Raw genomic sequence first — 59,145 nt, 5'->3', positions numbered from 1 at the left:
GAGAGAGAAACGAAGAGATAGAAAGAAAGACAGAAATAGAGAGAAGAAAGGGAAGAAAGAGACAAATTATAAAGACAGAGAAAGAAATACACAGAGAGAGAAATAGATAGAAAGAAACAGGCACAAAAAAGAGATAGAAACAACAGAGGGCAAGATAGAAAGAAAGAGAGAGAAAAACAGAGAGAAAAAGATAAAGATAAAGAAAGAAAACAATAAAAAGAAACAAGGAAGGCGGCCCAGCTACGCTGTTCCTTCAGGCTCGGCGCCACTAGTGCGAAGCTACCTTAATTTTTTTAATAAGTAATCCTGTTTGCCAAAGAGTTGGTCAAATGTCCACCAACAGGCTGCGTTTCTAACAGCAAGAACTGTTGAACTTGAGAGCTTTGGGCAACAAAAGCGAATAGTGTGGCCATTCTTCTCTGTTTTCCTAAAACTTGTTTTTCATACTGACCTCCACGCGAATGCTATTACGGCAGACAGTCTTGTCTTCTTTTTTTTCTTAATTTTTTTTTTTTTTTTGCGGGAACGCATCATTTCAGTGGCTACTAAAGATGGGGCTATTCTTTTTCTTGAGATTTCTTTTCTAGAAGAAAGCTCACGGCATGTTTACACAATGAAAGCTTACCTCATCATGTCGCCGTTCCGCAAACAAGTGTTCCATGAGAAAGAACTTGAGCTACGCTTCTACAAGGCGCGTCGTTGTTTTCACATGCTTTTGTTGCGCAACACGTTGCTGTTACAAGTGTTTTGTCAACGCTTTCATCTACACACGGGCCTGCGTGTACGTACGTGTATGTGCGGGTTGGGGCAGAGACATGTATGGGGGATTTTGTTGCTCTTACCAAGCAAGATGGATGGAGTTGGGGTGAGAGTAGGGGGGGCATTCAATTTTTGGTGGAGGGCTCGGCCTTCCCTGCTGATACATCAATACTCATTTTGTGCAGTCGTCGCGAATGCTGTATTCTTTACTTATGGCTGGCAAAGCTTTCGCATCACTTCTTCAGCTTTCCTGTTGTGCAGTCGTCGATCCCTATCACCGGTTTCCTTGCAGCTTCTTCAGTGCAACGAGACTCCGACGACCACTTGTATGATTGGCGTCCTAGTTACAACAATCAAATTTAGTAATTTATGTTGAACTGTATACTGTGTCCAATAAAGATGATCTATGCAAACATGTTCACTTGCGTGCATCATCTACTAAAAATGAAATCACGACACTTGGTGATTACAGGCCTACTTGAATGCCGAATATTCCACTGTATAGAGAACAAAACACCCCACAGCCCATGCGCTGTCTTCTTTGTCTATAATATATGGACGCGCTGAATTTTGTCTCCTTTCAACTGCCATCTTCTTTCACTCGCGCGTACTAAAGGGAATAATTCGCCGTGAGGGGTTGTAATTCGAATATACCACGTTCAGCTTTAGTGGCTATACGAAATGATTACTACTGCGCAGTAACGTCTCAATCATTTGGCAAGATTCCTCTATCATTTGGTGCTGCTCTTCACATGCCGTATTGCCATCGGTGTTGAAACAGGGTCGCCCTCTTGCCTTCAGACAAAGTGCGTCGCCACCTTGCGCAAAAACTCATGTCAAGGGACAGGCTCTTATATACATACACACCACACACACACACACACACACACACACACACCACACACACACACACACACACACACACACACACACACGTATATATATATATATATATATATATTATATATATATATATATATATATATATATATATATATATATATATATATATATATATATATATATATGAGAACTAACGGACAATAATGCCAAGGAAAGTATAGGGGTTCCTTGGTATTATTGTCTGTTAGTTCTAATTAATATTTTGTCTAACAAAGAAAAACGAGCCCTTAAATGACATCTTCTTTCCTTCATATATATATATATATATATATATATATATATATATATATATATATATAGATATTATATATATATATATATATATATATATATATATATATGAGAACTAACCGGACAATAATGCCAAGAAAGTATAGGGGTTCCTTGGTATTATTGTCTGTTAGTTCTAATTAATATTTTGGTCTAACAAAGAAAAACGAGCCCTTAAATGACATCTTCTTTCCTTCATATATATATATATATATATATATATATATATATATATATATATATATATATATATATATATATATATATATATATATATATATATATATATATATATATATATAATGTGTGTGTGTGTGTGTGGTTCTGCATGCTAACAGAAAAATGGTGACTTCTAAGTAAAGCCGTCTCAAACAGATTCTTGGGCTTGAAGCCACTTGCTTCACCACGAAAGTTTCATGAGATGGGCGAGGCAACGCTGATGAAAGAGATATACTTTGCCCTAGCCGCATTTTTCCCCTTTTGCCCGTAGTGACGTCAATGGCGCGGGTCAATTATGCGGTTGCTAAGCTGGCATCATCGAGTGGGCTGGCAAAAAAGAAAAGCGGGCCTGCATGCCACTCTCAGTTGTTTACGAGCTCTGGTGGTAGCAGTGAAAATCGCTTGGCCAGTGAAGCCTCCCATCTTGCCAGCTGGAAGGCCTAGGGTCAGCCGCGCGCGTCTCTCGGCGGGGGGTGAACGGCCCTCATACGCTGACGTTCAATTCCCAAGGCCGCGCTGGAGGCCCCTCGGTTGAGTGACCGTGAGTGCCGAGTGTGTTTGCCTTCGATCCGCTCGTGCTGCGAGCCGCGGCCTTCCGCCTATTCCGGTCAGGGCTGCCGCTGCGGCTGTGGATGCGACGCAGGCACCTTTCACTGGGAGCCGCCGCCCGTCATCGGCAGCACGCTCCCCTTCCAGAGTGCGGCTCGAGCGTGCGTTACAACCCGAGCACAGCTTCATCGCGATGCCCAGCACTGAATGGCGCGCAAATTGGAATTGCGCCTTCAGCTAGTACTCTAATGCAAAGCAGCAGTGCCGTGGGCTAACTGCTCCGTTCCCGATTCTCGTAACCACGCACGCGAGACGGGCCATAAAGGAGCGATAAAGAGTCTCTTTGAGCTGCGATGACTTCCGGCTGTTAACGCAGCCAACCCCGAACGCTTGATACGGACGCCGGGCATTTGAGAGCAGCATATAAACGCTTTGGCTGCTTGCTCTCGATTTCTCGTCTTTTTAACTTGCATTCCGGCACATGTTATGTCAAGAATGCGTTCTAACAAAAAAGAAAAAGACAGTCCACGCGATAATCGGAACGCGCTGGCATTTGAACGAAGAAACAGCGCTAGAACAGGACGAAGACGAGAGGACACATACTTCGTCCTGTTCTTCGTCCTGTTCTAGCGCTGTTTCTTCGTTCAAAAATCAGTATGTACCAACCAGCCCAATTCAAGACGCTAATACGCGCTGACATTTTGTGAATCGCAAGGTATAGAGTCCTGAAACGCGATTTGAATAGCTTCATAAGGTGCTTAATCAAGAAACTGCTTGGCGTTTCTTTGAACGATAGTACAACGGATAGTGTGCTGGCACTTCTTTACAAATGTGGAAGTGCAGTGGGGATTCAGAGAAGATTGACAACTCCGGGTTAACCCGAACGAAACGTTAAGTGCCGCGACTACGGCTCAGATCTTGCTTTTCCTTGCTCTTGACGAGCCCAGGTGAAAATATGCGGGGATGTAGTTTCACTTTCATGTTTGTGTGATCTTGCAAGAGCAGCCATCACAATGATCACATTCACGCCCTTGTTGATGCGAGGTTGTATAGCGTGAAGCATACACTAGCCTCCTTTAGAGATACCGTATACTTTCGTCACAAGAAGTCTGGCCAAAATTTCTATAACGAGAATTATTGAGAGGCGAAGCGTTCTTTCTGGTTCGTATCTAAACGAAAGAAAGAGAAGACGCTCGTTGTGCACACTTTTTTTCAGCTTGCGTAAGTTGTTCATGATTTGATTGTTTTTCGGGTGGTGCCCTCTGAGTGCAGCGCCACGTCACTCAACTCTGACCTCATTAAAATCGCGCGCTTTTGCCTTGGCGTCACGATACTTGTCATCGCACCTTGAAGAGGATGGCGTAGTTTCGGATTTTGTTCATTTCTACGTCATTGTGCTAAGACTGCAGTAGGCTTACTAAGCGACTTTGAAACATCAGAGACCCTCTCAGACCAACAGGTCATAGAGGGCTATTGCACATAATAAACAGACGTAGATTCCCATCCAAACTTTATTATACGAGCCGCACTCTTCAACAGTGCACGTGGAATATCAGTGGAACTTTTAATTACTAATAAACAAAGAAAGATATCGCCGTCTCTTTTTTTTTTGCGACGTGTTTCATTAACGCAATTTTATGCCGTAATTTCCAGCTCAAAGGTCATTTAGCACCTATTCTGATCCGAAATATAGTGTACAGAGGCAAGTTGAGGAATGAATCTACTACTGCGATAGTAATTTTTATGGACACACCAGGCGCATTTTTGCCGTAGTCGTTGGCGTCGGTGGTCGCCGTGAGGCTCTGTATAAAGTCCAGAGGCTTTAACATCAACCCGCGCGAAAGGCCCATGAAAGGGGGGGGGGGTGTCCAAGGGAGCGCGAGGGAGCGCTGCGTGGCAGCAGATGGCTCATATTTTAAGTGCGGAGCCCTTTAGGTGACCGGCTTGTCGTCCATCTATATCACGTGGCGTGGTCATGCTCACAGTAAAGCGGCCATAACAAGGCTAGCAATGCTCAAACCCGTGTTAAAATGAACGAACAAGCCTAATATAACATAATTAACAAAAATAACCAAGAAGTAATCGAATGAATTAACTTAAAATAACTAAAACGTTTCGCAAACACGGGGCTGACTGCGGCGGTGCGCAAGAGAGGGCGCCCCCGCCTTGCCGAGCGAGCGAATGCCCCTTCCCCTGCGCCACCTCTGCGTCGGCGCTGTACCGGCGCAGCGCTGCGTCGCTACGTGGCTACATGTAATGGGGGAAACAACCTCACATAACTCGCTGCAGACGAGGCTTATCTGAACTGCCGTAACAAGCAGGAATTCGATAAAGCGTAGCAAAAAGTAGCGCACACCGCGTTTGTGGATCTGCCTAACAAGATTCTACTCGGGCCAGGGAAACCCTACATGCTTACGTCAAACATTGGGGTCATTGACGCTTTGGCATAGGCGTGCGCTCGAGGGGCAGGGGGGTGCCAAGTCTGCCTCATACATTGACTTAAAGGGAGGGGGGGGGGCGCCGCGACAAACCTTCGCCCCCCTGAAGGGGAACCCTGGGCACGCCTATGCGTTTTGGTAAGCAGAGCAGTAGGAACTCCACGAACGGGAACCGCTGGGTGCCCGCGCAACGCACATCCTCAGGTTTCACAGTAGTGGAGCTGCCATACGTTTTTTGTACACGCTGTTTTCACACCGTTGTTTGCGTTTAAGCGATAGACATCACGAAGGTCGCTTAGCTCGCTGCAGCTGCCGCGTTTCCAGCGTTTCGTTGAGTTACGCAAGGTCGGATGCTAAGGAAGTTAGCGATAGTCTTACTTCGTACAACATTTCGATTTGTTGCTATCGTATTCATTGCTTCGCCCTTGCGGCGAAACTAATTTTTTTTCTCATAAATACCCGCACTGCGAAGAATTCACAACGCTCTACCACATGGTTCGGCCATTCGCAAGGAAAGCTTTCGGAGTGGAGTCAGCCTCAATAAATATACTCAGCCTCCGCTGAACCCAAAACTCTAGTAGTACTTTGTCGCCGTGCCAAACGCATATGTTCTCGTGGTATTGAATGCTTCTTGCGACAACCAGCGTCGGCCGTGCAGCATTCGCTGCTCCCTACCGCACGAGGCGTTGCCTTGAGCGTGGCTAATACACACATGCAGGAGCTTCCGCTCACGGACCTTCGCCGCAAATTGAAGCACGTTGGCTTTTTCGTTTCTTTTTCATTAGCCGTGAGCCTTACGACTGTAGGACGTCGCAAGTCAGAGTGTGCTTGAAGAACCTGTTGGATGCCGCAGATCCATGTCCTCCTGTGTCTCTGTCGTCTTTCCATGCGAGGTGAATGCTTACGTTAGCGGGATGAGAAGGCTGTTGCCTGAGTGTGAGATTGGAACACGGAAGCCAAGGCATTCACGTAACTGTTTCGTATACATCAGAGCTTGTTATGAAGAAGGACACGCGGCGTGCCTCGCGATGTTTGTTGTGAACGATGGCGGTTGCTAAAGCCTTACCAAGCGGGACAGGGCGCCTCGTTACGTGTTGACGCCAGCTTGCGTGTCTTTGCATCAGTCAGAGCCGCAGGCTTTCAACCGAGAGCCCATTCAGTAAGACTGGGGCTGAATAAATAAAGTGGAGTGCAAACACCTGAATCTAGCACATCTTTATACGCTATAAATGTTTGTAATACAAGATTTAATCCAATCCTGCCTATATACATATTAGCGAACTTAGTCGATAATGCAAAATAACACGAACGAAAAGCCTGGTGAATTTGATTCTTTGGGCCAAACTCACAGACCCAAACTTGGAAGCTTGTCATTTGTAAGTACTCTTATTTGGGCACTGGCTGGTTGTCTTCGCTTATAATACGTCCAACATCATGATTGGATGGGATTTTTTCAGTCGAAGTTTCAATCGAACAGCTTTTTGTGAATGTGGACCATGTTCTCTATAAAACTCAACCCCCCTCCCCCTCCTCCAATATGTAGATAACGCTGTACATTTACTTGCAATACTGAAATCTAAACAAGACAGATCTTCGTGGAAGTTGGGGGCTTAAAGAGGGGTGAGAAGTCGTCCAGCAAAGAACGTTGCTGCAGCCGACGTTTCAACAAGGAGGACCTGTCTTCCATTTTTGCTGCCCTGACGAAGACAAGTCTCCTTGCCATAGGCGTGAGCACGGTTCGTCATCAGGATGGGGGGGGGGAGCGAAGGTTCATCGCAGCGCCGCCGCCTTCCCTACTAAGTCAATGTATGGGGTAGACTTTGCACCCCCCCCCCCCTCTTAGTTGACTACGGGGCGCCCCCCCTGCCCCCGCCCCCGTGCGCACGCCTATGCTCCTTGCCGAAACGTTGACTCCTGAGACATTCCTTCTCGTCTTTGCAGTACTGATGCTGCTTGTCAGAAGAGAGGCGTGAGCTGCGTGTAGGAATGGTTTGTCTCTCTTGCTCCATATTTAGCAAGCATTGCAGCATGCCTTGAAACCCCATCGTTGCGACAAAAACACCTCTTCCCTGTTTTCGAAAGGCGTCTTTATCTCTATATTCCTACTTTCGAGTGAACATTGAGTCCTGACCTTGACGTGCGACAGGCAGCACTGCAGCTTTTACCGCTTCTGGCGTTGTGACAGCAAAAGGCGAGGACAGGTTAAACAGAAAGTTTTTTTTTTGATGCTCCTACGCTCTGTTGCTGGCCTCACACGTTTGCTCTCGTGTGAGAACATTCTCTACCGCATAGCACTTACCAAGCAAGCAATAGAGCAAACAACGCGACACGCTGGAAGCCGTAAACAAAACACGAATGCGTGCTGCGCATGCCAAAAACTGAGCGCGTCAAAGACTACCTCACTAAGTACCTGAACGCACAACACGAAAACACTTATGTTGCTACAAACTCCATTGTTCAACAACAGCGCGCATTATTCCGCTAGGGGCAAGAAAAGAACTTGGCAGATGTTGCACTAACTTCGTTTCCATGAACTCGACTTGAGTGGATCGAGTCAGACGTGACATCCGGGTGGCCCAGAGAGGCCCAGACACGTATTACATTCATTTTCTCAAGCGGCTCGAGCGAATAATTCGGAAAATAGAGGATTATTTTATTCCGATGTAAATACACAACCATATGAAGCCAGTAAACAACGAAGCCCAGTCCGAGGAAAGCACCGGAATGTTATTTGTAGTTTTATTGGAAACGTAGTAATTTTTTCCCACTTTCATTCTTCTGTGCTGATGTGTTCTGTTCACTTCAACTAAATGTTAAAACTATAAAAAGAACCTGCCCAATGCTTTCCTCGGCTTCATTATATGTTGGCTTCATGTGGCTAGGCTTAACAAAAATCTGGCCGTGGATCGGTTCCCCGTGTTCTCGTTCAGTGCATATCGAGAGTCTCCAGTAAGCTTGGTTCAGGTAGCCTGCCAGGGTCCACTTGTCAGCTGCCAGCTAAACCTGAACGTTAATGCACTGTGACGCCATCGACAAAAAATGAACTTCCGCCTCCGCTGCCATGGCTACGTGTGCACTTAGTTAACATTCCCAGGACTAAATCCAAGCATTGGCATGGCTCTGTGGTAGAACGGGACTAAATCCTGCGCACAAACGTAAATACACTATAGAAAGTGGACGATTGAGCATCCGTTGCGTACAACTCTTAGTGCAGCGCAAGCGGAATGCGGACTAGATAGGTTCGGCACCCACAGGCAGCAAGTTTCATTTTCGTTCGCTTTCCCTTCTCTTTAGCTTGTCATTTATACACTATTAATTAAATCTACAAATAACTTCCCCTTTGCTATCCTTGATTCATTATCTGCTGGCTTCACATATGGTTGCGTTTAACCCCCCACCCCCCCCCCCCAAAAAAAAGGAAAGGAAGGGGGGGAGGGGGCTTATTCTGCTCCTCTTCTTATTTTATTCTATTTTGGTCTTCGATACCAGAAAAATTCATTTGTTTACTTATGACCACCATTAACAGACAACTTGCTGTCTGCTGCGCAGTCTTTGTTGTTGCGTCGTTCCAACTTCCGGAGCCCTCCACTACGGCGTCTCTCATAATCATATGGTGGTTTTGGGACGTTAAACCCCAGATATTATTAAACGTTGCAACGAAATCAGAAAAACGCTGCCGCTGAATAGTGTAACTGCATTTGAACGAGTGAATTGCGTCGGGCGGTGCGAATGAGATTTCGCTGTTTCGTTCTGTCAGCGTCCTTACATAAGGCACGTGTGCCTTGAATATTCGATAAATAATTCTGGGTATTGCACCCGACATGCTGGAAGGTTCCTTTTTCGTGGCAATGAGGCGTATACAGCGTAGAGGCATCGGCATTAACCACTTAATTCATCACGCAACCTCGTTACCGGCTAAACGTGGCGCGCTGGGCACCCGTACATCCACATCGAATACACGCGTAGCCGATCCTCAGCGTCCTCGCCTCTTCCGAACTGAAGGGGAAAAAAATTGTCTAGCCTTGAAGAAATGGTGTTCAATGCTAAAGCACTCCATAAGCAAAATATTTAATCCGTATGGTACGAACGTCAGAATTACGTGTTTTACGCAAGAGGGTAGCAGGTTCGATGCAGCGTAACGAAGAAATGATTTTTTCATTAGGAGACCAAGGAGAACATGAAATCACCATGGCATTATGAGTTAGAAGCTATGCAATAAAAGTTGCGAAAAGACACCTTCATTCTTTTTTTTTAATTCTTTTTCTTCGTTACAGCATCTTGCCTACGCGTGCACGTAAAAATACACTTACCGCCATCGTTTTCGGCTTCTCTGCATTCGAGAGGTCAGTCAGCTGAAGCCAAGGAAGCGCGGGTGTTTTGGGGGACGAGTTGGATAGATGGGAGCTGCCGACTCATGCGTCGCATACATATGCATGCACCGGCGACGGAATCACCCGGCATGAAAGGTTCCTCTTCGCGACAGCGTAATACTTGGCGCTCTATGGCTGTAAGAGCCGCATTTCTCGCCTCCATCCCCGTCTGAGAAATAAGAGGAAAAGGAAGAGAAATGATGCGCTTACGTTACTGAAGGCTCACCGACAGAAGCCCTGAAATAAAAAAAGAAAGGCACGCCGTTCTATCTCTCTCCTTTTCCTCCGCATATGCTGTCCGCTTTACTTGTATCGTCTGCTCTTCCAGGTATGCACCGGCAATGCCTTAGATGCTCCTGCGCCCCTGCATGTCGGCGCTACTTTTTTGGCGGATGGCCAAATTCTAGGAGGAGAAGGAGAAGGAGGAGGAAATAAGGATGAGGAGGTTCAAGTTCTTCGGCCCGTGGCTTTCGTTTGGATAGGCCTTCGGTGTTTGCAGAATCCGCGCGCCTGCATCCGTCGAATCGCCGGCCAAGGACGGGTTACCAGATCGAGTCGTGCTCGGGGCGGCGAGTCGCGGCAGCCGAAGGGAGCCGCCTCTCCGCCGCGGCTACACTAAATAATGAACCGATTGCCCCAACACCACAAGCGCGCAAGATATACTGTAGTGTAGAATTATCGGCGACCTTGTCCCTGTTGCCGCCACTTACTGCGCACCGATCGCTTTGTGTTTGTTTTCGATTTTTTTTTCGGATTTCTTTTATATCTCGCCTCCTTTCTCTCTTGTTCGCCGTGGTGCTGTGCCCGACCGTGACGTCTATCAGTCGTATAACTCGTGTCAGTGGGCGCATGTCAGCGACCGCATCGTGCGGCAGCCGGTCGCATTCACCGCAGGCGTCGGTCGTTCGCGTCCCTGCGAGTCGTACGCGCCACTCTTTTTTATTTCCACGCACGCTTGAAGCGGTTTCCCAACGGCGGCGGAGTACCTTCTGCTCAGGTGAGCGATGACAGCTTTTTGGGACGCGACATTGTCGGCCGGTGAGGGCTTTGTCTTCGAAGCGGGGACGAGGCGACACCTGCGGGCATAACGAAGTGCTGCCAACCGCACTCTAAGAAAAAAAAAAAAGAGTATGTGTTACTCTGTGTTACTCTTTGCGGTGATTCCGTATATGAATCCCTTAAAAGCGACACGCTAACTCTCCATTGGGTCGCACGACTCTCCGACAAGAGTGTGATGATCTCCAAGGAGAGTTCACGTGTAAAAAGAGTCAAACGACTCTTTTTCTTTCTTTCTTTCTTACAGTGCACTGGCGTGGTGTCCTAGCATTTGTTCATATGTTCTTGTCGCATCGGCGATATCGCATGACTCACAGGTGGGCTGTTATGCGCCACCCTGAGCTGCAGACTCGTTAAACATTGGGCGCATTTAAAGAGCAACTCAATGATTTCACCAATTTCGCAAAGCCTCGTTCCCGTGTTGCCAGTGATAAAGGCTCTTTATCACTGGCAACGCGGGAACAAAGTAAAGCAAAATGAAGGAAAACAAAACCAATTAACTGTTCCCGCCATAACGAGAATTCCGTCCTTGTCTTCAACTCGCGCGACAGCCACTCTACTGGTGTCTTATACTATACAATTTCTTTATTTCAAACGTATAATAAAAAATAATCATTAAAGTTTAATCTAATCACAGTACTGCAACATTTCAATAACTTTCCCAGGTGAACATCATTTGCAAGAAAATTTTAAAATATTCACTCGCTGAATGAAATAATTACGGCAATTAACTTGCCAATTGCAACTTTGACGGTGCTTGTTTATAAAGGACATGCTGAAAGCAATCGCCACGAAAAGGCAACTCCGAGTTTCTAGGTTTCGATATGGCACTGAAAACGAAAATGACTGGTGCGATATTACTCGTATTACGCAACCTCCTTGTGACATCAACCAACAATTCGAAACAGATCGTCTGAAAGGGATGCAGCTTTATTTCAAGCCACAGGAACACTTTTAAGCCACATGCGGGTTCGACGGAGAGCAGCGTTAATGAAGCCAATTGAACGAAAAATTTGGCACCAGCTCTTTTTCCGGTCTACGTGGACACCTTGAACAGTAGAGGCTCGTAGTTATACTTTTTTGACGATCTCCTCCAACCTTCCGCAGAAAACATGTACACCTTAAGGTTGGCAACTAAGAAGGAAATTAACGCAGTTAGTTTAATTAGTGAAATGATTACTGTAGCTTTTCTTTCATACGTTGTCTGCCCGGGAAAATGAGTCATATTTGGTGAAGTAATTCAATGACACTTCGAGGGCATTTTAGTGTTCTAAGTAAAGAAGAAAACTTTTAGCAGATCGTGTTCGCAGGATGAGTGTCAACGTTAATTCGATCAGCATTCAAGCAAGGTATCGAGCGGCCCATTGTGTGACCGCCACAGGCGTGCACATACCTAGACTCAGACATCATCGATGATGACCTTAAACATCATCGATGACGAAATTCCCTTTGAAAAGGGGCGGCGAAAAGCGGCCACCTAACCTGCTTGAAGCAATCAGCTTTTATTACACATCGCAGTATAGCATTTTTTGGCTCCTGATCTCCATTCTCACGAACGATCACAGCCAAAGAATGTTTTGTGAACGCGAGCTGTGATCTAGCAATACGTGATAAAGAATACGCCTATGATCTGGCGCGAAATGCACCGCAATTACTTTCTTTATTTATTCTTATGACTGTGAGACTTTTGCAGAGAACTTGATCTTTCTTATGAGAACTAGGTCGCCCTTCGCGGTAGGGTCTCTTCTAATTCTGTATAACGTGTTACTTTTCCTGAGTTGGAGTGCTAAGAGAAACCGCTGCTTCTATAACTCGCACCTCTAAATGTAGCGCTATATAATTACGCCTAAACATACATTCCGCACCGTATACGGATGCGTACTCGTATGGGGCGGCTTTTGTTTACGCGTAGGAAGAATTTCAGCCGTCCACCTCCCCATATAGCCCATGTACGCCCATGTACTCTTTCCCACGCATCCAAGAAACAAGAACCTGTTTATGTGGAAGAGATACGTCTCCTGTGTTCGCGTGGCGCCAGTAGTGGGTCAGCCTCCGCCGGCTTTCCTGCATCCTCCAATCTCGTACGTTTGTTTGTTCTGCTGTCATTGAAACGCGGTGCGCTGGTTGTTTACCGGCCATTCGGGCAGCGAACACATACACTCGCGAGCGTCCGCTTGCCACGGGGGGTTCAGCGAACCCCCCCCCCCTCCACCCCCCTGACGCCGGCAGTTCCTTATTACGAGCGGTCTTCCTGCCAGTGAAGACTGCCGGGTCGTACCCTCATCCGAGATCAGCGCGTCCATTTTCCTTTCTAATGAGCACGAACGCCCCCTGTAGCTATAGCTCGGCTGCTATTTCCAACTGCATTAATTCCTGTGCCGGCCTTTATGCTATAGTGCGGGGAAAATTGATGCGGCACATGCGCGATTCCTATCACTCGCCGCCGTACCGTCCGCGCGAGTGGCCCTTTCATATGCGTTCCGCTCGTGCACCATATATGTATGACTGGGAGCCGGCCTCAGCCCTACCACGTGTTGCTTTCTCTACGATCACTGACCCTAGTACTCGAAACGACCTTAGGCTTGCAAGTTGATAATGCGTTGAAATGCGGTTGATTCAATTCAGTTTTGATTCTTGAAAACAGAGGCAAAAGCCTGTTCGCGTTTTGGGTACTGGCGAGAGTGGATCTTGCCTCCACTTTGTTGCAAAGTCATCCACCCCCTCCCCCGACCCACGGTACCACGATGGATCTTCGCTCTTGGAAAGCGCAAGCATTCCTCGAGTTGTCTGCAATTGCTTTAGCCTACTAATGAATGCACGCGACGCAGTTTTGCTAAGAATTGTTTACGTGCTGAGAGAGCGAAAGAAATAACCGTCGTATACGACGTCCTGCGCAATATATTGTATATATTCAGGTTGCACAACGAGACAAGAAGAGGGAAAGGATGTGTAGAGATAAGTCAGTCTACGTCGTAATGTTTGAATGCGAGCCAGCTGGCGTAACTTCAAGGAATGTTTCCTCATTCTCTATATGCGTGAAGAGACAGGTCGACGGAGCTTCTCGGTCTAAATTCTGCGCCATAATCGTTTTAATAGAAACGACAGCTTGCACGCATTATTGCAGCAAGTTGCAGCATGCCCTCGAGCAAAAACCGCTTGGTAAAAACTTCACGCGTAACTCGTACACAGTTGACAGTACAAGTTTGTCGAATGTTTTCGGCGGAGGTGCGATCGCAATAAAACATTATGCGAATATATCTCATTGGTTCGCAGAGCAGCAGGCTGGCACTAAACGTTGCTCTGGTTGCTTCACTCCAAGGTTAAACACGAGATTCAAAATAAATCACTCCGGCTATTACTATGCGTAAAAAAGAAGGCAAGGAAAAAAAAAAAGGGGGGGGGGTACTGGAAGAAGTTAAGTTGGACTGATCATGCACTTCTCGTTTTAGACGTGCGCGAACGCCTGCAGAAAAAAAGGCTCAACGTTTGCCACATGCGCAAAGAATGATGCAGTACGATTGAGGAAATAGATGTTTATTTTATTGTCATGCACATGCTTCCAAGCTCGAACATTTATCGCCCTGAAAGATGGTTATATATAAATATTCTTCTGAGATTCTCCAAAGAGAGCTCATGGCCGGAGCCACTTTTCCCGTTTGTTTTTATGACCGACTGCAGCGTTACGATTTCGAAAAAAAGAGGATTTTATTAGCTTGATATTAAGCAGAAAGTCATGGCAGAAAGTGTAATTAAGCAGAAAGTGTAGACATGGTGCACATGAATAACGTAATCGTCCACTCACGCTTGTTACGGTAAAACCCGTTTTTCTTTGACTTAACACCGATATTACAAGGAATGAAATCATTTGCGGGTTGACACGTAGATGCTTCTTGTCATCTGACGTTATTCGAGCTTCACAACTGTTTTTCATTCTTCTGCGACGACATGACGGTCCAGGTCACGTTACATCAATATTTCTGAACTCTGGCGTTAAAAATATGGCTCAATTATTTCCCCATTGTTCCGCAAGCGTCTGGTTTTATATAAGGAATGAATATTTTACATAATCGCATTCGAGTTATGGTGAGAAGTGCTGAAGGTGCTGGGGAAACTGAGCGCAAGGAGTTTAAGGAGGACATACAGAAATAGGAGAAGAACACGAGAGAAAATTTAAATGCGATCTTTGTGGCGAAGAATTAAATCCACGATGTTGTGTTCGGCAGCAGTGCGGCGCGCCTCCCATAAACAACCACAACAACAAAAACGTTGCCTTGCATAGATGCCGCACCATGTAAAGTAGATACCAGACTTCGAGGTTCTAAACTTGGGGGCTCTTTTCAAAACACCAACTTATCGACGTCCTATAACCTGCAATCGATTTTCAATCCCAGTTGTTGAGCGCAAGGGGATTGTAAAGAGAGTTGATCGTAAACAAAACCATGATTTGGAGCATAAATGCGATCATGTTAAAGCGCCAGTAGGCGTTTGGATGACCTTCGCAGAGATAGAACTGCTTAGATAAAATAGAGTAGAGAAAGTTTGGAAAGTCAGCGATAGCTGCTGGGAAACAATATAAAAAGTAAGGAAGGGAAAACAGCGCTGAATTTTAGACGAACACAATGGAAGACAGACGGCGACAGGCGCTGACTTACAACTGATGTAGTTGCAAGATGAGTTGTAAGTCAGCGCCTGTCGCCGTCTGTCTTACTTTGTTTTCGTCTAAAATTCAGCGCTGTTTTCCCTTCTTAGCACAACGAACCAACTTGCCCAAGCCTTGACCCTAACAAGAAGTAAGGAGCTGGCGGTTTGAAGAAAAAAGAACAGTGCTGGCAGCACGAAGAGATCGTTAGTAACGCCGAAGAACCATGACAAAACAACGCCAAAGACACCTCGAAATTCATGTCTTGCGCATCATTTCTGTTATGATGCAAGTGTACACCCATAAACGTTAAGAAGATAACACGAAGGTATACGCGTTTTTGAAACGCCCTCTACTTGGTTTGTCCTGGCTTTGGGTAATATGCGTTGCCTGAGATCAACAAGCCGTGAACGCATCAAGAACGAGTACGATAACGACGTGTAAGGACAAAAAAGAACAACAACAGTCACAACAGAAACTACACGAACGTCAGTGAACCCGCAGATGTAAACAGACACAGCACGTATACGACCGGATCGGAGTTAGCCTCATCTGCGCCGAGTCAAGGTTTTTGCGCAAGTGTGCTTGACTTCTTAGCAGCGCGGCGTCGACGAAAGAGCCGGTGCGGCGCAGCTTATCATATGACAGAAAATGTACAGCGTCATGTCAGTTTGTATGCCACGACATGCTTCGACAGCTTTTGTTTTCCGAAGAGCGCCGTCGGCACAACCAGACAGAATGAAGAAAAATATGCGAGGAGGATGCGCAGACGGACACCGAGAACAAAACAATATTCACATGACGCGAGACTTCTTCAGACTGACCACCATCGTTAGCAGCAAGAATTGTACACGTTACGGAATAAGGTAACAGTTTAGCATACAATTGCTTCATTAAAACGCGCAGTTGATTACAGTGATGATCAATTACGGATGAAAGTAACCGAGCTTTTACAGCAATGCTGTTATGCTCGAGGTTTGCCGTGTGTCGTAGATAGAAAATCATGATCACCATGAACCGGCACGCGCTCTCTTCGTCCTCATCTTCATCTTCTGCTTCGCTCCCAGAACACGTGCGCCGATTTGTCTGGCGTGGGATGCAATAACTCTGATGGACGAGAGAACGAGTACAGAGAGAGAGAGAAAAGAAGAGATAGAAAGAAGAAGAAAGAGAAATTCTTGGCGAGACGAGATTCCAACCCGCGTACCCGCGATCCGAAGGCGAGCGCTTTAACCACTCGGCTATCCAGGCACGCTAGCAGAGCATAGCATAGCATTGTATAGTATAGCAAGGCGGTAGGAAAGGGATGTGAAGTTGAAAAGGAGGGAGGGAGGAGGGGAGAATCAGTACAAAGACAGAGGGAGAGAGAAAGAGAAAAATAGAGAGTAAGGAAGGGAAGAAAGGGAGAAAAAGATAGAAAGAAACAGACAAAAAAAAATAGGGGAAAAAAAGAGAGCAAGCATAGCCATGTATATTATAGTGTATCAAGGGGTGGGAAATAGAGAGGTGAGAGGGTAAAAGCCTAGCCTGGCCAGGTCTAGCTGGGTGCCCACCAGCCCTGCTGTGACCTAGCCTTACGCGACTTAGTGCAAGCTGCGCTAATGTTTTACGAAAACGTGATCGACTGCTCTTACGCGGTCGATTACATTGGCCATATACCGGGAAAAATGCGCTCGGCCATATGAAGAGCTGTAAAGACTGGCCACAGATGACCATCAACTAACCCGTCGTGGTAGCTTAGTGGCTGCAATGTGGCGCTGTTGAGCACGAGACTTAGATTTAGGCGCACGCTAAAGAACCCAAGATGGTCACAATTAATGCGGAGTCCCCCCATTCGAGGCAGCTCATAATAATATCGTGGTTTTAATTGGCACGTAAGGTCCCGTAATTGGTAATTTCTTTAAAATGCGGAAGCATTTCTCTGCCGACCCAACGAGAACCCCGTGTGTCCTTCTGTCACGTGTAAGACGAATCTCTCTAAAGAAATTACTGCATAAAACGATGTAAGTTCGAAAGGGACAACGCTGGCGGTAATAGATTTGGAACCTACGACCCCATGCTCCAAAGCAGAGGGTAAGTACCCACTATAGGCGAAACACCCACGCTTGCAGAGGGAGAATATATCTCAAGTATATGAATGTGCTGTATCGGCGGAAACACAGCAATACGCCGACGAACACAAGAGGTAAGAGGAAAAACGCCATGCCAATGCCGCCCGACAACGACGTTCCAGGAAGGCGGCAACGTAGTACAATTGCGGGAAATACAAGCGCGTGATACGAGACGTCATCGGGAACAAAGAGCGCACTACTGGCCTTTTCTTCGTCCAATCCTGATCTCATTTAATCTTTCGGTGCTGCAACCACGCTTCTGCGTTTCGCTTATTTGGCGGTGTTTCTCCCAGTTATAGCCAATGTAGCAGCATAAGACGACGAAACAGCGGGTGAGCAGTAGCGAGCGCCTGCGCATCATTTAGAGAACTCCAACAGGAGATTCTGCATAGAATTCTTTTTCCTGAGCATCAGCATCAATGGTGCCCTGAACTAAGGGCCTGCGAGGAAGATCCCTCACCCTTCTAACAATAAGTTTTTTTCTCTCTCTCTCTCTCTCTGACGATTTTTCTCTTGTTTACTTGCACACATACCACAATGCGAGGAACCGTGGTTATGCGTATTTCTCGAACTGGCATGAAGTTTTCCTGTGATATCACTCAACTACGGGGATTTCGGAGGAAGCCGTAATTACGGGGGGTTTTGGTGGTGTCAAGGAGGTTTGTTTTGTCACACGCCAACTGCGACAAGCCTGCCATAAATGGCGTCAGGTAGTTTAGTCAAAAAGTGATGCGTGCATGTGTCTTTTCAGCCGAGATTATTTCAAAGTGAGGTTTGTGTTTACTCACACCGACCGTTGGACCCGGGTACTCGACACGTTTTAAAGGACCCCTGACAGCGAAATTTTTGTTGGTGACTTTTTGGCTGTAATTTGTAGCTTTGTGTCTGGTAATCTCTAAATTAAATCGTAAATGCTCTAGCGTATCGTACAACTAATTCTAGCGTAGTTAATTGTGACCATTTTAGCATCGCTTCAAAACGCCCGCCTAAAAACCACAAGAAACTGGCGCCCCATGCGGGGGAGCGTCAAAGACCACGTGCACTCAAGCTGTGGTGACGTTGACAGCGCGGTTTTCAAATCGGGGCCCCGAGCGCGGTGGAGATTGAAAGTATGTGGGTGCCTCGGTATGGGTTAAACCTGTGCGCGTGTCCCCTCACGAAAACTACCTCGAGAGCAGCCCGACAACAGAGCCAGAGGGGTGCGGAACAATAGGCCTCGCCGGGTGCCAGTCGTCGTATTGTGCACGTGCGCCCCGCAAACCTTCTGTGACGTCCACAATACTTGCTTTACACTTGGAACGTCACACGGGGCCTCTATCTATGTCATACCAGGATGTCGCAAGGTGCAGCCAACTCAAGTGAGCACTCACGCTTACTTTAAAACCAAATTAAGATATCTTAAAGGCAACGTTCGTCACTAATAATCGGTCAGATGTGCCCCCGTGTACAGGAAAGTCAAACAACACAAAGATCTCGAGGTTTCAATTTTGGTGTCAGGGGTCCTTTAAAGTGCCTAAGAATTATGGATACGTGTGAGGAACTCGTGCGTACGCATGTGCGCCCTGTGCGCTTATGGTATAGAGATGATCACGTGTAATCGACTTTCTTATAAAGAAGAGCATTAAATCCATTACAGCAACTCGGAATCGCTGCAGTGATTCTGAGTTGCGTCATCGATGGTGAGAGCTAATAGCGGTTGAAGCTCGACAGCTTCAACGGCGTGAGTACTACAAGCCCAGAAATAAAAAAAAAATCACAGCATATCCACGGGGTGAATGATGATGAGTGGGGCGAAGCTCCGGAGGGAATCGTCGGTAAACCGTGAAACTCTTCCGTGAAATTCGCCCAGTACATCATATAAAGAGTGTGAAACACCATGTATATATTAAATATCAAACTTTTACTGTACTGTTGGTTTACGTGGTCCCTTCATTATCCCCGCTTTATGATCGGTGAAATGCAGGGAAAGTGTCCGCTCCCGAGCGAAAGAGAAAGCGCGCCAAGAGCGAGCGCCTTGTCTGCCTCCATCCGGCGACTCCAAGCGAAAGAGAAAGCGCGCCAAGAGCGAGCGCCTTTTACGATCGCAGGCACCCAATGACATGCGCCATTTACATTATACAAGCGCCATTTGTCATCTTTAAACAGCAACTCTAAGAAATACATGCAATGCCATCTAGTGAGCAATTCATTAAACTAGAGCTGGCTACATACATACTACCACAGAGGAGGGAACGACCCACACCCTAAGGAGCTTCGCCCTTAGAACCACCCATCACAATACACAAAAATGGCAAAACACAGATCAACTTGGTTATAGCAAACAAATTTCTGCGCTAAAAATAATTTCGGGTTATTCTATATTAAACCCAAGCTTTCCCATTACGAGCTTTAAAAAATTTTAGTTATGCGTTCTTACTACACGGAAATGTCACCTCGAGTGAAGGAGAAGAAGCAAAGTGGGAATAAATTTATTGAAAAAGTAAAACTACGCGCCTAGTGTTTGAGGAACAACAACAACAACGCGTGCAAGGTAGTATTTGTTGCTTTCTATGTTGCCTTTCAGTAATTTCCGCTTATGTCATGGTCTATTTCTTGGAGTCGACATGGGATGGTGTTCTGCGTGCTGATGGAGCTGTATAACTGAGAGAAAATGAGATAGAAAAATTAAAAAGAAACACCGAACGCTGCATGAAAGTGACCTTGTAACTTTGTAACTCCAGCCGCGGAGGTTCTTGTTCGGTATAGAAATTATTTGCTTTGACCGGGTTCGTTCCACCGTGTTTGAAACAAAAGTAAGCAAATCCTAGACGGACGACTTCAAAATTTTCTTTCACTACGAAAAAAAAAATTTACGAAATGGTGATATGCACCAAACTAGCACGTGAAGTAGGGAAGCTGCCAACATGAACGATTGAACAGCACACTCATGGAACACAAGTGATAACAAAGCGCCGTCCAATGTCAGACAGTCACCATAGTCATCAGAACTATGGTAAAGGGAATCTTAGGCGTGCTTAATGTAGAACAGTAAAAAAAAATGGCCGCGTATCTGCGTGCTTCGCTGCAAATGTCGTCGAAAGACGATAGTCGTCTGCCGGCCACTAAATGAGTCCTCCTCCTATATGTTGAATCGCCGCATCTGGCTCATAGCGTCGCATTTGCAGTGCAGCCCAAAAAACACTAGCATTTTCCACGCAGCCTAAGAAACACGAGAGTCTTTAGAATTACGTATCTATGTATTTTCTAGTAAAGGAACACACTACCCAATACTTATGTATCGATGTTGCGCCTCAGATATGCGTAACGTTTGCTTTTTGATCGACAATGTTCACAAGTATGATCGGCGGTACCAGTTCAGATAGCTGGGCGTTCCCCAAGTGGTTAAACTTTGGCCGAGTGGCTGAATCAGGTGACAGACAGACAAACAGAAAGACAGACAGACAGACCAAAATTTCTGCGTTTAAGTTCCCCAAGAAAGACTATCGTCTTTAAAAGACAAATTGCGTTGTTTCAGCATCCCAAAATAAAAATTGGCCGCGTATCTGCGAGCTTCGCTGCAAATGTCGTTGAAAGACGATAGTCTTCTGCCGGCCGTACTACATGAGTTCTCCTCCTCTATGTTGAATCGCAGCATCTGGCTCCTAGCGTCGCATTTGCAGCGCAGCCCAAAAAACATTAGCATTTTCAGCGCAGCGCAAGAAACACTAGGGTCTTTAGAATTACGTATCTATGTATTTTCTAGTAAAGGAACACACCACCTAATACTTATGTATTGATGTTGCGCCTCAGGTATGCGTAACATTTGCTTTTTGATCGACAATGTTCACAAGTATGAACGGCGATACCAGTGCAAGATGGCTGGGCGTTCAGAAAGTTGTTAAACTTTGGCCGGGTGGCTGAATCGGGTGACAGACAGACAAACAGAAAGACAGACCAAAATTTCTGCGTCTAAGTTCCCCAAGAAAGACTATCGTCTTTAAAACTGGGTATTATGAACAACGCCGCTCACAGAATGACACGACATACCGGGCTTCGGACTGATCTCGACCACCTCGAATCTTCAGGCGCATTCCCGAGGTCAGACAAATGACATTTCTCTCTCTCTCTCTTTTTTTTTGCATTTCATTCCTATGGAAAATCACTCACCGCAACTGCAGGAACTGAATCAGGACTTCATGATCACTGAGCCAACATGGTGTATACCGGAAGTCCCAGCTATCTTTAGCTAAGGGTTAAAAAATACAATATTAGAGTCAGGTGAGTGAAATCAGTGGCAAATTGCTGACAGTCACCTTGCGCACTACAGACAATTTTTAGTTTGGTAATTAATTAATTTGTTAATAAGGATTATTTAACTAAATTACTAAATATTAGCTTTAGGCAAGAAATGCGACTTGCAAAGTTCGAGAGCGTCTTCAGAAAGCCCGCGAAATACAAAAAAAAAAAAACCACGTGACTAGCGCATTCGCTCGGCAGCGAACGTGCTGTTCTCAGCCGCGGTTTGAGCCAACAAAATTAGCTGCGGCCGCGACTTGCCAGCTCCGTTGCAGCGGTAGGCCGATAAGTTGGCGGTGGTTTGTTCGCCCGCGTCAGCCAGCTGCCGCGCGTGACGGTGCAAGTTGTAGCGAGCGCGGGCCAAGAAACCACCGTTAACTTATCGGCCTACCGCTGCAGCGGAGCCGGCGTGTCGCGGCCGCAGCTTATTTTGTTGGCTCAAACCACGGCTGAGAGCAGCACGTTCACTGCCGCGCGAATGCGCTAGTCACGTGGTTCTTTTTGTATTTCGCGGGCTTCCTTTGCAGCTTGGAAAAAATAGTATACGTTACACTTCCTTTATCGCAAGTAGTGCAGTGGGGGTTTCTGAAGACGCTCTCGAACTTTGCAAGTCACATTTCTTGCCTAAAGTCAATATTTAGCAATTTAGTTAAATAATCCTAATTAACAAATTAATTACTTACAAAACAACAAATTGTCTGTAGTGCGCAAGGTGTCTGTCAGCAATTTGCAACTGATTTCACTCGCCTGCCTCTAATATTGCATTTTTTAACCCTTGGCTAAAGATAGCTGGGACACCCGGTATATTGTACGGGATTTTTTTTTCTCCGGAGTGAACTTACTCTACGACCGGTTCCAGGGAAGACTCGTCCTGTGTATGCTGCATACTACATGCACAGATCGAAGGGAATCGCCCACAGTGGACTTGAGCAGAGGGGAAAGGCCACGCTGCAACCGTTCCAGGCCGTGTAAGATCGTCCTACAAAATGAGGAATTGCTTTTCAGGAATACAACTGGATACCTGTAGCAACTGCACTGTAGAGGCAGGGGGTATCCCGGACAAAGAAATGCGGTGCCACCACGAGGTGCAGCGTACAGGCTCGCCGCCAATCTTGACACATGGGCTATATCCGTTCGCAAGCTTGTGACCGCCGTTGCGAGACCATTTAAACGCTCCGCCGCCTACATGTACGCGCCGTTTCTCGTGGCCGACCCCATGACGGAGTCGCGTCCTGTGGAGCGTTTTGGCACTCGTCCCCGTACCGTCTGGAGCCCTCGTCGTGGCGGCATTGCGAGGAAACACCCCGACGACGGCGAGGAGAGTCCGTGCAGCAGCAGCGCGCCAACGGCCCCGATTCACGGCCCCGCGCTGCGGCGGCGGGGCAGTCGCGCGGGCAGGGCCGAAGCCTTTGGGCCCCAGTGTGCTCCTTGCGGCTTCAGAAGCCGGCCGAAAGCGAGAGGCAGCCCGGTTGGAGGGCTTCCAGCAGGCCTCTCGCGATCTGGGTCATAAAAGCGTTCCTTTCCTGTTCGGCTGGGCCCGCGAGCACGCACTCACACGTGCGCGCGAGTGGTCCGCACCCCCCCCCCCCTTTCCCCCCATTGCCTTTTGTTTCCTCGTCGCTGTTCTTCGGCCCCGAATGTAGTGGCAGAGCAGGAGGAGAGCCATGTAAACTGCCCACGCAGCAGGTCTGGCCGCGTGCGGCGTCCAGACCTCCGAAGCCGCGCGTTTCCTCCCGATTTCCTGTCGTCGCCATGCCACGATGCGCCACGCCGGTAGCGACATGGCTATTTTCGGTGGCCAGCTGGCCCGCTTTCTCTCGGCATTTTTTCGTTTCCCTCTCTTCGCGAGAACACTCTGTTGAGGACACGAAGCGGAGCTCCAGGGCTCCGGCGGAACACAAAGTGCGTGCGCCTCGCGGGTCACGCACACCGGCACTGTTCGGGCAATCTGTACAGAGCGCCTTCCTTCTCTCGGACACCGATCGTGCGCGACAAAACGCCGATGCTGCACTGCTGAGGAAAATGGCATCCACCGCAGGAGGCTCCCCCTTCCGCACCGCAGCGTGCCGATGATAGAAATAAAGAAAAATTACGCCAACTCGGTGCACGAGGAAAGAGGAAGACTGTGGTGCGCGACGCACCACGCAACAAGCTACTCGAGCGGCGACGCCAGGAACGATCGCGGTCGTCGTTACGCCGGACGCTGATTCGCCTTCGTTCTGGGACAGCCGAGTCTGGGCACGTGTCTAAATGAGAGTCGTCTGCGCAATGGACTCGCTCACTCGGCGGGGACAAAGCTCGTCGCGCCGCAGCGGGAAAGCTCATTATGTCAAAAGCTCTCGGTCGTGTGTAAGCAAATGGATGTATTAAAGCTCGCGAGACCGTGGCAGTCAACACAAGGAAAATGAGGTGGGTAGAGGCAATTAAACGATGTGCAGCGCAGCGTAAAAGCTTTCTGCTACTGTGCCACACCACACTGCGGCTGAATCAGGCACGAGGCGCGGTGTCGGAACGACATACAAGCAGAAAATTCAGGAGATTGCATTGGAAGATCTATTGTACCTCTCGACACCTCGCATTCCTGAACTGCAGCCAGTGGATTGAAAACTACTATTTTTGAAGGATATTATATGTGATCGGCTGTTGTACATAATATTATTTATTTCCTTCATTTGAGCTCTGAGCTATCTGCTTGGTTTTTCACGGAAGTAAGTTTGACCTTCGCATTTTTTAGTGATGATTGACTTTGAATGTGGCATGGTTCGGTCGTAGCCTTAGAGCAGCTGTCAAAGAACTCACCACTACATACAAAGGAAACGCATTGTCTAACGGGCTATTGTAATTATTGGAGTCCGTGCTGGCGATTGGGACCTTTTTGTGTTGTTTTGAGCTCCGCAAGATAAAACAAATAAAAAAAAAAACCAGCTTTGTTATGCAATACTATACAGTCAGTAGTGCCTTACATTACAAGTGCGGACGGACTTACAATATTATTCCAGTTTTTATCACACATAGTTTGTACGTAGTGACTCGCATGTAAATGATGATAGCAGAACAAACAATTACCGTTCTTGCTCTTTTCTTCAGTGTTGCCAATAATAATTCCCAGGTCTTCCTTAAAGGGACACTAAAGAGAAACAACGAGTTGGTTTAGATTGATAAAGTGTTCTCGGAGAACTCTTGTATAGTTTATTTCACCACCATAGGTTTATTATTAGAGGAGAAAACCAAGTTCAAAGTTTCATTTTTAAATTTCGCGCCGAACTTTGTAATTCGTGACGTAAAAGGTTTCAAAGAGCATTTAACGTATTTTGGCGCCACTGGCTCGACGAAATTTCCACAAACTCGTTATGTCAAGTCTCTGGCCCCCTCAGAGGACAATGTACTTCGATTTAACCGATTATGAACTACATAGGCCCAAGCAGGCGCCGTCAAAAATATGTGACGTCACGGCAAATGGTGCGGGAATTCCAAGGTGGCGTCGCCACCTGTATTTTCTTTTTGCGCGTTTTCTCGCTTATTAAGCGTCTTCTTGCAGCAAGTGTGGTGTTTTTGGTATCGTGGAAGACTACTTTACCAATGCGAGAAAAATCGTTTTGCTCTTTAGTGTCCCTTTAAATATATACGGAGTGCATGGCTGAAAAAATATTTATAGAAATGTTTCTGGCGGTCTCCAACGCAACGATCGTTATTGGCAAACTGCGTCGTCAAGCGAAAATACCGATGGAAATAGTGGCGTAACTAGACGCGCACGAAGCGGCCGGAAAGCCACCAAGGCCGCCAAGCATGCTGCAGACTTTCGCTTTGCTATGTAGAAGCACCCATGCGTACTCACAATGAAAGCCATAGAATTCCTTGTATACAAACGGAACAAGACATATGAGAGGCAAACCGCTTTTCTATCTTTTTACTCAGAATTCAAGAGAAATCACTTATTTACGTGATAATTCATTCTTCTCAAGGAACGCAATAAACGCGCGTGTTTCGCTGACTACTCGCATCACCTTGACGTCTGGAAGAAGCCATGGCGTGTGTCGACAGCGTTACTCAGGCAGCAGTTTTGTATGACGGAATTGTATTTTCCGCTTAGAAATGAGAACCTGTGCTGTGAGCATTTGCATTTTTATTCACTTCTTATAGCGACAGATGCAATGTTGCTGACGTCTGGTCCAAAACCGAAGTGTGGTGATGAAGGGAACCGATATCATCCGAAAACTTGATGAAAGAAGCAACAAAAGCAACAAATAAAAAGAAGTGCGCGTCCTAGGATCCGAACCGAGGGTGTAGTAGTCGCGACAGATTGCCATACATCAACGCCCTTGAACCAGGAGCCGTAGGCTGTTTCCTCAATGCAATCGAGCGACAGCAGAAAAAGAAGATGGCTTTCGCCTTCCAGTCGTCTCAGGCAAATGCGTGAGGTAACGTGTGACTTTCTTCTTCCTTTCTTGAGCCTCGTGTTTCTTGGCGCCGTTAGCTGCTATAATGAATCAAATAGTCTAAGAATACGTTGTTACCGCTAGTGTATCTTTTGATACTTTACACGTGCACGAGAATCTCTGTAGTTTTTTTTTTCTTTTTTTGCAAATAACAGAAAACAGACTATTCATATCATGGCGAGGCTGAGAAGAGATAGCAAAAAATTGCGTAGGATCTGGTACTTACTTTCGAAGGTGATGAACCATCACAGTTGTCACTGCACTTCGATCTAGGAACTCGGACGACAACATAGAATCTAATTTTCAGCAGATGTGACCAGTAAACGATTGAAAGCCTGTGCCGGCGTTGGCTCTGTTGAAGCTACAAGGACTCGCCAAGGGATATCCACTTTATGTGCAGTCTGGCATCTTCCCACTCAGAGCAACAATGTAAATTACACGCTCCAAACAATATCTTCTTTACTCTTCGGGCATGCATTCATCCTTATATACCTGGCATTTATTGTTTATCATACATCCATTATTTCGAGCATGTACGTAGTTATAGGTATGAAGCTCTTAACTGCCCACATGTGCTTGCGTATACTGGAAGGACACCGCCGCGCTCAAGGCAAAGTCAGCAACGTTAGCGTCCTCGGCTGTGGCCCCAAGCGCGGCCTTCGTGTCTTCGGCAGTCGAGTAGCCATTCTTAACCCCGAGTCTGCACTGACACATGTGTGCATACAGCTTATACTAGTATGGTTTAACTTACGCGAACGTCTGCATCCGTACTTTTTCGCAGTGTTGGCGGGGGTTACCTGTACGCGTGGCCATGCGTTCGCTTTCACTTAGGATGTGCGTCGAAACGGGAACTAAATGCTTTCCTTGTAAGAAGACCTTGGCTACCATCGAACAAATGAACAAAATACCTGTTTTTGTCCGCAATGGAGTAAATCAAGCCGTTGCGGAAAGTAATCAGAAATCGGTCAACCGGAAAATGGTCGAAAGCGGCCAGACAAAGCTCATCGGTAAAGCCGCAACGACAGCAACTACATGAAAGTCAATGCCATTATTGAGGCAGGCTGCTAAAAAAGAGAGAGAGAGAGAGCGGGGCCGGGAAGAGGTGACGTTCAGAATAAAGCTAGCAGAGGTCGACCCAGCTCTGGTCTACAACATGGGAAAGGGGAAGGGAAGAAGAGGGCGTGAAATGAATGGCGATACTCCGATAAGACTGTACCTGACTCACCGCCTTCAGAAACGAAACAAATAAAACCGCTGCAGATGACGCAGCGTAGTCATGGTGGTAAAAAGACATGGTGACCAAATAACATAAACGCGTACAACCCTATACATTCCAACAAGAAGAGATTTCCAAGACAATTCTGCAGGCTGATTGATAGAGGAGGGAACAGGTGATGTGGTTGACTACGAAGGTCTGTACTAGCCGGGAGGGGTCAATTTCGCGCATCCCTTCTCTGTTAGGAGCGATGCAGGCGCGTAATCCCCCTCACCGTGCGTTTGAGGTTCGTGAAGGTATGCGCGGTGCTCCGCTCTTCCTCGACGTGCGTATCCAGAATTTGCAGTCGCGCCACTCGTCTGGTCGTCTTGCTGGCCACAATGAGTTCGAGCTCTGGGGCTCTGTCAGCTCGTGCGTGCTTTGTTCTTACGTGTACGTACGCGAATTTTTCCGGGGAACAGGTCGTGCACCTTTTTACCCCGTGGTTGTCTGTACTGTCGGCGAAATTTGCAGTACTGCCTGCCTATTTCCGCGCGAGCCCGTAGTTACCCAGCAGGCAATATCATCTGCGTAAATGCCCATGCCGAGCTCGGGATCCTCCTGTAGGTCGAGGACCATTCTTCTCATTGCAAGATTCAAGAGAACTGGGGAGAGGATGGAGCTCGGCGGGGTCCCAACATCCGCGAGATTGTATTGTGTGGAGCGCGTTCTGCACATTCCAATACTCGCGGTGCAGCCGGTTAGGAGGTCTCTTGCGTAGCTGTAAATGCGTTCTCCACATCCGATATCCCAAAGCCTTCAAAGTCTGTCTGCCCCATGCGAGACCCTGTCGAAAGCCATGCGAAAGTATATAGTGTTGGTAGGATCCTGTCCAAGGTTCCCGGTAAGACACCTTCTCGAAGCATGAGGAATATGTAATGGGTGGAGAGGACATTTCGAAAACCCACCGTGGTGTCTGGCAGGAGGCCGCGTTCCTCCATATGATTAATGGAACTTTATGGATGATGGAACTTTGTTTTTCATTTTCTCTTCTGATATTGAACCCAGTGTATTTCAGTATATTGAAACTCACGAAATTATATATAGAGCTTTGAAATGATAGTTTGTTGGCCACAACCTGTCCAGTGTGGCACCGTATTACCGTAAAATTCCGAGCAAGCGCCCCCCCCCTCCCCCCCCCCCCCCCCCGGAGGTGGTGATATTGGCCACGGTGAAGGGGAGGGGGCGCTTGCTCGGAAGTGCTGCAAAATTCAAGATGGCGGCTGGTCATTTTTTTTTCTAAAAAATGATAAAGGCTTCTCACAGCGATGTACAGAGTGCACAAAAGCTTTATTGGGAAATTTTCCATGATTGCTTTATTCACTCTCAAATCCATCAAAGCACCCGTCGGAGTCGGTGTCAAACAACAGGCTGTAGCATTCAGCATGCAGTTCCTCGGGATGCACTGGACGAATGTCGCCAACGTCGGACAACCGGCCATGTGAAGGCCGTCCTCCGATCCGTCCAGCGCGTTCGATATTCCGCAACCTGTTGCTAACAGCGCGCCAGGCACTGCGCTCACTTTAAAAAAACTCGAAGAGGGCATCGTCCACTTCTTCGCTTAATACGGAAGCACCGTTGCTCAGCTTGCGTCGTGACTTCGACTTGCCGAAGTTTTGTTGCAACAATGCTACATATTTGTTGTCCCACTCGCGAATCCTCCTGCGATCGATGTTGAAGTGCCGCGAGGTCGCGTGCGCATTTCTTCCACCTTGGCGATGCCACTGAACCACCTCAATTTTCTTGGCAACAGTGTAAGAACGCATCGACGGCATCGTGCAGCAAAGTCGACCACGAGGAACAACGAACAAATACCGGCTGGCTACGTTAACAAACGCCAACATGACGCCAAGCCTAACGGCTATGGCTAGATCTAGCAATGGCTAGAGACGGAGAAAGGGCGCCAGTTTTGATAGGGGGCGCTTGCTCGGAAGAGGGCGGCAAATTCAAATTCCCAAAACTAGGAGGGTGGGGGGGGGGGGCGCTTGCTCAGAATTTTATGGTAGGTGCCCTTAGGGATAAATAAATCATGATGATAGTTCAACTAGTGCTCACCTAGAGCATTCCAGTACTTGCAAGACTTCAGTAGGCACCATGACTAGTCTAGTACTGTGATTTAGTAATGCGCTAAGACATGTGTCATTTCTACAGTGGAACCTGATACGCCTGAGGTACTGCATCTAATACTACCAAGCTGTCAAGATTCGAAGATTTTTTTTTTTCGGCGTGTATGGAACGCAGCAGTGTAGCATAACTTCACGCGGTGTTTTCGTGTGCTCACCACTCCATTCTATCTTTCTCTTTCCATACCTTAATCCTCTTCTTCCAGCTTAGGATAGCAAACCGGACACATGCCTGGTTGACCTTCCTTCTTTTCCTCCTCCTCCTCGTCCTCCTGAGATCTGAGAGGCTGCTAGGGACGTAAAGTTTCTCAAAGATTCCTAATTCACCGACGCTATTCTTGCGTCTATGACAGTTATTTCGCAACTTGCACCGCGTGACTGGTTAAGCTTTCGCAATTGCTTCAATGCACGAGAAGGAAACTGTGAGAACTAAAGAAAATGTAAGGATAATTTTCTAACTAGACTCTCTATTCAGGCCTTACAAAAACTTAAGGATGTTGCAAGCAGCCTGAAGTTGCGCCACGTTGAGGGCCAAATTGCTGTGCTACTTGAAAGACGAGTGGGGGTGTTGTAGGACGGATGGTTTCGATGGATTAATGGAGGGCGCGTTTGTGTTATGCCGACGGCCGTTGAAGGTTGGTCTGGAACTCGGAATGCTTCAGGCGAGCTACGCTATGCGGGGGCATTTTCACAACAGCTTTATGTTAGGGGAGTAGGGGGGATTCGAGAACGACCATGTGGTCTTTGAGAGAGCGGCTAATACGTACTTGCAAGCTCGCGTATCAAGGCTGTTTTTTTTTGTTTTTTTTTTTGTCTTCTGCAGTTCACGTCCTACTCAACAAGTAACGCCAGCTCGAACATTTTATTTTTTCTGCGCACTCACTAATGCAACGTCTCAAAATGTAACCTTATTAATGACGCGAGGGATGTTGCCAAAGAATAATGTGTCGTGAAAAAGACAAGCGCGAATAAATAGGAAAGTGAAGGTCGCTTTACTATTAGTATGCGTGTAGTTTGCAGAAATGGTTCGATGTACCGGTTTTACCAAGCAACACGAAGCAAGTTTTATTTCTAAGAAAGCGAAGGGTTCTGCGTGGACGAAAACAGCACGTGGTTAGCTATACATCCTGGGGAAGGCCGTGAGGCATTAAGTGTTCTTATTAACTGATAATTGTGCTACACAGTAATATTTATCTTTATGGACACGTTTTCAAGGAAAATATCGCAAATTAATTTTAAAACATCTTTTTCGTTTGTTTGCGACGGAAGTCAATTTGCGTAACCCTTTCTTCCGCATTAAATGACCGAGAGCGGATGGCCACGGCGGTCTTTCACAAATTTTCTCGAACGGTCCTTTAACGGCACAAAAATTTAAAGTGATGGTTCAAAACGGTGCTCATATCAAGGCTGACTGCGTAAGGTTAAATATTAACTATTCCCTATCAAATGCCCGGGTTGCGAAAGACACACACACACACACACACACACACACACACACACACACACACACACACACACACACACACACACACACACACACACACACACACACGCACGCACGCACGCACGCACGCACGCACGCACGCGCACGCACGCACGCACGCACGCACGCACGCACGCACACACACACACACACACACACACACACACACACACACACACACACACACACACACACACACACACACACACACACACACACACACACACACACACACACACACATGACGGGAGTTATCGGGGAAATGCGGATGCTAAAGTCGTCCTACATTTAGTTGATTTTTATTCAGAGCGTAAAAGTTTCGTTTATTGTTATTTTTACAAAAGGGATCTGAAGTTGTCGACTGCATCTTTTTGTGTGTGTGTCTTTATTTAAACGTGCAGTAGTCGTCAGGAAGCAGCGTTTGCTGTTTCCTTGTGCAAAGCTGATGTTGAACGTGATTTCTTCCTTTCTTTTCTTTCCTTTCAACGTCTACTCCATCAATAGTTATGAGGCGCGGACTGTGCACTCAGAAAACAGCGCAAAACGAACAGAGGGGAGTGAGCTATTCCAAGGTCCTGCCGACCGTCACGCGGAGGATATCCTTTTGGAGAGACCGCGTCGTCTCTGATGCCTGACAGCTGAATGGTTGAGAGCAACCTTGCGTTCTCGAGCACGTTGCGACGCTTCGAGCGATCGTGAACAGGCGCGCCACGCACTGTGCACGTGGCTTGACGTTTGCGGTGGCGCGAGAATATGCACGAAGCTGTGAAGATTCCAGTAGGTAACTTTTGTAAGGCGCTCCTTAGTAATTGTACAATGGCAGGGAGGGGCAAAGAGATGCACGGAGGGGCGTTATAGCTTGCTTAGGCCTCCGGTCTCCGTGCACTTTCGCAATACCAAGACACGTAGGACACATATGGTTCCTCGGTTTTAGCTTGTTCAGTTTCTTTTTCCTATATGAATTATCTACAGTCGGTTACAACCTAAGAATAAGTGTAAGCTGCCTTGCATAGATGCTCATGCGCCCATTTGCCTTTGCTTGCTTTTGTGACGTCAAGCAACTTTCGCGTACTTCAGGTAGGTGATTTTTCCACGCAGACGCATGTTCGTGTCACTGGTTCTCGGTCGAAAACTTTTACTTCCTGACAAATTTCAGCAAGTATTCCGGCATCACCGCTCGGGGAAACGAAATATTTTAATCAAGGACGACGGACTTTTTAATTAATAGTATGCGTTGTGTTTACACAAGCAGCGAAAAAGTACTTACAGTTACAACGGAAACCACATAGCGCGGCTCGCTTGCATAGATGAATGATATGCGCGCCGCAGTTCTGGGGGTGGAGCATGTTTTTATTCCTATAGGTTGGAGCTTGTGACCGACTATGGTACACGTGAAGCTGTGACAGCCACTCATATTAATCTATTTAGCTTATCTATTTCTTACGACGCAACGTCTATTGTGCAACAAGTTTTCCTGGGAGTGCAGATGTTTACACTTCTAGCACCGCTCATCGCTCCTTCCACGACTTGTGTCAATATAACGAGGCGGCCATGACGTTAGGAAGCACTCCAAGTTTGTTTGTTTGTTTTCTTTTTTTCCAGCCAGCGACAAGGGCTCAAACCTATCGCCGACCTGTAGGTTCATTTGGAACCAAATCTGGTAAAATTTCAGCTCCTATAGTAAAAAGTATACCTGTCAAAAGGCGGTTCTTATCTAACAATAAGCCAGCTATCACGACTTACTGGCATTGGTTCGTGAACAGCTGTAATATACGAACTCATCTTGTGACTAAGGGCTCAGATTGACTGTCCTCATGTCGAACCCGAAGAACATACGGAATGTCACTCAAGAGAGGCAATGGGGATGCAACGCACGCGTAGATCTCGTGCGTCGCGCGCGGTTGCCTGCGCTGTTTTCCCGTGTTGAACGCAAACTACGTAGCCCTCTCTACAGCGCAGCCAGTATTACATATAAGGGCTGCTATTCGGCTTCTCTTGCTTTTCGCTCTTCGTCACTGGCCTCGATCGGCTTCCAACTTGCGTTAAATAACCAGATTCAGCCGAGTAAGGACAAGAACCTAACGAAAGCGGTGGTTATACTCCGTCAGCTATATGGTGGCTATATTTTCGTCGTCGTTGTTGTTTAGCTTGCACGTATAGCTGGAAAGCTTGCCAAGAAAGGTAATGAGCACAACTAGGCAGGTATCCGGTTTTCTGCCTTCGGGACCGAACCGAAAAGGAATGGCTCGATGATCACTTTCTGAGATCACTTGTAATAGGCGGCCTTAACGCAGCCTACATTCCCATTTTTCTGCGGTACTGAACAAAAAACAAAAAAAAAAGGTGTTGTAGGGCATGATATTGATAAAGCAGCGCACTTAATAAGGAGACACGCTCACGCACACATGAAAAAGACACACACAGGCGCTGACGAGAGATCGAGTAACGAAGTGCCTGTGTGTATCTTTTTGATGTGGGCGCGGACGTGCCTCTTGTTTAAGTGTGCTGTTTAATGAATATCATGTCTCACCGACTTGCCCACTGGTATCTATCTATGAGGTGTTATAGGACCGTGACCGCAGCTATCGGTAAGAACGAAACTAAAACTTTAAATGAGAATAAAAATCACAAACTACAGCAGTAGAGACTCTGAAATTACCCCGTAAGTGGGCAATGTTTGTCAAATCATTCATTAGTACGAGCAAAGCACAACGCAATACAACAGAAAAAAAAAGCCCATATAGTATGGAAGTCTGTGTACGCTAAGCTTTAATCAGATAAGCCAGGCAAGGGAAAATGACGCATTACGACGAGAGTCGCGCTGCACAGTTCAACGACGAACGCATCACGCGAACCTGTCTTTCAGTCACCATGGTAAACATCGCAGAGCTAGTGCCAGCCTTATGCGGCATAAATGCGTCTTGAATCGTTAGAGACGACGTGCTCGGACTTGTAGAAATGCGCAGCAGCACCAAGGTGTATATGATGAGAGACGCGCAGTGAATTTCAATGACTAATATATCCGGTAACTTCTGTTTTCATTGTAATCCTTGCTATCACCCATTTTCATCTCTTACAATGCGCACTAAGAAAAAATATGGCGGCATATTTCCATCGATGGCAGAACGATGGCGATGGCAGTGGTCAGGTTGGGTGGTATATGTGATTCATTGTATATACCATAGTCATCACCCGACGCCCGGAGTAGCAAGCCAGGCGACAAACCAGGTTAACCTCTCCGGGATTTTCATTAAAGATTATCTATCTATCTGGGTGGTATATGGCCTTTTAATTACTGCGTTCTAGCCTATAAGAAACTGGGGCGCGCATGTGCCCTCTGTTACCATTGCTATATACACAATGCGACACCGATGGCCACCATCTCCAAGAGATAGGTGGCGTTGAAGGGTTGGACTGCTTAGAGTTACTGTATAATATGCTACTTTTAGGTAGCAGAGTTACGCATAGGTTTGGCTAGCAACCACGGCTGTGTCGCGAATACGCACTCCGTTATTGCAGGCGACATGCCTACCGGGTCACCAATCGACATGTTTGGCGTGTCGAAGACCGGTGATTAACTTTACTGTGAACGACTAGTGTCAGTCCAATTCGCGGCAGCGGCGCCATCGAGAAATACAAAAATTGGTCCGAGCGTCAGCTTCTCCGCAACGCATGGTTGCTAGCGGCGTTTGGAAGACAGATGCGCAACTCTGCTACCTAAAGGTAGCATATACAGTCACTCTAGGACATGCTGTGCCGGGTGACCGCGGTTCGGACTCCCCAATGAGCACGTATTTCATTCCCACCCCCCTCCCTCGCTAAAAGTGTAACCTCTTCGGGGCAAGACTACAGCCCGGGCAGAAAATTCAGAGAGCTTTCGCAAAGAGAAGTTCACTAACAAAGAAATAAGCGTGACCGCCATTCGCGTACTTTAATCGTATGAAGGATTCCGTGCCGTATTCAGTTGTGCTTTCGGCACACTCTCCTCTCAAATGTTCCGCCATGTTAAAGGAATGTGCGAAGCGGGAGTTTTGAAACCGTATAGAACACAAAGTGCGGAATCATGATTCCCAATTTTAAAGCTAGTCATTATCCCGAACCATTGACTTTCGGGATACCCATTTTCATTGTTCCCAGTACAAATCAAGGGTCGCTAACTTTCAGCGAACGAAAACAGAAGACACACGAGTGCCTTCGCTCGTAGAAAATCGATAGTCATGGACCAATAGCCCGGTGATTATTTCTTGAGAATTTAAGAATCTTTATCAGCGATATCCGCGGTGCAAACGGAACAGCCTGTCCGTGATCAAAGTCACGCGAACATTTGTGACCTGACTTAGCGTCTTCTGTATTTCGTTCATACAATGTGTTATGGTACCTCTATATTGAGTTTTTTTTTTTTTTTTCTGAGTTCATTCAATACGGATTTAAACATTTTGTTGTGCCATTTCTGTTACGGAATATTTTACCGCATACACGTCATCTCACTGCCATTGTTGGTCTTGTTAACTTTGATTGTTCAATGCCGCCTTATTTTATTTTTAGTATAATAATAATAATAATAATAATAATAATAATAATAATAATAATAATAATAATAATAATAATAATAATAATAATAATAATAATAATAATACTGCTTTTTTTTCTCTGAAAAAAGAAATAGCCGGCGTCCGCATAACGAACTCAACATCTACAAGATATTATACATGAAAACAGCGGATGCCTATCGAACATCCATCGTAATTGTGCCGTGGTCGTTGCCTGAACACATGCTCTCATGAAAAAAAAAATAACAGAAACGAAAGAAACATAAATATCCAGCGCTACTTTGTACTCAACTCCAAGGCCACTACAACTGGGGCACAAAAAAAAAATAGCGCCGCTGTTTCACTCGAAAGGTCAATATTTGATAACGGTATGAAAGTATTAGACAACTGCAGGTAGTAAGGTTCATAGTTTTATCCTCCGTGTAAACTGCAGTAAGCATTCGCTTAATTTCGCTAATTAACAAGCAGGATGTCTCGCGCGTGCGGACAAATATGAACAGATATCGCTCCGACGACCACGAAGAGTGTCGCGTAGAGTGTCTCGGCAGCGGGTAGCTACCGCGTTGTGCTGTTGCATGCTTCTCGCTTGAGCGCGTCTCGGAAGAAGTTGAGATAGCGTGACCTCCAACTCTAGGCGCCCAAGAATACAGCGCGCACAAAGCCAACCGCAATCCCGGGCTCGCCCTTTGTACATGTCATAGATTGACTCCAAGATGCGGCACGTGGGCCGGGTATATGGGCTCAGCCATGCAGGATGCCATGCGCTGCCATGGCCGTGCTATAGGGGAAGACGCGCGCTCAGGTACTGCAGAAGAATAGCCATAGCCAACAAATCATTCGGAAAATATTCTGTTTAAAGATATTTCATCCAGTGTAATTTACCTTCGAAGGCAGTCATTCACACACCCCGAAATATTTACAATCTCAGGTCGACCTGCATTTGTTGCATCGTATATGCTTCCCCCGGGTAACCTTGAGGTAAACGCCCCGCCACGGTGGTCTAGTGGTTATGGCGCTCGGCTGCTGACCCGAAGGTCACGGGATCGAATCCCGGCCGCGGCGGCTGCATTTTTGATGGAGGCGAAAACGTTTGAGGCCCGTGTACTTAGATTTAGGTGCACGTTAAAGAACCCCAGGTGGTCAAAATTTCAAGAGCCCTCCACTACGGCGTCTCTCATAATCACATCGTGGTTTTGGGACGTTAAACCCCAGATATTATTATTATTAACCTTGAGATAAACTTGGGATAGGCTTCATTATAATCCTCACTGACGCCGAATCGTTGCTGGTGACATGTATACATATAACCATTGCTTACTTTGAACGCGCGCTGCTCAACGCCGGCAACGGACGCCTTGTACGGTTACTCAAACAGACGAAGTCGAAATTCACATTGTAGCAACGTGGAATATTCTAATAATATGGCAACGTATTCCGAAACTACTAAAGAAGCAGTATACGGACTATTTTAACGTTATAGCATTCTTTGGAAACTTCACACAGTTTGCGGAGTCTGTCTAACCTCCCCCATACCGATTGACCCATACCTGCATGACCTAAGTTTTCTACTAGCTTGGGCCACTCACTGGCTGGATGCTGTCTGATTGTGTAACTAAGCATGGATACCACTGTGTGGTACGTGCCTATAGTTGCACACAAGGTACAACTTCGTCACCGCGTATGTGATATTGCTATATGTGCCAATCCTCGGCCAGTGCTGCGGATTGGATGTCCTAAGGTGACACAAGGCACTTCCGAGTTAGATGATAGGACAGTATAGGATAGGGTACAGTTTCAAGTGGGTTGCGGTGATTTCAAGATACACTGCGTCACGTTACCAATTCGCACTGTGGTTGGCAGCGATATTGCCACTTCGTCTGTCTGCTAAATAACCCATAAGGTTTCTTAATCCACGACTGGGACGGAAATTCAATAATCATTATAATAATGGTAACACATTAAGCTTCATCATCACCAACTACACAACCATGATAACAAATGGTATTGATCGTTTTAGCGTTGCTAATCATCTTGAAAGGATGGATATGCCACCAATGCTTTTCTCCAATAGCTGTTACCACTATATTAGATGCCACTGCATTGAATACCTCTATATGAGATGCGTTGTCACGAAATTCCAACTCTCGCCACTCGTGTACACGAGAGAATGCATAAAAAAGCAGGGAGGTAATACCAGTTGGCTACCGTTCACGGGGTGAGGGAGTGCGGGGGTTAAAAGAGAAGGACAAGGGAAAGAGACGAGTAAAAACAGCGTAACCGCTGGAACTGAACATTGATAGCAGGCGGTAGTCCAGAAGGCACGCGTCAACTTTTAAAAGTAGCGCGCATAAAGCCTTTTTTTCTGCGTCGGGCTTCCGTGGGAGCATTGGCCTTTTCTTCTGCTGGTGGTGTACAATTCTCCTGCCTGCCCAGCACTGTGTACATCACCTGCCTATCGGTCCTATAGGATGGACAAAGACAGAAAATATATATTTAAAAAGTCAGCGGAGGTTAGGTGCCTTTTCGAAAACCGGCCGCTCGTCAATAGCTCCGGTTATTTAATGCGAAGCATTTTCTTATATCCAAGTTTAAGCTTAAGACAGGAAAGAGATCAAGAGGAAGACGCTAATAAAATTGTAAAATAAAGTCAATAGTGCTGTGTTCGTGACTTAAATATCAGAGTGAGTGATGATTAGTAAGCGGCAGGCCGTAAATGATTCGATGACGTGCACAGGAAACCTAATGCCTCAGAACTTGTGATGTTCCTGTGTTTTTATGGCACCTTAAGCTATTCTTCTCTTTTCAGCGAGTTCAGACCATTTGCTCACCCTGTTTGGTGCCTTTGATTTAGCGGGGTAGGTTTCTGACTCACCTGTTTACGGCGAAACCCATATAGCGCCAGCAGATATCGAACTCAAGTAAACCATTCGAGAAAATGGCTGTGTTACAATAAAAGCTGCCTAATTAGGTACACACGAACCTTAGATGCACGAATTTTTTGTAAACCTAGTTGCTCAGCTTGCGCTATCCTTGGCACATTTAATACGTGAAAGTACGATAACATATGCAGTCCTGGCGGGCATGTGGGGGAGGAGGAGGAGCGGGGGGATCAAGCTGCAGCACGTTGGCGTTGATCCGTCTATAGTTTGGTTGCCATCCCCTAACTGCGATGTCACTTTTGTTTAACGAAACGTCACCTCAATGTTGTAGTCTTTGTCACACCGTCATGGTGACAGCTGTCACTAACGGAAGCGCCGTTCACCCGAAATATGCGCCAGCACGCAAACGCGGACGAAAACAAAGGCTCTAAAACTGCGTGTACAGTTCCTATGAGAGTGTATATGCCCGCACTGGGCAGTGTCAGCTGCTTTTTGGGGTTTGTCAATAGGTTTTCATGTTTCTCTGTTTTTCTTGCTTGTTCGTTGTTTACGTGCAAAGTCACGAGAACTAGTTTACGAGACACGAATCTACGGAGTACGGCATGTCTTCGGCCGTGTCAGTTTATGCCGGAAGCCAAAAGTAAAGGGGTGACTTAGAAGCTCTACGCATGCATGTCTTTGTACCCTAAGGGAAAAAGGATAAGCTACATAGTAGTTGATAAAAAAAAATGTAAAAGATTGACGCTACCACTTAGAACTACACAAGAGTGAAGTAAAAAAAAGTGACATCCAGTAGATGGAACAGACTTACATCGACTCTCCTCATCGCTTGAATTAAGAATTTTAACAATTCATGACGTAACGACGCATGTTTTACGCAGCATTCAGTCAAGTGTAGCATACGTACTTAGTCGCGAAGAAAACTGCAGCTAGAGCCTTTGGCACAAGGTGTCTCTCATAGGTACACGTGTTAGACCTAGATAAAGATTAAGAATTCCATCACAACACTGTGGACAAATGTGCTACTGAAAACCCATGTCCATTAAACCACAGAGAGGGACACTGATCGATGGCGCGGTTATCCAGTGCTCACTGCTACCAACCTCGCCCCACCCCCAGACGTCCCTTCGATGAACCCACGGAAAGTGTCCAACCACAGTATATTTCGAAGTGAAATTGCAAGTTTTATTAAAAGAAATTACGCAGCTGCATCGCTAATAAACAGGCTTGTCGCGGTCAACGGTGGCCTACGCGGAGCTTTGCTGACGTCTCCGTTTTCCTTTTAATGTGCCCAGAATTCGCGCACGGCGAGCGGGCAGGTTCGCGCCGACCGGTGAGGATGGACGTGAGTCACCGGTCGCTGCCGCCGTCGCGCCGCGAGAAGAAACGGCCGGCCGAGGGTCCGCTGGCAGCGCTGGCCGGTGGCGCGCCCGAATGGCTGGACGTGATACCGTGCGGTCAGCTAGGCGCAGTCAGGGACGTCCTCAAGGCAGCAGCCGCTGCCGCCGCCGCCGCGGAGGACAAGTCAGCCGTGCCGTCCTGCTACGAGTCTTGCGACTCGACGAGCCTCTCGAGCTTCGACAACGGCTCTGAGGGCGGCGCCGGCAGCGCCAAGGAGGCGCGCTCCAAGGACGCTTTCGCGGGCCGCTACTCGTTCAAGTCCAGGGCCAACGATCACAACGACGGTGGCTGCCAGATCACGCGCCTGTGCATGAACCGGGACGGCTCGGTCCGCTCCACAGGCTTCGTGCCCAGGGTGGCCGACGCTGGCGACGACGAGCCGCCCGAAATCCTCGTCACTGCAGACGTCAGCCGCTGCTCGGACGACGAGGTGAGAGCCACTGCGCTCTTCCTGTGTGCGCCTGCGTTCGCGGTTTGCGGTGAAAGGAAAAAAGAACATACTGCCTATGGGTGCTTAGATGGGTCCGTATGCGAATTCGTGCGAAGCATTATTTTCGCTCTTAGATTCTGCCGATGTATTGCTGCAGGCCGCCACTCTATCCGATTGGCCCGAGCGCGGTTGTGGCCGAAATATTAATATTGTTTAGCATATTAATAAAGCTCCCCGCCTCCGGTCGATTTATTTTTTCGCAGAGGCTGCCGCGCAGGGTGAAGTTTACATTTCGCTCTGGAACGGAACACGGAGCTTAGATCTATAATCACAGTTGCGGCGGCCACATTTCAACCTGCTTTTGTTACGGAGATTCTGGGATTAAATTGGTTATCGCGCAACGTCAACAGGACCAAGACGGCAGAAATGAAATTAGTGCGTGTTTGAGTGCCCTTATGTGAAAACCGGGTCAGCGGCGGGGGGTGGGGAGTAGGCTCCAACGCATGTCATGCATGGTTATTAAGTATTTTGCTTCAGCGATACATCAACTGTTCAATTATCTAAGTAATATATCCATTAGATTATCTTTAAAAGAACGACGCAGATTGTTTCCAGGTTAAGCACAAGCTCATACTTAGTAGCTTTTTCTCCTTGATATATCTATCTGATGCCTCTTGTTTCTATGCAGAGCGTCACCTCATTACATTATTTTTTCATGTGCCGTACTGCCATACTCCATTCATGCCTTCTTAGAAAAGGGCCAGTGAACGAAAGCGTTCACCTTTCACCAGTTCTTTCGCGCAGTACTGCTCTTCCCGGTGCTCGCTGCGCGTCCTGTATTGCCGTATATTGGAAGGTTTCTGCCGGTTGTTGTGCGCGGCCCCAGGTACTCTGGTATACAAGGAAAGCAATGAAGATAATGACAGCCTTGCCTTAACAACAGCATTCAAGCTGACGGCTTCCTGATGTACAGCTATTTTTTGCTTGTTTTTGTCTCTCTACCTTACCACGAAAATAATGGAAGCAGCGCTTTCGTTACACCGAACGTCAACCACTCCTTCAGCTCATGCGATCGCCCAGCGGCAGCTGATCTTGTCGTGGACCATCCCTTAAGCCTCAGAATCAGCGTCAGTCAGTGGCTGAAGTCGTAGCAAGACGAACCATTCCACGCCCGCTTTCGAACAAACGCCTTTCTCGTTCGACCTGGTCAACGCTTGTAGGAAATAGATGACAACGCGACAAGAAACAGTAAATTGAGGAAGCGAGGTGACCAATGATAATTCATATGTGCAGCGCAGCTTTTTCTTTCTTTCCTCGTTTGACCCTTCCGCCGGCCTTGGCTCGGCTACCGCGGAGAGTGGGGAGTACGAGGAGGAGGTGTGGTTACGCAATGGCCCTGCAGCTGCTGCGCGCTTCGTTTCCATAGGAGCCGTCCGAAGCAGCGGCGGTGGCTGCCAGTCATACAGTTCCTCGCCAGTGTCTGCATCAGAAAATGGTGCCGGCCGGCACTTTATGAAGCGGCCCGCCTAATCGACGGCGGGGCAACTTTCCTTCTTCCAGCTGAATCACAGTGGATCCTTGGTTCGCGCGCAGAACGGCAGCAGTTGCGCCATCGGCCGCGGGTCCCCGTACGCGTCGTTGCCGAGGGACTTCCTGCGGGTGCCCCGGAGCCGCAAGGGTCGCCTGGTGCTCTCGGGCCCTAAGAAGGCCGGCCGCAAGAAGGGCTCCGAGGTGTTCGAGGTGCGCCGCGTGCCTTCGGACTCGGCCGACTCGGGCATCTACACGAGCTTCGGCAAGGAGATCCGAAGTTACGGTCTACCGCAGGACGACGCCGCGACTCCAGCCGGCCGCAACATGCCGACCCCGGAACCTCAAGTGGCGGAGAGCTCGCTGGCCACGGTGACCGCTCCGTGAGTAAACCTTTTCGCGTGATGTCGTAGGTTGTGCTGCTCCAGCCATAGGTCTGTTTGATACGCAGTCATTAGATTGAAAGGGAGGAACGCTGCATGTATGCAAACTTGGAGAGTCTTCCGTTCTCTTGAGGACCATGTTTAGTGACCTCAACGCGTTTGGCCCTCTTTCTCGCAAGAGTTCGCTTTGTGAGAAACCTAAAGGAAAAGTTTACAAAAGACGTCCGAGTACAATTAACCTCGCTAGTTAAAGTTTTCCTTCTCATGTGCTCCCGCCTCCTGTCATCCGTACTGTCACTATTAGTCCACAGTAACACAACACAGAAAAGGCGTTCACTAAGTAGCGAGAGAGAGAGAGAGAAATCGGACGGAAAGGACAAGAACGTTAAGCAGAGTGTTCTGAGCCCTTCCATGAAAATATGAATAGTGGCTGGGTAGTCGTGCGGGGGCACAATGGTTTCTGCTGTTGACGTATAGTCTCCGCAGAAAAAGATTAGCACAAGTGACCGTTCCGGCCAATAGTCACTCGGGCTAATCTTTTTCTGCGGCATCATGACAATCCAGGACAAACTCTTAAGCGCCGGGAGCCTGAGCGCTCTCGATTGTAGAGATGTTAGTTCCGCCAGGTATTCGTCAGCACTGGCAAGCTGTGTCGAAGCTGCCAGAGAAAGAGCACCCTGTATATTTACGCAACTGCGTGTTATGAAGCACCCAAGGACATATATACACCCTTTGTGAATGGGAAACTGACGAGAAAAGTAATCTGAGCTCTTTTTGTAAATTACGGACCTGAAATACCGAAAGCCTCACTCTTAGCGAAAAAGGAGGCGTGAACAGCTGAAAAAGAGCAAGAACGAAAGATCGCTGTCGCCGCCGCAATGAACTTCCCCGCATCACCTTGCCGCCGCGTCATGGATTTTGACGGCGGCCGCTTAGAATCTGGTTATATATTTATTAGTAGAGGCGGACTTTTTTATCGAAAGATCTAGTAAGTGAACTCGGGAAGTCTTGAGAACTCTTACCGAGCCACAACATGGCCAAATACAAAAAAAAAATTCACTTTGGTTATGTCACACTGACACATCGGCTCCAAGGGTTTCAGTGCGAAGTTAATCGAATGCAACTGTGACTTCTCTCTTCTCAGAATCAGCAGATCTCCGCAAATTAGCGAAAAGATAGATTTTAAAAGAATGCATTGTTAGCACCTGTGTTTCTCTTCAGTGTCGCTTTGAACACCTTGTGCCGATACGTAAATACACTTTTTAGGAATCCATTATGATAGATCGTAGTGCACAGATATACGGACTGAAAGGAAGGCAGATGACGTCACTACAGACCTTTCGTACCGTTCCTGTTGCACTCTGTGTGCCTCGGCGCTACCGTTATGTCATAATAATGGCGAGCCAAGAAGGCCGACCATCTATAATTCTGAAATTCATAACCTCCACACGAGACGCGTGGAGGTTGTGGGTTTCGGTCCTCACCACTGTCTCGTCTTTTCCTTTCCTTCACACTTATTCAGCTCAGTGTTCATGTTGGCGTCAGCGCAGCGCAGCAGTCTTTAAATACGCGTCTGGAATTTCGACCTTTATGCTTCACAGTTTCTGGGTTGAGGCGCTACTACAGTTCAAGTCGTTATGAATAAGGTAAATGAGTAAATAAATGAGTAACAACAAGAAGACTATTCTCGCTGCTGCGTTTGATTTTAGCTAGCGCGATTCAGCTGTATTTACCACGCTACGCAGTGTGCATGTTCATAATATAAGCGACGCGCGGCAGAAGGGTCAAATCATTTTTCACTGCCGATTTCCACCTGTCAACGGGAATACTTATATTCATATTTGTCAGAAGATGTGAGGTGATCAGGAAGTTTAAACTAATACTAATTTCGATTATTATTTGAACAGTTGTATTACGTGAAGATTAGTGGTGGAATTGTTATCGCTGAAGGTATAGACTTCACTCTGTAGCAGCAAGGGGCCAGTGCAGCTAATGAATTCTGCGGGAGCAGCTACTCGTTCTTTCTTGGACTCCATATTTCCGAGTTCTCTTGCTCCGCATGTGTATCTCACAATCAGCCTGACTGAGTGTTTTTTTACCTGCCACAGTGGTCTAGTGGTCGCAGGATCGAATCCCGGCCACGGTCGGGATCGGTGCACACAGCCGAGATTTAGGTGCACTTTAAAGAACACCAGGTGCGGTAGCGTAGCCAGAATTTTTTTACGGAAGGGGGCGGGGCTTGAAACCCTCCCCCCTGGCTACGCCAGCGCCCAGGTTGTCTAAATTTCCGGAGCCCTCCACTACGGAGTCCCTCATAATCATATCGTGGTTTGAGGTGTAAAACCCGGACAAATATTATGATTAAATTGAGTATTTTGACATAAAAAATCATTTATGTCTTAATTTTCTCTCTGAACAGGTCGTGTCGTCGCACTCGATGACACGACGTGTGCATGACTGTTTTTCTGCGCTGTAGTTATTTGAAGCCTTAGCGCCAGTTTTCAGAGATACGAGAAAAAAGTAAGCCATCATGAACACTTTGCTGGTCTGCTTAGCAATTTTCCGTATTACGGGTTTTACACTGCGGAACGATACTAACTGTAACCGTGCCATAATAAAGCGATATGATCTAAACCGCAAATTAATGATTTTGTTCTTGTTGCCTTGAGGGATGAGGTCCTTGCTACGTTGTTTGATGGGAATGAAATACATGACACGCATCGTTATGGAATTGCGGCGAACTGTTTGAACTGCAATTAAGGAAATCATGTATGTAGAATAAGTAAACGTGTAACATATTTCTTTACTCTTCTAGGACTCGATATTAGGGGTTAGAGCCCGGGGCGCTATCATAAGGATGTAGTACAGATCCGTTTTGTAACCTGGATTGCGCTCGAGTTCTCCGTATGATGCTTACAAAAACAGTGAGCGTAAATGGTACAACGCCTACATCAGACGCCTATCTAACCATAAAAAAAAACGACTTTATATGTGAGCGAGACTAGAGTATACTGAAGACCGTTGGGCGATTTACAAAACTGCACACAACGCTTACATTGCCGCCTTAAAGTCCTCTAAGTTACATTTTCTTTTGCCAGAAATGCTCTCAACTAATGTACGTAAATTGTGGCGCTTAATTAACCCTTTACCAGATAACATCATAGTTCTAGTAGATTATTTTGACAATCCAGTTCCTACTAACATGTGCTCCGATCTTCTTAATGACACTTTTAAAAACAACTTTTCTCTAGTTGGTAACTTCATCCTACCCCATTCGCAGAACTCCAACCATATTGCCGTGCCACTGATTTCCACTGATCCTTCCGGTATCGCTAAACTTGTAAATGACTTACCCATTCACTCTTCTCCTGGCCATGACATTATCGGTACTAAATTTCTGAAAAGCACCGTTCCTTACAGTTCATTGATACTAACAAAAATATTTCAACAATCCTTAGATACATCAGCCATTCCTAACACAATGGAAAATCGGAAGGGTGGTGTCAATCTTTAAGTCGGGTAATAAACACTCTCCGAATAATTATCGCCCTATTTCGCTAACATTCACTTCCTATAAGTTATTAGAACATGTCATTTTCACCAACCTTATTAACTTTCTTGAATCGAATTCTTTGTTTACACCAGCACAACATGGTTTTCGCAAACATTTTTCAAGCGAGACACAGCTCATATCGTTCGCTCACAAACTCCATCAGATTTTGGGCCGTTCATCATGTGCCGATTGCATTTTTTTTTAGATTTTAGTAAGGCTTTCGACAAAGTCTGTCACCAACTACTACTATCTACTACTTAATCTTGACAATAACTTACTCAAGTGGATTGGGTGTTTTTTATGTAACCTAGTTCAATACGTTACTACCGCTAACAATCACAGTTCGTCATCTGCTGCGCTCCATTCAGGTGTACCGCAAGGGTCGGTCCTTGGTCCACTTCTGTTTCTAATTTATATTAACGACCTCACGTCTTCGATTTCTTCTAAGATTTGTCTTTTTGCAGACCACTGCGTCATTTTTCATGAAATAACCAGTGATAATGAGAGTTTACGCCTCCAATCGGATCTTAACACTGTAGCAACTTGGTGCAGCACATGGCGAATGGATTTAAATGTTGGTAAATGTAAGGTAATGCGCGTAACTAGGTCTGCTGACACCCCGCTACCATACTACTTAAACAACGTCCCGCTTGATCCGGTCAGTTCGTATAAATACTTGGGTATCCTTATCACGTCGAACCTATCTTGGGCACCTCACATTGAATACGTTACTAATAATGCCAATCGCGTGTTAGGCTACATATGTCGTAACTTGTCAAAAGCATCATCTGCACTAAAACTACTCTTATATAAAACATTAATACGTTCGAAACTTGAATATGCCTCTTCTGTGTGGGATCCTCACCACGATTACTTCACTTGAACTTGTACGGAACAACTCCATTCGTTTCATACTTTGAACTGTAATCGCATTGCCAGTATAACTTCAATAAAATCCAGCCTACACTCTAAGAAAAAAAAAGAGTACGCGTGACTCTTTTCGGAGAGTTCTGACTTGCCACGTATAGGACTCTCTTTAAATAGTCACGGTGACTCTCTTGGTGGGTCAGGGTCGGCTCGCTCTAGGAGAGTCCCCTGACCCTCTAGGAAGAGTGCAAAGACTCCCATCGGGAGGATCACGTTACCACTCATAGGGAGTCAGACGACTCTTGCCGGTAACACTCCTACGGGGGTCAAGGGACCCACACCGAAGCATCAAGCGACTCCACAAGTATTTTAAGGTACTCATTTGACCCTTGCTCTACTTTTGCGCGACTAGTGTTGAAAATAGTGGAGTATTCATTTTAAGCAAGTCCAATAATACTTGCCGTTCTGCCCAGCGACTGTAAAAAAGAATAGTTCAGTTTTAGCATTACTTTAATAAAACTCGTCAAAACAACACATATTTTCCAACAAAGTTATATAGAAAGCACGAAAAGATGGTCTGTGATTTCCAATTAAGAAGTTTGGGTATTCCTCATTTACATGCTTCTATGAGTATAGCCAACTAAAATGTGTGACTGTGATGTGCACAGTGTCATATGGTGCTAAATAAACAGCAGAAATCACCATCATGTTTCCATATTTATTCCTTGTGATTCAAAAAGTGGTGACGGCTTGAGGCATCAGACTTGTGGCTTGCTAGGTTGTCGCTCCTGTCCAGCGTGAGCACCATGAAAAACGGTATCTGAAAAGCAGAACGTGATATTATGATGAGAAAATGAAATTACAGTAAAGGTTTGCAAAACCTACACAGTAAGTGGTTCATATAGACATAATAAAGGCTAACAACCAAACAACAAAGCACATCCTCCGGCAGCCAGGGGCATGCCGTGAGCGGTTATTGACCGCATGTTTTACAAACGTAACCCATCCTTAAATACTCAGATAAACAGATGCGAGTACTAGGGCCCGAACGACACCCAGCGCGTGCGTAAGCCGTCTACGTCGAGATCAGACATGTCATATGCTAGAATTAGCGCACATAACTCCCACAATGACGTACACTCACTCGATTCTGTTATAGCGCCCAACGTCATCGCAGTGTATGCAAACCACGAAAACAGCAAACAGAAACGAAGGAAAAAAGAGCACGGCGGCGGCCGCAACAACGGGCGCCGTCGAAAGTCTCTAGCTTTTTCGCCTTACCGGCGAGGCGTGTCCGACTTGAATCACTACCGCGTACGTCTTGGAAGCCCACCGTACTATATCTCCACCTCAAACTACCGTCTTTAAGCCAACAAAAACCATTATATATAGTGCGTCTGAGCGTTATGTACACAGGATTTTTTTTTTTCACGTTCCCACGCGCGGAAGCACGCTGCACACTCAAGGTCGATGGAACTGTTATTATGAAGTAGACTAAAGTGCCTCTCAAAACGACATCTTGCACCTTCAGTAGTGCAGACACAACGTGCGATCGCAAGAAATGACCCTCGATAATTGTTTGCATCGCTCACTTTATGGGAGCTTGTACAGCAACGCGCACAACGGTGGTAACTCGTTAACTGACAGCTTTAGTTGGGCATACGCAACAGCCCCGCGGACGCAGGCCGCTGTTGGAAATGGCTGGCGGATAACTTCAGCAAGGCTGCTGCGGACGCCCAGCTAAAACTCTATAATTAGTACCTACGAAAGCAGTACACTCACCGTTAACTGGCACCCGTTCTCGGTGTCCGCAGCTCCATGAATATTCCGCCCTCCAAGCGTCACTTCGTGCACGGAGCCGGCGTCAACACCATCAACACCACCGAAGACGCGCAACCAACACAACCACGCAACGCATTCCAATAGACCAGGAGACTGAGACTGCCTGAGACGACTGAGAGAGGAGAGCGGCGCGCCACCCCGGCGCCAACCCCCTCTGCGTGGCCGAGCAAGGCGCCACAACGGCGCCAAAGGGCAAGCGTGCGATATGTATGGCGTATACGGCGGCTCTTCCGTATACCGAAGCCAATCGAAACGCGCTTCAGGAGGGTCCAGTGACTCCTTCCCAAATGCGAACTCTTTTTCTCTGCCTGTACGTTCCAAAAGGGGTCAGGTGGACACCCGAAGAGAGTCACGGTCCCATGACTCTCTTTTGACTCTCTTTTTTCTTAGAGTGTAGGCCTTCCTTCTCTTGCATCCCGTCGGAAAATATCCCGTTTGGCCCCATTTCACAAATTATTCCATCATCCCACCCTACATGACCAACTAATCCTCACTCCTCAGTACATGTCTCATCGCATCGATCACCGTCATAAGGTTGGCATCGCATTCTGTAACTCCCAGCATAGGCGTGCGCAGAGGGGGAGGCAGGGGGGGGGGGCCGCCCCCCCCTAATCACCTAAGGGGGGGGGGCGCAAAATTTGCCCTGTACATTGACCCTTCTAGACACCTAAGAGGAGGGGGGGGGGGGCGCAAAATATGCCCCATACATTGACTTAGTAGGGTGGGGGGGGGCGCTGCGATGAACCTTTGCCCCCCCCCCCCCTGATGGGAAATCCTGCGCACGCCTATGACTCCCAGTGTTTTTATCGATCACTTATACCTCGTACATCAGCAGATTGTAACCACCTACCAGAAGACATCGTAAATATTACTAATAACCATCTTTTCCGACAAACTTTAGTTAATATCGTATAATTAGAAATTGTATTATGATCCCATTATATTATGTTCGTCGTCCTTCCGTAGCTAATGTCGTATAAACAGGAGTTTATTGTTTGTTGCATAATTTACTTTCATGCTGTATTTTATTTCTTGTCTACTTTGTAACCACTCCCCTCTATAATGTCATATGGCCATGAGGGTAAATAAAATGAAATGCGGCGCGGTAAGGCTAGGGTCTGTTCCCTAGGTGACCTGGCTCTCCGATATTCCGACGCTTTCCGATAATGCTTAGGTGCATTGACCCCCGTCTTATCATTGTTTGGTTATCCGGTTCGCGTGGACATTTGACTGGTGACGCCGTGACGCCTGTTTGGGAATGCGTGGATGGAGGAGCCGGGTCTTCCATTTGAGGGGTACTGTCCTTTCGCGAAGGGCCTAAAGTGCGGCTTTAGAAGCGGTGGCAGTCGTTCTCCGTGCAGGTGCGCATCGTGATGTTGTTGACCCCCAACTTTTGCAGCGTGACGGTGGCGGCCGAAGCGCCGCCCGACGAGAGCACCACCGGTTCGGCCCAGGTGGAGATGGAGAGGCGCCGACGGCAGCGGAACACGGAGCTGGCCACCATCTTCATCTTCATTCCCGTGCTCATCGCCTGGGTACTGATCGTGCCATTGGTGTTGTTTTCCTACTCGTTCGAGAACCCGTACAGCAAGCAGTTCGAAGTGGCGCTGTGGATATGCATCCCGCTGTCCACGCTGGTGCTCAGCGCCACGTGCCTCGTGAGCAACGTCTACTGGTACTACGACCGCGATGCCGGACGCTGGCGGTACCTCATACACTGCGGAAAGGGACCCGCAGGTTTCTACTGGGGCGACGTGCTCACCGAACCTGGCAACGGGAAGCAGCAGCAGGTCGGCGGCGTGCAGGTCGTTTAGGGAAAAACACACACATACCCAGTGGTCACGATGGAATGGCCGGGACGAGGCCACCTTTCCATGGGCAGTGCCTTTGGCACGGGACATAGTTGCAACTTCTGTTCCCTGCTCTTACAAGAATCGCTGGAAACAATATCCACCCAGTGATTCAGATCAGGAAATGACCGGGTAATTGTAATGACTCTGTTTCAGTGCTACTTCTTTTCACACTCGGTCAGTGGTGCGAGCGGCGCTTCGCCACGTCATCACCGGCATCGGCCGGCTGCGAATGGTGGATGTTAACAAAGCAACACAACTGTGCGAAAATACCGGCCCAGGGCTCGTATCCCCGAAACATCATTTCTAAATGTCGTCATGGCCATCGCCACGACAGTCGCCGAGTTATCAGGCCGATCGTTGTTGCCAGAGCGGCTGTTGCCCGAACGCCTGGCAACAAGCAAGCGTTCTTACCTGAGTGAGGTTTCGTGGACGCAAGCCCACTCCCATTCTGTGCACTTTTACCACTTAAGCTAAACGTAACAGGGTCATGCCGGAGAGACGCGAGACTACGTGAGAATGGACGTGTATTCATGCGTGAAAGCACGGCAGTTCTATGCTCGTGCGTCAGCACAGCACGCTCGCAAAATTCCAGAAGGTAGCGGAACTAGGCGCCTTTTCTTTTTTTTTTTTCAGTACCACTGTACTGACTTTGCTCTTCCCGCGCCTATTCATTACCACTCACATATTCGAGCTGGTGTCAATGGGTTCGTGGCGGAGCTCTCGCCTCCGTTTGCCAACGATCCTGTTTGGAGGCTTTGTCACAGTGTCGAGGTACGCTGTGCTCCTGCACACTAACAAAGATTTGTTGAAAAGTGGTGAAACTTGTGGTACGATCTGTAGTGCAAACAAAGCAAAAAAAAAAAAAAAAAAGTCCGCATGGCGAAGCAAAATCGTCAAATTTACCTGTTGCGCTAGAGGGCGTAGTGTTATTTTACATCGAATAGTCACTGCCGTGCATTTCTGCTTTCTCACGTTACCATCCTACTCGCAGTGTCGCAGTCATCTCAGAAATACCTCTCGCGCATCTACGATTGCAGTGATGGTTCATATTCTACATAACAAGAACATGCCGCGCAGCAATTCTACTTTTATTTGAAGAACATGGACACAAGATAAATATTTGACGCAAAACATCGTCCTGTCGTCACTTTCTTCGTCCGTGTCTTTTTGTGCTCTACAAGTTTCGAAATGTGCCAGTATTTAAGTAAAAAAAAAACAGAGTTGTCTGTAAACTGAAAATGCTCATATCATGCGTTTTTAATAAGCAAATATTACTGCTGAAAAAGAAAGTTATTTAGCTTTAGAATGAAGTGGAAGCAAAGCCATACACTGCTGTCTGTATCGAATGTTAGAGACCTACGAAAACGATTTTTTTTTTACTCAGGGTGCCATCTGAGATCTTCGATTTTCTTCAGTGCCCAGTATATGGTTGCACGGAGAATTATTGAAGCGTTTCACCTGATGCAGTTCGCATTTATGTATGTATGACGCTGTACTTTACCAATGTATGCTCCACAGCAACGCTCTGCGACACAAGGCAAAGCTCGCGTTTATTAGAGGTACGTATACGTCGACTTCGTTATGGGGGGCATCTGTATTGTTTTGAGCTTCATATTTTGACGTTGTTTGTTGCATGTAATCTTTCATCTTTTTTGTAGTGTTACCCTGTCATCGTTTCACCTTGTACACACCGCGTTTTCACCACACGCACAGCGCACGCATGATGGACTGCGCATTCGCGAGCTGGCCCTTGACTATGTGCTACAAAAAGGAAAAAAAAAAGTCTGCGCGTGAAATCTCGTGTACTGCTTTTCAGCCTCCGTCTGAGGCGAGCGGTTGAACATTAAGGAGTAGCATCATGCGCAGTCTGGCAGCTGGTGTTATGTGTGATCATTTTTGGCAACTTGACGAGTGATCAATGTTCTCTGTGTCCGAATGTCCTTTAGTTTCACGTGCTGTATATTATTTGGCCGAGAAAAAGCCTCGGCGAACCCTTGTATCCTTGTAGAAATATGCACCATGTATACGAAGGCCATGTCACTGTACAAGTATTGCGCGACCTCCCTGTACGGTAATACGTAATGGGCGTTTTAGTCAGGGGCCGAACCTTTGCGAACGTGTCGACAGGGACGAAAAGTAGAGGTAATCTTTTTCGTGCCACACCAGGTTGTTATGTACTCATTAAATAGCAGATGGGGCCCTTCTATCGCCTGCTCATAACTCGTGTGTTGACCATGTATGTACAACTCCATCATTTAAAAAAAATCATTTTGCCTGGTACCTACGAGTAGTTCGAAAGCCACTAGTACATCAAAGCCATCGGGTGATGTATGTGTACTGTTTGTACCTGTGTGTATTCAGCCAATAGCCGTGTTTCCTCCGCCATGTTTCTTTTTCCTCGTGAAACAAATAAACTTCATGAAACAACATTTGTGCGATACGTATTGTCTGAGTGTGGTCTACACGAAACACTGCATTCATCAGATTATCTATGTCGCGTGAAAGTATAGCACTGTTTAACTGAGGACACCTGACGGAGAGGTTGCAAGCAACGTGTTTCCGACTGTTGCATTTTGCTTTTGAGGAAAGAAAGATGCTATTAAATACGAACACGGGCAGATTTGACGTTTGGTTTACGATTTATGTAACGTATACCACGAGCAAAACCAATATTTCACGAGCACATGTATGATTAAGGAAGTTTGGACAATATGGAAATCAAATATCCATGCAAGCAACGTTCATTGATCCGGAATAAAGTGAGTGTGGATGCTTCTCGAAGTTCATAATTACTGCCGATCAACACTATTGATCAGTGGATAAACCAGACATTAACCTGAGAGACATTACTACACATGCGGTCAAAGACCCTGCCATTTTCAAAATCAAAAACTAGCTGTGAATGGGTGCACCGTGAATAGAATAGAATAGAATGATTTATTCGGAGTCAAACAAAGGGATGAATACGTCATAAGTATATTCAGAAGGAGGTCCCGTAGTTACAAACTGTAATGGGACCTCCTGTGCATGATAACATGGTGAATAATACAAGCAAAATGGCAATACGTAGACTTAATAACGACAAAAGCTAATCTTATGCAAGGAAGAAACTAACCTAAAGCCAGCGTTATCAAAATGCATTGAACAAATAAAGGGTGTTGCCTGAGCAAGAAGGACAGGGCGGGAGACATTTTCAAAAAGAATAAACAGTAATGCAGTATACAAGATAATAAAAAAATGCCATGAGCAAATAAGGTAAATCCTCGAAAAAGGATACAAAAGTGCGGGAAGATAAGAGAATAGACAAAAAAACTACTAAAAAAACACCTAGAGCAGTCAAGGACTACAGTTAGACGAATCTAACAGAAAGTGCTTGAGTTCGCATCAAAACCCATGAGCATTTAGTAATTTTAAAGGATAAGGTAGCGAATTCCAAAAAGCAAGCGCTGAAAAATGTAACGTCTGCTTGCCGTAGTTTGTGCTAACGATGGGTAAAATAAACTTATTGTTGCTCGTAAATCTAGTATTATTAGTATTAACGAGGGATGACTTTGGTATTATGAATACAGGAATATTATTTTGCAGTGTCTTATAAACAAGAATAGCGAGGTTGTATTTATCAAGATCGGACACATTTAAAATAATATGAGAATGCGATAACTGACTGGCGTTAACACAACGCGATGAAAATGTTATTAGACGAACAGCTTGGTTTTGAATGGCTTGCAACGATGTCAGGTGACTGTTGTACGTGTTACCCCATGATTCAGTGTTGTAGTTAATATGAGCATAATAAAGCGATATGAGAGTAGAAAAGGAGAAATGAAATCCAGCTTTGATAAGAACGCGTATACCAGAAGCCATTTTCTTTTGTTACGTTAGACACGTGAAGATGAAGTTTAAGGTGGCGATCAAGTTCCACATATAAAAATGTACAATTATTAACTGGAGATATGATGTGATTGTTGATAGAAGTGGATTGAGAAAGATCGAACGAACGCTGATGTGTGGTAAAGATGACGAAATCGGTCTTATTATGGCTAATTTGCAGCTTGTTATGTTCACACCACGTGCAGATGTTCAAAAGATAAAGAATAACATTCCAATTCACAGTGCTCCTATTTACAGACAGCTAATAACAACAACCTACCAATACAGTCAAACCGATTACGTCGACAAAGAAACATGACATTTCCGTCGCATAAAAGCGTGAAAGAGGAAAACCTCATCCCGCGAATACCCATTCCACTCAGAGCATCGAACGGTGAATGTATTTACGTAGTGCACTGCGGGTCGCTGAACAGTGCCTTCTAACCATTCTGCACTCCGACGGGCCGTTCATGCATGGCTGCTGAAATTACGAGAAGCTTGTGCTTTCAATTCACCGCATCGCGCCCTTTTACAATCTGTAGTGACGCCCAGGAGATGCGTACGAGGCACAACTAAAGCTTGCTGTTTGTACGATGTGCCAGTGTTGGTCGAATGTGCAGTGCCTGGCACAAATACAGTAGTGTCGACAGTTGCCCACAGCGAGCCACGCAACCGGACTCGATGTACAAGGCGATTCAAAGAATAGCACAGAACAGCCGCCCATCGGAGTCTGCAACGAGTTTAAACTCGCAAGTCCTAACTCCTTACTCAATGCGGGTATGCGCCACAAGTGACGGGGGAAACGGTTTCATGACGTACAATCGAGCGCGAGTTGAAGGTTATCGCGCGAGCATCCACCAAGAACTAAAACAGCGCCACGGCTCAGGATCCTCTGTCGAGGAGAGCAAGGTAAGCACTTCCCTTACTCTTTTTGCTCTTCCTTAAGCTGCAATAACTTCCGTTTGAGGGAGAGACACTTTCATTTCCTTGTTCTTTATGACGATGCGATGTTTATATTTTGTGGAGCTTAGCAAGTCGTTCAATGAGACAGTGCCAAGCACCAAATTTACGATCCTACCTATTAATTTCGCTATCGTCCGCGAAGATAAGATGATGATGATGATGCAAACTTTTATTGGCGGTCCCTACGTGGGACTAGCCGGGTGGCGCGGGGTCTCCCCTGCGTCTTCTCTGGACCCCGATAAAGTTTGCGAAGATAAGAGCCAACGAACTATACGCTTCATCGCAACGAATAGAAAGCTTAAAGGGGCCCTGCAACACTTTTCGAGCATGCTCAAAAAGCGCTGCCGATCGGTAGTCGAGGCTCCCGAGAACACGCGAGCCAAATATTACAGCGATGCACACGGCCTAGAATTTACAATAAATTCGCAAAGTCAGCTGAAAATCGCTCCCTCTTCTCTCGACAAATGATGTATTAGTCCGCAAACTATGACGCGATTGTCGGCAGTTCCACCATTGGCTGATGTTATAATCACGATAACACCCTCATTATTACTTTCGTTGTTAATTTTGAGTTAAATAAGTAGATAATATGTATGTTTATATTCTGTTATCGCGTTAAAAACACCGAACAAACATTAATATTAGCACTTCCGGTCTCACCGACAGCTCGTCTGCTCGTAGTTGCGTGGTTGCGTTTTCTTCGCCATGCGCAGTGCCGAAAACATGAATATTTCTGTGCTTTTGACCATCGCCGGTTGCCGTTGAGAGTGGCAGCCGTTCGAGTGTTGCCTCGTCAGCTGAGAACTGCATCGTCGGCACGTTCTCACGACCGACCGAGGCACGGGCGCAGCGTGTCTCCGATAACAATGCTGGCGTCCGGTAATGGCGGCGCTTCGGGGTTGTCTGCCAGTGCCGTCTTACGAGGCGGTGTATCGGAGTATGGGCCGAAACCGATCTCAGCTGTCATTCGTTCCAAACGAGCGCGCAGGTTTGCTTCCATGGTTGGCAGAGCGATGAAAACACTACGGCGTTCGAGGTGCACACCCAACATTACCAAACCGACGCGCAGTTTTCAAGCACGCGCGATATCGGCTCCGCTCGACGACAACGACGCAACTCGACCGGAAGTGGCGGCACAGACCACGTGGTTGCGCCCAGACGTCAGAGAGAAAAAAATGAAGAAAAAAACTCCGTCGGCGCTCTTGGGCGGAGCCTCGCTCCTCTGCGCTGCCTCCGTCGACTCGCTGCCTAGCTTTCCGCGCGCTCGCAGCGTTGAGTTGAGGGAGAAAGCTGCGGAACGTGATCTCTATAATTTGGTAACACCACTTAGACTTGACGGATTCGAAAAATTTTTGCGGCATATGACTCGTGAAGAGTCATGCGTCAATAATGAGACTATTCCAATATAACTAAGAAAGGTGTTGCAGGGCCCCTTTAAAATCTAGAGAAAGCGTGAAGTGTTCGTCGTAGGGGTGATTGTTGTAGCATGGAACAGCGAACGAGGGAGAAAAGAACGCGAAATCTTAATTTTCACTGTTCCGAAACGCGCCGCTATAGGCCACTGGGACGCTAGGCCGGTTGACGCTCGCGCGATAACCTTCAAATCGCGCTCGACTGTGCACGGCTGGCATGCCACGTTGTTCATATCATAACCTGTCCTTCATGTTCGTCCTACACTCGTGCTCTCCTATGCAGTTTTTAATAATAATAATAATATCTGGGGTTTAACGTCCCAAAACCACGATATGATTATGAGGGACGCCGTAATGGAGGGCTCCGGAAATTTCGACCACCTGGGGTTCTTTAACGTGCCCTTAAATCTAAGTACACGGGCCTCAAACATTTTCGCATCCATCGAAAATGCAGCCGCCGGGGCCTCCTATGCCGTTTTTGGTATGTACAAAGCTAACACTGTGTATACCAAAGAGAACGCCCAGATGTAGATAGATAGATAGATAGATAGATAGATAGATAGATAGATAGATAGATAGATAGATAGATAGATAGATAGATAGATAGATAGATAGATAGATAGATAGATAGATAGATAGATAGATAGATAGAAATCGTCAAAGTGCCTGCATTTAAAAAGGTAACAGATAATCGTTATGCGGTAGGCAGGGAGATCAGCCGGAAGGTAAAGGGTAAGGGGAGAGAGAGAAAGCTAAGACAGAAAATACCGCGAGGGACAGGTTAAACACCCACACTCCTACACGGGGGTGTCGTTGCGGTTCAACGAGGCCGGTTTATCGTAGAAACTTCAGCAGTCGTCGCTTTCTGATTAGAAGCTCGAACGTTCCGGCATTGCAAGATTGATTACTCGGAATCCAGCCGCTTTCCAAGGTAATCTCAAATGATACAAGGTGTCCTTGTATCATCTTGTCGTCCGTGTTTACTACCGCGCAGTATACATACGTCGATCATGAATCACCAAGTCGCCCAATCGTCCACCTTCAGTAATCTCAAAGCCACACTCCAAGCCATAGGCTAAAGCTAAAGAACGGTTGTTTCACACCGGGGTAGTCCAGATGGAATTTGGTGTTGAAGTGGCAGGCCGCCTGTTAGCATGAGAAAAAAAGAAGAGTACGTTCGAAAAGTTTCCACGGAAAGCTGGTAATTGATACGGGCCTGCCTAACCTCATGTGACTGATTTATAGGGGTTGCGCGGACGTTCAGCTTCATTAAAGGCAGCGTGAATTGAACCCCCTCGTCAAGCGATAGAGAGTACCCTACTTATATGCCCTTACTATATGCTCGTCAGCATCATCGCGAAAATCATCATCACCATCATAATCTCCGAGCGATCTCTCATTGCGCTTATCTTGTCGCTGCAAATGTCATTATTTCCTCACACCCAAATAATTTTATGCCATCACCGAATGCGTTTCATTCTGTCACTTTTAAGAGACCACCGTTCTTTTGTCCCCCAAATTACATTACCCATAAAGATTCTTTTTTGTTCCTGATGTAAACTAGAATATCGGCAACTCCGTTTCCTCCAATCTCACACCTGTATTCCTCCAAAATTAGACATAACATCTTTCGTTCTATCTCTTGATTGCGAGGTCCTTAACTTCTCCGGTTTCTTTTTCAGTCCTCCAAGTTTCTGCCCCATAGATGTTAGCGCTGGTAGAACACAATTATGCGTTTATCGCGATAGCAATTACATGGACACTCTCGACGGGTTTTTGCCGTCGCCGCCGCCGTCATGTTCCATATAAAGTCTAAATGAATAACATCGCTCCGCGCATCGTATGTTCTGCCCACGGGTAGAACATACGCGAGCACGCGAACATACTCACGCGAGCGGGGGCGACGAGCGCGGCTGAAGCAGAGATGGAACGAGCCGGCCATTTCCGTCGCACGGAGGGCGCATGCGATAACATCCTCCCGCGTGTGAGGCCTGCCGTCGTAGCTCCTCAAGAAGAGAGGAAGCGCCCCGGTCGTCTTTCCTCGCGCGAAGGAGCATGGACGCCGGGGGAGGAGGGGCTGCGTCGCTCGAGCAGCAAGTGTGAACGTTGATCATAAGGGCGCGGTCCCGAGCGCCGGCGCGCACTATGTCGGCAGACATCACGAAACAGCTGCTATACCCTCCTACGTGCTGTGCTCTCACACTTCGCGTTCAGACAACGGACTGCACGAAAACCGCTTCTCTCCCTGGAGTGGCCTTATTTCCTTACACCTGCGTTTTACAGCGACGCTGTTACAGCCAAGCTCAAACGGGCGAAGTATCGTCCAGCAGGCAAGTTTAAACTGCGCGAACAATACAACACGTAACGACATAGAAACACGCACACAGACGAAGCGCAGAAGTATGGCATGTTGTTGGGCTAGTTAGTTCATAGATTCAACAGAAAAGTTTCAACCGCGCGAAGGAAACCCGTAAGAACATGTTTGCGTGGCTACGTTATTTTGTCAAGCGTACACGCAATATGATTTTCATCTGTTTTGTGTACGAATTCTGTCCGCCGCGTTGTAACTAACTGCACATCAAGCAACCAACTATTTTTTCAGCTTTTTCAGTGGCTCTGCAATCGAGCTTTTTTATTTATTTATTTATTTATTTATTTATTTATTTATTTATTTATTTATTTATTTATCCAAAGCGCCAACAGGTGTTACAGTGAGTGAGGGTATACAA

General features: G+C 46.8%; 1 protein-coding gene across 1 annotated transcript; it reads left to right on the top strand.

Annotated features, from left to right (window-relative positions):
- The first annotated feature begins 10,335 nt into the window (after positions 1-10,335).
- LOC119378914 (uncharacterized) lies at positions 10,336-52,618 on the top strand. The gene is made up of 4 exons (XM_037647987.2): positions 10,336-10,505; positions 39,611-40,146; positions 41,740-42,056; positions 49,718-52,618. The coding sequence occupies exons 1-4, from the start codon at positions 10,358-10,360 to the stop codon at positions 50,130-50,132; spliced, it is 1,416 nt and encodes a 471-aa protein (XP_037503915.2). The 5' UTR covers positions 10,336-10,357; the 3' UTR covers positions 50,133-52,618.
- The last annotated feature ends 6,527 nt before the right edge of the window (positions 52,619-59,145 follow it).

Source organism: Rhipicephalus sanguineus, chromosome 1 (genome assembly GCF_013339695.2).
Source record: "Rhipicephalus sanguineus isolate Rsan-2018 chromosome 1, BIME_Rsan_1.4, whole genome shotgun sequence".
NCBI classification, from domain to species: domain Eukaryota; kingdom Metazoa; phylum Arthropoda; class Arachnida; order Ixodida; family Ixodidae; genus Rhipicephalus; species Rhipicephalus sanguineus.
This window is presented reverse-complemented; position numbering and strand designations above follow the sequence as displayed.

What these genes read in the sequence shown, in the direction of transcription:
- LOC119378914 (XM_037647987.2), top strand. Translation starts at nt 10,358, where the DNA reads ATGTCAGCGACCGCATCGTGCGGCAGCCGGTCGCATTCACCGCAGGCG. An exon ending in GCGGAGTACCTTCTGCTCAG is followed by an intron (nt 10,506 to 39,610) that starts GTGAGCGATGAC and finishes TAATGTGCCCAG; the next exon opens with AATTCGCGCACGGCGAGCGG. An exon ending in CTGGCCACGGTGACCGCTCC is followed by an intron (nt 42,057 to 49,717) that starts GTGAGTAAACCT and finishes CAACTTTTGCAG; the next exon opens with CGTGACGGTGGCGGCCGAAG.